The sequence below is a fragment of the Neoarius graeffei genome, chromosome 2 (assembly GCF_027579695.1).
Source record: "Neoarius graeffei isolate fNeoGra1 chromosome 2, fNeoGra1.pri, whole genome shotgun sequence".
Taxonomy (NCBI): domain Eukaryota; kingdom Metazoa; phylum Chordata; class Actinopteri; order Siluriformes; family Ariidae; genus Neoarius; species Neoarius graeffei.
Window position 1 is genome coordinate 71840432 of NC_083570.1, and position 60948 is coordinate 71901379.

The 60948-nt window shown below is 40.7% G+C and overlaps 2 protein-coding genes across 2 annotated transcripts; one reads left to right on the forward strand and one right to left on the reverse strand.

Annotated features, from left to right (window-relative positions):
- Positions 1–10044: 10044 nt before the first annotated feature.
- On the forward strand, positions 10045–48531 carry LOC132881873 (transient receptor potential cation channel subfamily M member 1-like). The gene is made up of 25 exons (XM_060914879.1): positions 10045–10130; positions 10286–10499; positions 10580–10704; positions 10794–10965; positions 11531–11699; positions 11786–11909; positions 18354–18426; positions 18532–18632; positions 18735–18899; positions 19066–19200; positions 19370–19420; positions 22414–22554; positions 22634–22663; positions 22759–23048; positions 23894–24122; positions 24286–24414; positions 42161–42292; positions 42427–42555; positions 43712–43963; positions 44182–44374; positions 45559–45579; positions 45678–45822; positions 45991–46193; positions 46538–46670; positions 46861–48531. The coding sequence occupies exons 1-25, from the start codon at positions 10128–10130 to the stop codon at positions 48038–48040; spliced, it is 4539 nt and encodes a 1512-aa protein (XP_060770862.1). The 5' UTR covers positions 10045–10127; the 3' UTR covers positions 48041–48531.
- A 274-nt stretch (positions 48532–48805) lies between these two features.
- Positions 48806–60380, reverse strand: rab8b (RAB8B, member RAS oncogene family). Its single transcript, XM_060914882.1, has 7 exons — positions 60171–60380; positions 57503–57563; positions 53206–53266; positions 53031–53108; positions 52664–52753; positions 50935–51051; positions 48806–50802 (listed from the first exon to the last, which is right to left on the reverse strand). The coding sequence occupies exons 1-7, from the start codon at positions 60292–60294 to the stop codon at positions 50710–50712; spliced, it is 624 nt and encodes a 207-aa protein (XP_060770865.1). The 5' UTR covers positions 60295–60380; the 3' UTR covers positions 48806–50709.
- Positions 60381–60948: the final 568 nt, after the last annotated feature.

Genomic DNA, 60948 nt, shown 5'->3' on the forward strand with positions numbered 1-60948 from the left:
ACTTGGGTCGTCCTTCTCCTCTTTAGTCCAAATGACACGGCGTCCCTGATTTCCATAAAGAACTTCAAATTTTGATTCGGCTGACCACAGAACAGTTTTCCACTTTGCCACAGTCCATTTTAAATGAGCCTTGTCCCAGAGAAGACGTCTGCGCTTCTGGATCATGTTTAGATACGGCTTCTTCTTTGAACTATAGAGTTTTAGCTGGCAACGGTGGTTGGCATGGTGAATTGTGTTCACAGATAATGTTCTCTGGAAATATTCCTGAGCCCATTTTGTGATTTCCAATACAGAAGCATGCCTGTATGTGATGCAGTGCCATCTAAGGGCCCGAAGATCACGGGCACCCAGTATGGTTTTCCAGCCTTGACCCTTACGCACAGAGATTCTTCCAGATTCTCTGAATCTTTTGATGATGTTCTGCACTGTAGATGATGATATGTTCAAACTCTTTGCAATTTTACTCTGTCAAACTCCTTTCTGATATTGCTCCACTATTTGTCGGCGCAGAATTAGGGGGATTGGTGATCCTCTTCCCATCTTTACTTCTGAGAGCCGCTGCCACTCCAAGATGCTCTTTTTATACCCAGTCATGTTAATGACCTATTGCCAATTGACCTAATGAGTTGCAGTTTGGTCCTCCAGCTGTTCCTTTTTTGTACCTTTAACTTTTCCAGCCTCTTATTGCCCCTGTCCCAACTTTTTTGAGATGTGTTGCTGTCATGAAATTTCAAATGAGCCAATATTTGGCATGAAGTTTCAAAATGTCTCACTTTCGACATTTGATATGTTGTCTATGTTCTATTGTGAGTACAACATCAGTTTTTGAGATTTGTAAATTATTGCATTCTGTTTTTATTTACAATTTGTACTTTGTCCCAACTTTTTTGGAATCGGGGTTGTAATAGCTGAGCCAAAAAGTGTGAAGGCAGCTGTTTTGTGCTAATGTGAGGGCAGAAATGTTTGTTAGAACATGTGATCTAGTGCCACATTGCTGCTTAAAATCAACAGGAGGAATGGGTTTGGTAGAAAGTTGCCCTTTGCTGCTTGTTTGCCCATTAAAACCTTTAACTTGACATTCTTAACCCTCTCAGAAACCTCTGATCCATTCTCAATACCAGCACAAAGAGGCTGTCTGAGCCATCCCATCTCTAATCTTCTATAATGGCTGAGTACGAGCACGCACAGCTGGGCCAGATTAATCCCGTTACTTTCTAATGTCTGAGCCGCTAAATATACCACCTTCCAAACTGCTATATATGATGTCATACCATACTTACAGTATAAGGTAGCTTGTAGCGTTTTAAGACTTTGATCGTTCGAAATTTTGTTTTCCGTAGGTGAATTGTTTGAGGATTATTCATAGACACTTAAAAACATTTAAAAAAGAATGCAGACAGACATTTATACCTAGTGTAGGTGTACAGTCATACATGTATGTCATTTGTTAATAAGGACCACAGAGTAGCTTTAATCTACAAGTGAATTTAATTCTCATCCCTGTAGAATTTAGAGTATTAATGTTAAGAAAAGAACTTAAAAATGTTTAAACTGTAAGAACCTCTATAATATGTCAAAAAAAAAAAAAAACCTGGACACGTATACACAACTGACATGAAAATGCATCTTATGACTCCAAGGCCAAACAGTGGCATGTCATGCCCATGTGATGATGGTTAACTGGATTTTTAGCCGCAGACACAATGAGTCTTTTGAGAGACAGATAGACAGCCACATTTTAGCGAGTTAAAGCAAATTAAGTCAAACTTGCCTTGTGCACCACACACTCAATGGCAGCTTTGTGACTTCAGGCATCCAGGATGAACGAGAGATAAAACTGCAGGCACTGAAATGCCCACTCCAGGCACCTCTCTCTTCTGAATATTCAATCAGAATTTATATAAGGCTTATGTGTGTGTGTGATAGTATATGAACATTCAATAGTTAATAGTAAATTATACATGAATACAAGCTTTTCAGTTGTTGGATGGTCTTAGGGTCAAATAATTTGTATGCATACAGATATGTAGTTATTCACTTTTATTTTTACACTTTCCCCATTTTAGTTTCCCCTTCCCTATCATCACCAATTTATCCATCCATCCATTGTCTATACCGCGTACCCATCAGAGTCATGGTTGAAGCTGGAGCCAATCCCAGCTGACTTTGGGTGAGAGGTGGGGTTCACCCAGGGCAGGTCGCCAAACTATCACAGGGCTAACACAGAGACCAGCAACCATTCACACTCACATTATCACCAATCTAGTCTCCTTAAATTAATCTTATGTTTAATTCAATATGTGAATTCATATACTCTCAAAGACTTATGCAGAGGAATTTTAAGAAATTAAAGCATTAAACATTGAAATTAAGCATTAAGACATTTTCGTCTTTGCATTTAGTCAAAGTAGATTAAACTAGAAACATCAAACCATAAAAGTTAGCCTCAGAAAGAAACATACAGTGGTGCTTGAAAGTTTGTGAACCCTTTAGAATTTTCTATATTTCTGCATAAATATGACCCAAAACATCATCAGAATTTCACACAAGTCCTAAAAGTAGATAAAGAGAACCCAGTTAAACAAATTAGACAAAAATATGATACTTGGTCATTTATTTATTGAGGAAAATGATCCAATATTACATATCTGTGAGTGGCAAAAGTATGTGAACCTCTAGGATTAGCAGTTAATTTGAAGGTGAAATGAGAGTCCGGTGTTTTCAATCAATTGGATGACAAATCAGGTGTGAGTGGGCACCCTGTTTTATTTAAAGAACAGGGATCTATCAAAGTCTGATCTTCACAACACATGTTTGTGCAAGTGTATCATGGCACGAAAAAAGGAGATTTCTGAGGACCTCAGAAAAAGTGTTGTTGATGCTCATCAGGCTGGAAAAGGTTACAAAACCATCTCTAAAGAGTTTGGACTCCACCAATCCACAGTCAGACAGATTGTGTACAAATGGAGGAAATTCAAGACCATTGTTACCCTCCCCAGGAGTGGTCGACCAACAAAGATCACTCCAAGAGCAAGGCGTGTAATAGTTGGCGAGGTCACAAAGGACCCCAGGGTAACTTCTAAGCAACTGAAGGCCTCTCTCACATTGGCTAATGTTAATGTTCATGAGTCCACCATCAGGAGAACACTGAACAACAATGGTGTGCATGACAGGGTTGCAAGGAGAAAGCCACTGCTCTCCAAAAAACTTGCTGCTTGTCTGCAGTTTGCTAAAGATCACATGGACAAGCCAGAAGGCTATTGGAAAAATGTTTTGTGGATGGCTGAGGCCAAAATAGAACAATTTGGTTTAAATGAGAAGCGTTAAGTTTGGAGAAAGGAAAACACTGCATTCCAGCATAACAACCTTATCCCATCTGTGAAACATGGTGGTGGTAGTATCGTGTTTTGGGCCTGTTTTGCTGCTTCTGGGCCAGGACGGCTTGCCATCATTGATGGAGCAATGAATTCTGAATTATACCAGGGAATTCTAAAGGAAAATGTCAGGACATCTGTCCACGAACTGAATTTCAAGAGAAAGTGGGTCATGCAGCAAGACAACGACCCTAAGCACACAAGTCGTTCTACCAAAGAATGGTTAAAGAAGAATAAAGTTAATGTTTTGGAATGGCCAAGTCAAAGTCCTGACCTTAATCCAATTGAAATGTTGTGGAAGGACCTGAAGCGAGCAGTTCATGTGAGGAAACCCACCAACATCCCAGAGTTGAAGCTGTTCTGTATGGAAGAACAGGCTAAAATTCCTCCAAGCCGGTGTGCAGGACTGATCAACAGATACCGGAAACATTTACTTGCAGTTATTGCTGCACAAGGGGGTCACATCAGATACTGAAAGCAAAGGTTCACATACTTTTGCCACTCACAGATATGTAATATTGGATAATTTTCCTCAATAAATAAATGACCAAGTATAATATTTTTGTCTCATTTGTTTAACTGGGTTCTCTTTATCTACTTTTAGGACTTGTGTGAAAATCTGATGATGTTTTAGGTCATATTTTTGCAGAAATATAGAAAATTCTAAAGGGTTCACAAACTTTTAAGCACCACTGTAACCCAACTAAGTTAAAGAAATAACATTATTTCCTTTTGAGTTACAGAGCTGAATGTGTGGGAATGCTTACAATTACATCTTAATCTCTTTCTTTATTTTTCTAACTTTTCAAAAATTTTTCAATGCATTCATAATCAGTTTTATGAAATCTTTGAGCCATTCTTAATCATGTATAAATGATCTTTTGTTTTGAGCAATAGCTTATACTTCTGGCTTATAAAATAAATGAATACTATTGATTGTTGCCAGATTTGTTATCGGCCTTATTAATTTGTTTGGAGCAACAAAATCCGATCCCCCACTAGAATTTATTTCTCCTTTTCCAGGGGTTTTGTGCATTTTCTCAGAAAACTAATGAGGCCATGAGTTCTGAAAGGATTTGGGTTTTAATTGATGTTGAAAATGAGGGTAAGTAAGCTGAAGTAAGTGCGTCACTATAGCTGAGCACCAGCACAAGCTAGTGGTCTTTGTTTATCTTCAGACCTAATTAACAGCTTTTTGACCACAGTGCTGTCCACATGCTGCTTGTGTTTGCTGGTGGCCCCGACTGTAATCACACACTGCAGTAAAAACTCACCTCCTCTCTGTGGTCCATACAAGAGAAATCACAAAGAATGATAGTATTTTAATATCTTTACAAATAACACTCCCACCAAAGCAAAATACAAAAGTAAACCAATTCACTATGAATCCTCTCATGAAAACGACTGAAAGCCTGAACAATTCTGCAGAAGTCAGCTGGTAATACTGTACTTAAATGCAGCATGCTAATGAAGGGAATGTGGAGGACATGTAGGATACATGTGAAGTGAGTCATATTTTATAATGCAGCAAATATAATGATGAGACATGCAGAACGGTTTTAAAGTGCATGAGGAAATGCACATTATCTGGCCACTCCAGAAATTTTTTTTCCACATTTTGCCCATTAGTCTATCTATATTCTACATCAATCTACATTCTACAATCTACATACTGTAGGTTGTGGATTTTGTAGATTTTGTTGTGTATGTGGTATTTTATGTTGTATTATTTTTGAGTTTGTACGACTGTTATCTTGGTCAGGTCTCTCATATATATATATGGGCGGCACGGTGGTGTAATGGTTAGTGCTGTCGCCTCACAGAAAGAAGGTCCGAGTTCGAGCCCCGTGGCCGGCGAGGGCCTTTCTGTGCGGAGTTTGCATGTTCTCCCCGTGTCCGCGTGGGTTTCCTCCGGGTGCTCCGGTTTCCCCCACAGTCCAAAGACATGCAGGTTAGGTTAACTGGTGACTCTAAGTTGACCGTAGGTGTGAATGTGAGTGTGAATGGTTGTCTGTGTCTATGTGTCAGCCCTGTGATGACCTGGTGACTTGTCCAGGGTGTACCCCGCCTTTTGCCCGTAGTCAGCTGGGATAGGCTCCAGCTTGTCTGCGACCCTGCAGAACAGGATAAAGCAGCTAGAGATAATGAGATGAGATTATTCAATGGGACTTTCTGGTAAAATAAAGCTATCAAAGATCACCGCTCATCTGTGGCAAGGTGCAGGATTAAGTAAAAACTTTGAGTAAATGGAATACAAATCCGCACACTTGAAGTCTGTGCAATGATTTCTTTACTGAGATAGCAAGCTTTCGGTCGCTAGACCTTCATCAGGCAGATGAAGGTCTAGCGACCGAAAGCTTGCTATCTCAGTAAAGAAATCATTGCACAGACTTCAAGTGTGCAGATTGGTAAAATAAAGCTAAAACAAACATTAATTGTAAAACTTTACCCCTTCCTCTGATGTCCTGTTCCAACCCATTTAAACCAATATATGTACTTTTATTCTGGATATGAGCAATCGCGTGTTCTGATTGGTTACTCTACTACTAGGATATCAGCTCATATACTGTGAATAGAGAAAAACAAAATGGTGAAGCATGTTGCTGAACCAACCAAGGATGAAATAAAAACTCAATTCGAAAACAAACCCACAAAAAATACAAAAAAAAAGCAACAGAATATGGAATGGAGCATTTGATGGTAAGAACGTATCTTTTTTTATTTTCCAAGAATGATTATTATAGCATTTTTCATAAATTGCTACTGTCATTTCACCAGTTTGTTTACGTTCAAGCAGAAATTATTTTGTCGGACATTTTGTATAAAGTTTTTATGTCTCAAATTTGCAAAAACTAAAAATGCTCTGTTTATCAAACTTCAGTGAATGTGAATAGAATAAAACAGTTATTCCACTCAATCTTGTCATACATAAACAATATTGCAAATGCGAACAAATATTACAGAGTATTTCAGTAAGAAACAGCAGAAGTGTAGTTCAAATTCTCCTAATTAAATAAGAAAATTAATGAGTCATACTGCACACTAATTCATCTGGGTTTCAGGTTATTGGAACATTTTGGTCGATTTTATGGGTGTAAGAGAGGCCTCTGAAAATATGTTCATACCGGTAAGGATATATAGGGCAACTGGCTGATTTGCAGCTATGTGTGATGGAGTAAAAGAGGCTATAGACTGTTCCACTAACCACGTATGGTCGGACGTTTTGTATAAAGTTTTTGTCTCAAATTTGCAAAAAATAAAAATGCTCTGTTTATCAAACTTCAGTGAATGTGGATAGAATAAAACAGTTATTCCACTCAATCTCGTCATACATGGCTTATAGCCTACTTGGTGCTACATGGCTATCAGCTCATGTATGATTCGATTTCATGGAATAACTATTATATATATATTTTTTTCACTGCTTTGTAGTATGGAAATAAAGGATAAAGAAATTCACCAGACCAGCTTCAGTGCACAATGGAATAGTTTCTACAAATCTCTTGAACTTTACTAAAAGGATGAACATATTCAAAAGATATTCCCTTTTCTATTCATTCATAGATTTCCCTTTTTATTCATTCATACTCCTCTATTTTCAAATCATTTTCCTACTTAAAACAGTAGTGTGTGTGTGTGTGTACAGTATGGTATTATTTCAAGATTATTCACCTGAAGGAAGTCAGAAATACACTCTATGTCTAGTCAAGACAGCACTCTGTCAGTTTTACTCCACTATAACATGGTTGATAGAAAAGTGCTTCACTGCAATTAGCAATAGATGACCTTATCTCCAGCTGGAGTCCAGTCATTTCTTAACAAGAGGATTTTTCTAGTATTAGGATGTCTGGCCCAATTCTCTCAATTATGCAAATGGGTGTTGACGTGAAAGTAGTTGAGGATGGTGACAAGTCAGGCAGCTGCTCTCACCATATTATCCACAGCTATTTCTCTTGATTTTCCCTTCCCCGCTTCCCTTTGGTACAGCATAAACTCTCATGTAGCAGTTACCCCATCACAGACTCTGGCTTTGAGCTGCTTGGCTAAGATGAAAATCCAGAAAAAGGAGTCTCAGGAATTGAAAGATTAAGGCAGGGAGGAGGGGTTGAGGCTATCAAAGCAGATTTGCTGCTCTCCTTGTTCTAGCAAGGGATGAAAATACCCTGTAGGCACAGGGAGAAGGGTCATGGGACTCCCAAAAGGATTACCTTGAACTGGAATCATGAGACTTTCTGTGAACAAAGAGCTTGCTCACATGCTCATCATATGAACAGCCCCTCATAAAGTGGTGAAGTTTCATGTCCAGTAGGATTCAGTGGGCGCTGACACACTGAGAGAGAGAGAGCTGCCCTGACCAGAGGAGCAGGAAAGAGACACTGATGCTGAAAGCTGAGAGCCTCGATTTCTCCCCACCCGCTCTCTCTTTAACATGATAGGATCTACAGGTAGGATTTGTTTTCAGTTGCTGAAACTGAGGAAAGCATTCCATAGTAATGCTGTGAATGAGTGTTTACTGTGGTAATTTTGGGTGAGAATATGGACTAGGTTTGGTGGTTTACATGTAACACAATATCTTGAATGTTCTCTTGTGTTTTTTGCAGGTGTTTATGGTAATGTAAGAAAGCATGCCAAACTGTTGTCCTGACGTTTACAATTACAGCTTGAAGTTAGGAAAATAATGTGTGGTGTAATTTCGTTTTTCATAACTGACCTGCAATTCACAACCTATTTATAACTTTGGAGAGAAGCTGGCATTAGCCACCGAGTTGAAATTGTACACTTAAGTATTACACTCAAATAACTTTTAATTAATTGAATTAATCATTTTTTTTTTTGCTAAGTTACTTTCTTGGAAGGTAGTGAATTGTAAAGTCCTAGTAAACCATTCTCAGTACAAAACTAAGTGCTAGAGAATAATATATGAAATTTTAAACCTTCAAAAACACTAAAAAGTTTCGTCTCGACTTCTTTCTTGGTCGATGAATGATGACTGCATACAAAAGAATAGCAGGGGTAAGTCATAGTTACACTGGTTTATAACTTGCTCTTTTTTACTCGATTGTCCACTTCTCTCCATTTAAACATCCAGGAGAGATTTGCTTTAAAGGCTTTCATCTTAATTAGGACTGAACTGACAAGAAAGGCCCGGGCAAAAGGAAGATTATTTTCCCTGAGTTACTGGAACACAATCAAAAACCTGGCTTTGCAGGAGCTAACATGTCCATTAAAAACAAAAAACAAAACAAAAAAACCCACCACCAACCAACCAACCAACCAACCAAACAAACAAACAAACAAACAAACAAACAAACAAACAAACAAACAAACAAACAAACAACTTTTTGTTTCACTGAACTTTCTTCACTTTTTTTTTTAGAAATGGAAAAGAGGGCAGTGAGAATGTGCGGAGCAGATCTGAGGTCTAATTTGCTATGCACTAATAATTTCAGGTCAAACCAAATATGGCCTTAATGTGGTTATCACTTCTCACTGATTCCCACATTCATAATTTTTTTTTCCTGTATCTCCCTCAACACCAATATGACCTGCTGAGCTTTTCTTTGTATATAGATTTATAGTATGGCTTGTCTTACATACATCAGAAAACACATTTTCAGTAATTGTGAATAAATGTATATAACACATTTAAAGCATCAGGCAGTAACTGCGGCTTTTTAATCTCTCACTATTTTTAGCATAATATGTCTCACAATATATTTTACCGTCATGTACTGTACTACTTATAGTTCATTCAGTATTACTAGAATAAACAGGATTTAATATATATAACCTGACAAAACTTAACAGACTAAAAGGACTGTAAATATTTGTGACAACATGTGATGACATTTTAAATTAAATGCATAAACTTGATAATAAAAAATTTTAAATTTATTTTGCAGAACTTTACTCTTCTTTTGCAGGGTTTTAAAGCTTGGATTGAGAGGACCTTTAAGAAAAGAGAATGCATTCAGATCATTCCATCTAAGGATTCGACTCGGTAAACTTTTTTGCCTAAATGAAGCACTAGTCTGAAAAAAATCCTTAGAATTTTCATCAACTGTTGAAATGATAAACAATATTGCAAATGCGAACAAATAATACAGAGTATTTCAGTGAGAAACAGCAGAAGTGTAGTTCAGATTCTCCTAATTAAATAAGAAAATTAATGAGTCATACTGCACACTAATTCATCTGGGTTTCAGGTTATTGAAACATTTTGGTTGATTTTATGGGTGTAAGAGAGGCCTGTGAAAATATGTTCATACCGGATAGGGCAACTGGCTGATTTGCAGCTATGTGTGATGGAGTAAAAGAGGCTATAGACTGTTCCACTAACCACCCATGGCCAGGAAGGTGGAGGGCTGCCAGAGTGAATGGCCATTGTGTGCTACTTAGACCCAGATGGCCTACATCAAGGACCAGATTTTTTTTCTGTGCCATACAAACAAGTTAAAACTATTTTATATAGCAATGATTGTATTCAACAGTTGAGTGCCTCTAATATAGTTTTTAAACTTTACATACACACAATATAAAACTCTTTACTAATAAGGCTTTTTTCCACTAAGGTGTGCTTGTGGTCATTTGGTGACCCAGCATGGGGCCATCCAAACTGAAAAAAAGGAGGACCTACTAGTGCAAGTGAACCCCTCTCAGGAGAAGTGGACTGTTCTCAAACACACACAGGTTTCCTCTACTGATGCTTATGGCACCATCGAGTTTCAAGGAGGAGGATTTGTCAACAAGGCCATGGTACAGACATTTCATTACGCTTCTTAATGTTTGTTTACATGTAATATCAGGTGATTGTCTGTTGAACATAAACTAACCCTATTCCTGATTTTTAATTTAAAAAAAGTGACCATTGATGAAAACCTTCCATTAAAATATCAAAATCTTTCTTTCAGTACATCCGAGTGTCTTATGACACCAAACCAGACAATTTGCTGCACCTAATGGTGAAAGATTGGCGTCTAGAGCTGCCCACACTCCTCATATCCGTTCATGGAGGCCTCCAGAATTTCAGCCTGCAGCCCAGACTCAAGCAGGTCTTTGGCAAAGGGCTAATTAAAGCTGCAGTGACTACAGGAGCATGGATCTTCACTGCGGGAATTAACACAGGTGGGCATATTTACCAGTCAGGACTAACATGCTTTACTCTACAAATGATACTTTACATAATTTGCTATAATAACCTTCAGGCGTGATCCGCCATGTTGGAGATGCATTGAAAGACCATTGCTCTAAATCCAGAGGGAAGGTCTGTGCCATTGGTATCGCACCATGGGGAATCCTGGAAAACAAGGATGATCTCATTGGAAGAGATGTGAGACTGAACACAATTTATAGATTAGGATTCTCACTGGATACTAGATTCAGTTTTTGTCTTCAGTAATGTGTTTGTGTTGTTTTCAGGTGACCAAACCTTACCAGACAATGTCCAACCCTCTGAGCAAACTGGCCATTCTCAACAGCAGCCATTCTCATTTCATCCTGTGTGATAACGGCACATGTGGGAAGTATGGAGCAGAGGTCAAACTGCGTAGACAGCTGGAGAAGCACATCTCTCTGCAGAAGATTAACACCCGTAAGCGTGTGCAGGAAGTCCTCTAATGCTGTGCCATTTGCTTCTAATGCATCACTGAGCTTCTCAACTGAAATGTCTGCCGTGGTTACATTTTGCTAGCTTATAAATGGTGTCAGCATTGATAGAGGCTGTTGGTAGATATTGCATCTCAAATCATGTTGTACTGACTGATGGACTGAAAGGCTGTTGTCTGTGACCTGTGGGTTTCCCTTTGTCATCCTATGCCTGGGGTTTGGAATAAGGCAGGGACAGCAAAGGGATGCTCAGCTGTCACCACTCACATCACATGCTAACTTGGTCAATGCACACTATAAAGCACTATTCCCACTGACTACTTAAATCTCTATTTCTTTTATCTGATAGTTAGTAAGCTCTAGTTAGTATGCTAGTAAGTAAGTTAGTAAGTCCAAAATGTTTGACGTGGGCTTCTTGTCAAACTATTACTTTAAGCTTGAAAGGATTTTTACATTTCCAGTTATAAATACTGTACTTTTTTCTTGTCCCATCAACCTAACAATCTTAAAGTTTTGTGTGTGTGGGGGGGGTTTCTGTAAATGAGGTTTAGGTCAGGGTGTGCCACTAGTATGCCTGATTGTAGAAGGAGGCCCAAACATGATTACTGTGGTGCTGGAGAGCTTGCGCGAGGAACCTCCTGTGCCTGTAGTGGTGTGTGATGGCAGTGGCCGAGCCTCAGACATCCTCTCCTTTGCCCACAAACACTCAGCGAATGAAGGGTAAGAGTAGTGTTTAATCAATGCAGTCAGGGTTGATAACTGTAAATGATTCATCAGTAGGCTAAAACACACATTTTTATTTCCAGGACAATAAGTGATGATGCCCGAGACCAGCTATTGGTCAGCATTCAGAAGACCTTTAACTACAGCAAGAGTCAGTCACAGCAGATCTTCCTCATGATCATGGAGTGCATGAAGAGAAGGGAGCTGGTGAGTACGTGTATGATGCAACTAAAGCAATTAGTAGGAAAAAGTTCAAAATTGACATTTTATAGTCTAAAATGTATAAAATGCATTTGTACCTATTTATTCAGAATAGGTAAGTCCACTGAAGAAGAAAAAAATATTAAACAGGTATATTTTTTGGGCCCCAACATTATTAATGCACCTTCAAAAGTACAACCATGTTCCTTAAAAACCTGTGAAGTGCCTTAATGATCTACAATTATGTTCCTTTAACTAAAAGGGCAAAGATACCACTTAAGATAACCCTTAGGGACAAGCATTTGTTCCTTTTTCTGAGAGTGTAGTGTAAATATAGATATTCTATATATAAAACTTTAAAATGCTAATAGTTGATTTGGACGTGTAGACCACACCCTCAACTAAATGAAGTAAAGAGTGACTGCAGAACTGTAAAAAGTAAAGATAATTGGGGCTGGAGTTCTGGCAAACGTCATCACTATTGGAGAAAGAGTGATGGGAATTTATAGGAAGTGACCCTGTAGAAGGATAAAGCGGCTAGAGATAATGAGATGAGATGAGATGAGATGAACTTGCAAGAAGGTAGAGCTTCAGGCATGTTTTTTTCTCCCAAATATCAGTTATATATTATACACATACTGTTGATATCTTACTATACTATATGATGGGTATGATTGCTTCGTAAGCAAATAGTAGCATATTGTTGTGATTCATAAAGTGTTCCACTAATTTTTTTATTATCTTACAAATCTTTGTTAAATGATATTTGTTTGTATTCCATGCAGCTTTTCATAAATAAACACTGCCCTGATTTCCACTGTCCTGCATTTTCATTTGTGTACTTTCCATGCAATCATTTGTGCTTGTAAAAGAAAAGTCATCTCAATGTGATCATTTGTGAATAAAGTCTCCTTCCCTCAGTCTTCTCCCAAACTGTGTGTGCTGCATTATATCAACTCTAACTTCATTAACTATTACATGTCTACAACCCCAATTCCAAAAGAGCTGGGACGCTGTGCAAAATGTAAATAAAAACAACACAATGATTTGGAAATCTCATAAACCCATATTTTTTCACAATAGAACATAGACAACATATCAAATGTTTAAACTGAGCCATTTTACAATTTCATGAAAAATATTAGCTCATTTTGAATTTGATAGCAGCAACACATCTCAAAAAAGTTAGGACAGGGCAACAAAAGGCTGGAAAAGTAAGTGGTACGAAGAAAAAAAAACAGCTGGAGGAACATTTTGCAACTAATTTGGTTAATTGGCAACAGGTCAGTAGCGTGATTTGTTATAAAAAGAGCATCTTAGAAAGGCAGAATCTCTCAGAAGTAAAGATGGGCAGAGGTTCACCAACCTGCGAAAAACTGCCAACAAATTGTGGAACAATTTCAGAATAATGTTCCTCAACGTAAAATTGCAAAAGACTTTGAATATCTCATCATCTATAGTACATAATACAATTAAAAGAGTCCAAGAATCTGGAGAAATCTCTGTGTGCAAGGGACAAGGCCAAAAATCAATATTGGATGCCCGTGATCTTCAGGCCCTCAGGTGGCACTGCATTAAAAGCAGGCATGATTCTCTAATGGAAATCACTGCATAGGCTCAGGAACACTTCCAAAAATCATTGTCTGTCAAGCTCTATCATGCAAAGAAGAAGCCATATGTGAACATTATCCAGAAATGCTGCCGCCTTCTCTGGGTCAAAGCTCATTTAAAATCAATTGAGGCAAAGTGGAAAACTATTCTGTGGTCAGACAAATCAAAATTTGAAATTCTTTTTGGAAACCATGGATGCTGCGTCCTCTGGACTAAAGAGGAGAGGGACCATCTGCCTTGTTATCAGCGCTCAGTTCAAAAGCCTGCATCTGTGATGGTATGGGGAGGCATTAGTGCCTATGGCATGGGCAGCTTGCACATCTGGAAAAGCACCATCAATGCTGAAAGGTATGTACAAGTTTTAGAGCAACATATGCTCCCATCCAGATGACGTCTTTTTCCGAGAAGGCCTTGCATATTTCAGCAAGACAATGCTAAACCGCATACTGCATTTATTACAACTACATGACTTTGTAGTAGAAGAGTACAGGTGCTGAACTGGCTTGCCTGCAGTCCAGACCTTTCACCAATTGAAAACTGTCAGGCAAGAATGGGACAACATTCCTCTCCCAAAACTCCAGCAACTAGTCTCCTCAGTTCCCAGACATTTACAGACTGTTGTTAAAAGAAGAGGGGATGTTACACAGTGGTAAACATGGCCCTGTCCCAACTTTTTTGAAACATGTTGCTGTCACCAAATTCAAAATTACCTTTTTTTTTTTCCTAAAATGGTATATTTTCTCAGTTTAAACATTTGATATGTTGTCTGTGTTCTACTGTGAAACATATTTGGGTCTATGAGATTTGCAAATCATTGAATTCTGTTTTTATTTACATTTTACACAGTGTCCCAACTTTTTTGGAATTGGGGTTGTACATTATAGCGCATATGTAGCTCAGATTCTCAGGCAGCTCAGTGAGCGAGAACTAGCAAGTTCTTGTTCCCTAAACTCAGGCACAAACAAATTGATTGTCCATTATATTTATTGCATTCCTTATACCGCGTCTGTGGTAGGGGTTGCATAGACCTTTCATATAATTTGTATGGTTTTATGGTGTAGAGTTGTGTGTCTGAGACTGCATTTCTGCTCTCTCCAACACTTTAAAGCTAAATTGATTGATTGATTGATTGATTGATTACTTTATTCTGAACAATAAAGAAGAAAGGTATAAAAATAAAATTTTAAATAAAAAATACAATAATCAAAACATCATCATAAACAAACAGAATAGTGTAGCCACAAGGCAATAACATAACAATGTTCAGAAAGGATTAGGAAGAAGTAATAACTTATCCAATCCTAACCCTCTATACCACCGCTAATCAAATGTCACTTTCCACCATAATAAACTATATATACAAAAGAAAACAAAAGCAATAAACAAAAAAGAAAACATACCAACATACCAAAACATACCGACATGGTATAATATCGACCAAATCAAATCATATATACAAATACTTATGCATATATACACACATATAATACATATATACAGTACATACATATACACACCTGGCGACTTGTCCAGGGTGTACCCCGCCTTTCGCCCGTAGTCAGCTGGGATAGGCTCCAGCTTGCCTGCAACCCTGTAGAAGGATAAAGCGGCTAGAGATAATGAGATGAGATGAGATACATATACACATACCTATAACTATACACTAAATACAAGAAGACCAGTCACAGACTTACTCTCAATTTCATCATCACCTATATAGTCTGCCTGTCCTCATTCTCATATATTTTTATTAACATGTTTTTATATAATTTTTTAAACAGTTTTATGTTGGTGCTATTTTTGAGTTCATTTTCCAGACCATTCCACAATTTCACCCCACAGACTGTTATGCACATACTTTTCAGAGTTGTTCTAACATTTACTCTCTTACAATTCATTTCCCCTCTCAGGTTATACCCACCCTGCCTTTCCATAAACGTATTTTGTACCTCACCCGGAAGAAGGTTATGTCTTGCTTTATACATAATTTGTGCAGTCTTGTGTTTAACCAGATCCGTGAATTTCAGAGTGTGTGCTTTTACGAATAATGCGTTTGTATGCTCAAGATATCCCATATTATTGACAATTCTTATTGCTCTTTTTTGTAATGTGCATAACGGCTGCAGGTTAGATTTGTAGGTATTACCCCATATCTCCACACAGTAGCTCAGATATGGAAGTATGAGTGCATTATACAGAGTATGTAGTGATTTATAGTCCAGAATGTGTCTTGATTTCCCCAAAATTGCAGTAATCTTTGCTATTTTTGCTTTAACATGATTAATATGCGGTTTCCAGCAGACTTTATGATCAACAATCACACCCAGAAATTTTATTTCATAAACTCTTTCTATGGTTATGTTGTCAATTTTCAATTCAACTTGAGGGTTCGACTTATATTTTCCGAATAACATAATCTTTGTTTTACTCAAATTCAATGACAATTTGTTTACATTAAACCACCTTTTTAATTTATTCATTTCGGTTGTGATTGTTTCCATAAGCTGCTGTGCATTGTCCCCGGCGCAAAAGATGTTTGTATCATCAGCAAATAAAATGCATTTCATTATACATGATACATTACATAAATCATTAATGTACAATATAAACAGCTTAGGACCTAAGACAGACCCTTGCGGTACTCCACATGTTATGGGCAAATACTCAGATGTGTGATCTCCAATTTTTACAAATTGTTGCCTGTTACTTAAGTAGCTCCTCACCCAGTCCAAACCAACCCCTCTGATACCATACCTCTCTAATTTTTTGAATAGAATGTCGTGATTTATTGTGTCAAATGCTTTCTTTAGATCTATGAAAATTCCCATAACATGTTTTTTATTGTCTATACCATTTGTGATTTTCTCAATAAGTTCCATTAATGCCAGGGTTGTTGATCTGTCTTTCTGGAATCCGTATTGACTGTCAGCTAAAAGTTTATATTTTTCAATGAAGTTGTCTAGTTTAGCCTTCCACTGTAGCATAGTGAATTCCGTCATGACCAGCACAGTGGCCAAGTGAATTCTGTCATGACATTCAGTGTCACTGGTTGTTCATTACTATTCAGTCACACTCAGCTATTTTAGAGCCACATGTTGGCTCACAGGGGCCGTTCCAGAGGTCTTTCCAGAGTTCCAAGTGGTTCAACTCCTGGGTTATTATCAGCCTGGAAAATCTCCCAGACGCCACTGTAGACATAGCATCCTCCATTCAACAAAGGCCAGTGATTGAGCTGTAAAGAGGCCTTTGCTGATGGACATGAGCTTCTGTGCTACACATGCTCAATTTCAGACTCAACAGTTTCAGCTGAGCATCCAGGTCATCCACATGAGGTTTTTTTTTTTCAGAACTGGTAAATCCACAATTTATTATATTGCACATTTAGTGCATTATTTATTTTTATCCTTTACATTATAGCATAAAAAGCATTGAAGATAGAAATCTAACATATCAGGTTTTACACTAAGTGCACAAATAATACAGGCAAAAATAGTAATGTCTTGAATCAGTTTTCTTTTAACTATGAAAAAGACAAGTACAAGTAGCTAAATTTTTTTTTTTAATTGCTGGTTGACTAGTAAAAATTACTAGTAATTATCTGTGGTGTGGACAGTCAATGGCAACAGCATTTACACTCCTGCAGCAAATTTGGCAGATGGTAAGTGATGTGATAAGTGGTTTCTAATATCCATCAGGACAGAAAATAACAAGGATGAGTGCAGCAACACCTGCTTCCCCCATGTTCATGCCTTCTGTTCTTCAACAAATATGGAAGAGATGCTTCATCACGCCATCATCCAACCTCCTCCACTTACCCGAATACTTTAGTTTCATAGATGGCAGATTCCACTGGGTTATATTAATTAAGTGCCTAAAACACACAGTATGTTCAAGCATGCCTGTTGATATGGTGCATGTTTAGACTTTTTACTGGAATCAAGTATTAGAAGCAGGTAATAGGAATTTTAATACTTAAAGAAAAAGAATGTTAAAGAACCATGGAATGAAATAAACAAAAGAACACTGTGCTATTGTTGGTCCATAATCCTGAATACAGCAGTTAGAGTTCACCCTGAGCTTTGCCACCAGTATAATACTATAAGAACTAAGGTCTGATTACAGTGAACAGACTTTGCTTTTAAAACTGATATCCACTTTGGTTCAAATGGCCATTTAAAAAATACTAAAATGCATGATAAATTACATATAAAACATACTCAATTCAATTTTCTAACATGCTTTACATATATGTTGTTATATAGATATGTACAGATTTTAGTCCCATTGTCTTTACATCAGTCTCTTATTTACACTCATATCTGAATATACACACGATGTCAGAAAGAGCCTGACTAATTAAGATTTACATAAGACATACTGGATACTTGCTATATATTTTATAATAATTGGGAAATAAAATAAAACTAAAATAAATGACCTGCATTATTATTACAATGAGGGTTAATAGTGCACACTAGAATGCTGGACTCTTTGGGATTGTGCCACATATTCATACCAGCTTAATCACACTTAACATTTCTGCACATGTGACTGCATCTCCAAGGCAATGGTATTTGATACAAGCCTTCGAAAACAAGGAAAGCTCTATTTTGCCATTAAGTACAGAGAATTAGTCAGGCATCATATGTATGAAACTCGGGGAGGAAGCTATTTTACTTTGTTAAGTGTTATTAAATAGCTATTTTGGGCTGAGCTGTATCTAAAAGAAATATATTTGTTAATTTAATCATTCATTCATTCACTTGGTCACATTTTCTTTCATATAAAGAGCCTCAATATCTGTTGCTTTTTTTTTTTAAATCAATACTCCTGCTACAGATAACAGTCTTTCGAATGGGCTCAGAGGAACAGCAGGACATTGAGATGGCCATTCTAACGGCTTTATTGAAAGGTACTCTGCAGATTTCACAGAAAACACCTTTCAAATTCCTTTTACAATTAGACATCCTGGGTCAATCCTCAATCGCCTATGTATGTCTTCCCTGCTATCTTTTAGGCACAAATGCCTCAGCCTCAGACCAACTGAGCTTGGCTCTTGCCTGGAATCGGGTGGATATAGCACGCAACCAAATCTTTGTCTATGGACACAACCTGCCAGTTAGCTACATTTTTAACTTACCATTTAACTTGCATTTGAAAAATAAATACATTAATTGTGCTCCAAATCAGTGGTCTTTTAACACTTCTTTGGTTTTATAGCCTGCAAGTGCAGTTGCTAGTGCCACTACCATGCTGAATGCCAAGGGCTCCCCTGTAGCATCACAGGGCACAGTTAAGGGCAGAGGCAAGAGGAGCAAAGGGGGGAAGGCTAAAGTGGATATTCAAGAGGAAATGGATCCTAGAAAGTTAGAATTACTCAACTGGGTAAAAATGATGGGCTATACTATATTGTACTATACCATATCATTCATTGTGTTCTTGTGATAAATAAAGACACTCAGAATTGTACAATAGCAGTTAATAATAAATATTTAGACAGTAATGCTTTGCAGATACTGATATGAGACATGTTTACTGGTGCCCTCTTCAGGTGAACTCACTGGAGCAGGCGATGATGGATGCACTAGTGCTGGACAGAGTAGATTTTGTTAAGCTGTTGATTGAAAATGGGGTCAACATTCACCATTTCCTCACCATCCCACGGCTTGAGGAGTTATATAATACTGTAAGCGCCACTGAAAAAACTGCACAATAGTCGATGAAATTGACATGTTTAATCCTCAGAAAAAAATATTCACCATCCATGATGCCACATGGGCTTATTTATTCACCATTTTGTCCATTTTGTTTACATATCTTTGCTTTCATCTTTTTGAAAAAAAAATTATCTCTAGAAACTTGGACCTGTCAACACACTGAATGCTGTAGTCCGAGATGTGAAAAAAGTAAGTTATTGGTTTTGGTCACAAAAATAATAAGCTTCTAGTCAGAAAATTTGTATATACTGGAAAGAGTCAAAATTATTTTTCCATTTATTTATAATGGAAGTATATATATATATATATATATATATATATATATATATATATATATATATATATATATATATATATAGTGTGTATATATATATATATATATAAGGGTGGCACGGTGGTGTAGTGGTTAGTGCTGTCGCCTCACAGCAAGAAGGTCCTGGGTGCGAGGGCCACTATGTGTGGAGTTTGCATGTTCTCCCCGTGTCCGCGTGGGTTTCCTCCGGGTGCTCCGGTTTCCCCCACAGTCCAAAGACATGTAGGTTAGGTCAACAGGTGACTCTAAATTGACCGTGAGTGTGAATGGTTGTCTGTGTCTATGTGTCAGCCCTGTGATGACCTGGCGACTTGTCCAGGATGTACCCCGCCTTTTGCCCGTAGTCAGCTGGGATAGGCTCCAGCTTGCCTGCGACCCTGTAGAAGGATAAAGCGGCTAGAGATAATGAGATGAGATGATATATATATATATATATATACAGTGAGAGTAAAAAGTATTTGATCCCTTGCTGATTTTGTTGGTTTGCCCACTAATAAAGACATGATCATTCTATACTTTTAATGGTAGATGTATTCTAACATGGAGAGACAGAACATCAAAACGAAAATCCAGAAAATAACTTTAAAGAATATATTTTAATTGATTTGTATTTCATTGAGGGAAATAAGTATTTGATCCCCTAGTATGCATTAGGAGTTCTCGCTTTCACAGACCAGTTAGACACTCCCAATCAACTTGTTACCTGAACTGAAGACACCTGTTCTAACTAATCACCTGTATGAAAGACACCTGTTCACAGAATCAGACAATCAGACAAATTCCAAACTCTCCAACATGGGTAAGAGCAAAGAACTCTCTCAGGGCCTCAGAGACAGGATTGTTGACCTGCACAAATCTGGAATGGGCTACAAAAACATTAGCAAGATGCTGGGTATTAAAGTAACAACCATTGGTGCAATTGTGAGAAAATTTAAGAAGTATAACATGACCATCAATAGACCTCGGTCTGGTGCTCCACAGAAGATTTTACCTCTTGGGGTGGCAATGATCATGAGAACTGTGAGAAATTGGCCTGCAACCACACAGCGGGAGTTAGTGAATGACCTCAAGGCAGCTGGGACCACAGTCACCAGGAAAACAATTGGCAACACTTTGCGCCGCAATGGATTAAAATCCTGCAGTGCCCGAAAGGTACCCCTGCTTAAGAAGGCACATGTGGAGGCCCGCCTAAAGTATGCCAATGATCACCTCAAATATGTACAAAGTGATTGGGAGAAGGTTCTGTGGTCAGACGAGACCAAAATTGAACTATTTGGCCTAAACTCTACTCGTCATGTGTGGAGGAAGAAAAATGCTGCCTATGACCCCAGGAACACTGTCCCCACCATCAAGCATGGAGGTGGAAGCATTATGTTTTGGGGGTGTTTCTCTGCCAAGGGCACAGGGCTACTTCACTGCATCAGTGGGAAGATGGATGGAGCCATGTACCGTGCAGTCCTGAGGGACAATCTCCTCCCCTCTGCCAGGAAGTTGAAAATGGGCCGTGGTTGGGTCTTCCAACATGACAACGACCCGAAGCATACAGCAAAGGCAACAAAGGAGTGGCTCAAGAAGAACCACATTAAGGTCATGGAGTGGCCCAGCCAGTCTCCGGACCTCAATCCAATCGAAAATCTATGGAGGGAGCTGAAGGTCCGAGTTGCCAAGCAACAGACCACCAACCTTAATGATTTAGAGAGGATCTGCAAAGAAGAGTGGGCCAAAATTCCCCCTGATATGTGTGCTAACCTTGTGGTTAACTACAACAAACGTCTGTCCGCTGTGCTTGCAAACAAAGGCTTTGCCACCAAGTATTAAGTGCTTTTGGCTAGAGGGATCAAATACTTATTTCCCTCAATGAAATACAAATCAATTAAAATATATTCTTTAAAGTTATTTTCTGGAATTTTGTTTTGATATTCTGTCTCTCCATGTTAGAATACATCAAATATACATTAAAAGTATAGAATGATCATGTCTTTATTAGTGGGCAAACCAACAAAATCAGCAAGGGATCAAATACTTTTTACTCTCACTGTATATTTCAAATCATACAGCCTTCTGCTGCATGACACCCCCCTCGTCAACCAGGGATGATCACAGTTTCGGTGGCTAAGGCGGTACTGCCATCCCTGGCACCACCAGCAGCTTATATATATATATATATATATATATATATATATATATATATATATATATAAAACAGTTATTCCATGAAATCGAGTTGTGTATGAGCTAATAGCTGATGAGGTACATAGTTGGCTATAAGCCAAGTATGATGAGATTGAGTGGAATAACTGTTTTATTCTCTCCACATTCACTGAATGTTGAGAAACAGAGCATTTTTATTTTTATTTTTTGCAAATTTGAGACATAAAAACTTTATACAAAACGTTTGACAAAATCATTTCTGCTTAGAATGTAAACAAACCAGTGAAATGACAGTAGCAATTTGTGAAAAATGCTATAATAATAATTCTTGAAAAATAAAAAAAAGATACGTTCTTACCATCAAATAGTTTTATTACATATTTTGTTGCTTTTTTTGTATTTTCAAGTAGAGTTTTTATTTCGTCCTTGGGTTGGTTCAGCAACACGCTCTGCCATTTTCTTTTTCTTCTTTAGGGTTTTTTTGGCGGTTGTCAAACCTACTGAAAGGTGCATTACCACCATTAGCTGGGCTGGAGCGTGCAACAGGCAATATTGGGGGGGAAAATACTATATTCTTTTCGCTATTTCTGTTTCTTTTAAATACGTGTGTGTGTGTGTGTGTATATATATATATATATATATATATATATATATATATATATATATATATATATATTGTGTGTGTGTTTTATTTATTTATAATTTTAATATATTTTAGGGCAACCTCCCACCAGACTATCAAATTACACTAATTGACATTGGCCTGGTGATGGAGTACCTTATGGGAGGGGCCTATCGTTGTAACTACACAAGAAAAAGTTTCCGCTCCCTCTACAACAACCTTTATGGGCTTAAAAGGGTGAGTGGGAGCAGCAAATGTTTACATGTATAGTCTCAACACACAAGAGTCTAACATGTCTACATTCTCACATTTGCAGCCAAAGGCTCTAAAACTTCTTGGTATGGAGGTATGATAAATATTTTGCTGTTTGCTGTTCATTTTGCTTTTCTATACTGAACATTTGGCAGTTTATTATCATTGATTTATCAATGACACTCCTAGGATGATGAAACAAATCTGAAAGGAAAGAAAAAAAAGAAAAAGAAAGAGGAGGAGGTGGACATTGATGTGGATGACCCTGAGGTCAGCCGTTTCCAGTACCCGTTCCATGAGCTGATAGTTTGGGCCGTGCTGACAAGGAGGCAGAAGATGGCTCTGTTCCTGTGGCAAAGGGGAGAGGAGGCCATGGCTAAGGCCTTGGTGGCCTGTAAGCTTTATAAAGCCATGGCCCATGAATCCTCTGTCAGTGAGCTGGTGGATGACATATTTCAGGATCTAGATAACAACTCCAAGTGAGTATAATGCATGTGGTAAAAAAGACCTGGAGAAAGTTGAACACACTGTGTTACAGATCTCACAATTCCAGGGAGCTTGGTTTGATCTGAACCCTGTGCATTTCACATGTTTTCTATTTGTCCAAGAAGATTTCCTCTGGATCCTCAGGATCCCACTTCTCAAAAGCACGTCCATATTTGGATTGGCTGCTCTGAATTGCCCCTAATGGTGAATATATGCATGAATGTGGGAATGTATGGTGCCCTGCTATGGAATGGCATCCTATCCAGAGTGTATTCCCACTACACTCCAAATGTTCTCAGGATTGCCTCCAGATCCACAGTGTCCCTGATCAGGATCAATTGATTACTGCTGAAAAATGAACAACTGAAAAATAGCCAAACTGAAAAAGAAACGTTCTTGGGCTATATCAGAAAAAAATGTGTTTTGAATCAAATATTTGATTTCTGGCCTAATGGACAGATGATGCATAATGTTCATAACATATACTCTTATAGTAACACTTTTATTTAAAAAAAATCTTGCTGAAACATGAGGCCATGATGTGATTGAACTATGTTTGCACTTTTGGTTTTGCTAGATTACTACATTTTGTACTTACAACTGGATGTAGTTTGGTGTCCTGTGGAAACCATAGGAAAGGTTTAAATTTTCATGCCTTGTTTTACTGGAGGAGCATGCGTTTCACATATAAATGTTCTTGAACAGTAAACAAATGTTGTGTGATAAATAACACTGTAGAAGATGTAGATTTGTTTTTGTTTGCTTGCTTTAGAAATTTTTTATAATACAATCATGCTGTCCATTAAACATCATATTCAGCATCATATTTCACTTTCAGGGAGTTTGGAACTTTGGCCTATGAGCTTCTAGACCAGGCATACAAACATGATGAACAGGTGGCCATGAAGCTGCTGACCTATGAGCTTAAGAACTGGAGTAACTCCACCTGTCTGAAACTAGCGGTGGCTGCCAAGCACAGAGACTTCATTGCCCACACATGCAGCCAGATGCTCCTTACTGACATGTGGATGGGTTGCCTGAGGGTTGGCAAAAACCCTGGACTCAAGGTGAATATTTGGATAATAACATAGGTATTTGGAATCACACTCCATGGGTACCTTGGTTTCCCCATCCCTTAAATGTTCTATGTTGAAGACCATGTGTCAATATGCAATAATTTCGGTACTTGGCAATTCCTTGTTTCTGATTCTCAAAACTGCATCTCTCCAGGTGATTGCAGGCATCATCCTTCCTCCTTCAATCCTGCTCCTGGATTTCCGTGTAGGTGATGACACCTACAAAGGCTCTGATGACAGCAAAAGTGCCAAGGACAAGGATGATGACAATAAATCCAGCAGGGTAACTACAGTGCTTGTCCTGTTTTAAAGCAAAAGTCACCTGACTGAATACAACCTACAACCCAGATTCCAAAAAAGTTGGGACAAAGTACAAATTGTAAATAAAAACGGAATGCAATGATGTGGAAGTTTCAAAATTCCATATTTTATTCAGAATAGAACATAGATGACATATCAAATGTTTAAACTGAGAAAATTTATCATTTAAAGAGAAAAATTAGGTGATTTTAAATTTCATGACAACAACACATCTCAAAAAAGTTGGGACAAGGCCACGTTTACCACTGTGAGGCATCCCCTTTTCTCTTTACAGCAGTCTGTAAACGTCTGGGGACTGAGGAGACAAGTTGCTCAAGTTTAGGGATAGGAATGTTAACCCATTCTTATCTAATGTAGGATTCTAGTTGCTCAACTGTCTTAGGTCTTTTTTGTCGTATCTTCCGTTTTATGATGCGCCAAATGTTTTTTATGGGTGAAAGATCTGGACTGCAGGCTGGCCAGTTCAGTACCCGGACCCTTCTTCTACGCAGCCATGATGCTGTAATTGATGCAGTATGTGGTTTAGCATTGTCATGTTGGAAAATGCAAAGTCTTCCCTGAAAGAGACGTTGTCTGGATGGAAGCATATGTTGTTCTAGAACCTGGATATACCTTTCAGCATTGATGGTGTCTTTCCAGATGTGTAAGCTGCCCATGCCACATGCACTAATGCAACCCCATACCATCAGAGATGCAGGCTTCTGAACTGAGCGCTGATAACAACTTAGGTCATCCTTCTCCTCTTTAGTCTGAATGACACGACGTCCCTGATTTCCATAAAGAACTTCAAATTTTGATTCATCTGACCACAGAACAGTTTTCCACTTTGCCACAGTCCATTTTAAATGAGCCTTGGCCCAGAGAAGACGTCTGCGCTTCTGGATCATGTTTAGATACGGCTTCTTCTTTGAACTATAGAGTTTTAGCTGGCAACGGTGGCTGGCACGGTGAATTGTGTTCACAGATAATGTTCTCTGGAAATATTCCTGAGCCTATTTTGTGATTTCCAATACAGAAGCATGCCTGTATGTGATGCAGTGCCATCTAAGGGCCCGAAGATCACGGGCACCCAGCATGGTTTTCCGGCCTTGACCCTTACGCACAGAGATTCTTCCAGATTCTCTGAAGCTTTTGATGATATTATGCACTGTAGATGATGATATGTTCAAACTCTTTGCAATTTTACACTGTCGAACTCCTTTCTGATATTGCTCCACTATTTGTCGGCGCAGAATTAGGGGGATTGGTGATCCTCTTCCCATCTTTACTTCTGTAGGTTGAATTGGGATTAATTAAATTATAAATTATGTAATAATTGATAATTAAATTAATCAATTTATAAATAAAGATCAGTCTCATAAAATCTTAAATTATTAATCTTAATACTCACCATGAATGGTTACATTCAAGATTAATGGTAGCTCTGTATTAGAGGGGAAACCCAGTTGTGTACAAAAGCTAAATTCTGAAGGAAAAAGGAGTTCTAAATAGTTGACCTTGTGAATAAACAACAGGAACAAGTAAAATGCAATTCAATTTTATTAGCTTTTATTTGTCTACTACTCACTAATAATAATAAACTCAAAATACATTCAATGTCAGCAAAGGTAATAACAAGACAAAACAATGGAACAATTACACCTGGACTATAAATTTGAGGGAAAGAGAGAGAGAAAGAGATAGAAGGAAAAAAAAAAAGAAAAGAATCCCTTGTGTGTGCGTGTGTGTGAGGCTAGGGCAAGCCGATGCGTGTGTGTGTGTGTGACCTAGCTTGTCGTTAGCTAAAACAAAGGAATGTTAGCTAAAACAAAGGAATGTTAGCTAAATAGAACAAAGGATTAGCTCTGTGGCTAATGTGTGCTTTGTGTAGGTATCTGTGGGCAGATGCTAATGCTAGCCACTCTGGCAATGCTTAAACAAAATGGCGGTCAGTGCCTAGGTGTCGTATCACAGGTAACTCAATGAGGAAGGTATCAAAATGGCGTCGGAAAAATGGCGCCTGCAGGCCTAGTCGAGAACACAAGCCTACCAGCTAGCGTATCACCCTGAGGTAGCTAGCAATAAGTTGCTAAGGAGAATCTGACCACGCTACAGCTGGATCCAAACACTGCACTTAACAACAATTTCCAACAGACTATCTAGGCAAAGAACTCAACGCGAGAGAGAGAGAGAGAGAGAAAGAGTGTGAGAGAGTGTGTATATGTGTTGGATGGAGAGAACTAGGCCTTGTAGCGGTCTAGCCTCGGAGCTTAAAATAACAAACTTGTCGCTGCGCTGCTAATCAGATAGGGAAGCTAGCAATGGAGTTAAGGAAAGATATCATGCAAGATACCCTGTCTAACAAGTTCAAAGAAAAAAAACAGAACCAAAACAAACAATAAAAACAAACAAACACCTTCCGTGTCTGAGCGGGTATGCTAAATAGCTCAAAGCTTAAACATGACCCTAACAACCATCTGAATAAGCTACAAATTAAAAATTTGCCCAAGTGCCTACTCAATGCGATGGAAGTTCTTTCTCCGATGTCCGCGCTGAGGGTCGCAGTCCGAGGAGAGGAGGTTAGCGGCGCGTTGCGTCCAACCGCGGCTAACGAAGCAGGGAGATGAAGGCCTAGCTGGCCCACGGTGCTTCAGGAGAAACCTCCGGTGATGCGTCGACGAGAAAAAGGCTGAGAGGAGCGAAGCTGTCCGCAAATGCCTCTTAGCGTGGAAAACTACTTAACTGTAGTTAAACTTTGCAAAGGTTTAGAATCGAAACCACTATATCGCTGAAACTTAGCGGGTCGTTCAAAAGTTCGGCCGAAACTAATTTGAACAGGCTGTTCTCAGACAATAGCGGTTAGTCTCAACACTGTAGCTTGCGTGCCTACAGTCCGTCCGACCACTCCAGTAGTCAGAACATGAGAGAGCGAATCGAGGCGCTCTCGATACAGTTAAAGCAGTTCCACTTCACGTCACATCCGGGTGGAGCGCGCAAGGAAATTGTGGGATCGTTATAGGGGGCGCTGGCGAGTTACCAACATTCCCCCCTTGGCCATAGGCGCTGAAAGGAGTGATACCCTATGGGCACATGGTGTTTAGTCTGCGACCCACGGTCCCTAGTAATCCACAATGAGGTAGTTCCACAATGAGGTAGTTCCACAATGAGGTAGTTCCAAGGGTCCTTTCTGTGAAAAGTCTTTCAGACACAGTTCAACAGTTCAATTCATTTCATACAGTCCATAAGATGCATAGGCACTTGGGCATGAAAGCATATGCACTTGGACATGAAAACAATTACACTATGGCTACTTAACTACCTTCTACATACAATATTTCACACAGCAAACAAAAATAATCAAAACTCCATAAAGGAAAATGGAAAAGAGGGGTTAGTTAGCGTGTTAGCAAGCCTACTCTTCAAGAAAGTTAGTGGAGGCCTTAGGCCTGATGGAGAATCGGACAATGCCACGATCTAATTTCTCAGGTGCGTAGATCGTTTTGTCCAGTTTGCGGTGTAGTGTCAGTATGTACCTGTGTAGAGTGATGGCTATGAAGACTGTGATAACCCAACTGCTAGCTAGAAATCCCAGCGCAATTCGGCTTATTAAAGATCCTTGATCGGACGAAGGGTTTGCGCGGTTATTCAAGAAAGTGGTAGCGATGCCAGTGGGCTTAAGATCGAATTGCACGGTTTTGGTCCCTTCCAGCAGTAGTTGTGCTTGGAGGGTGGAGTTTATCTCAAGTTCGTGACCTGGGAAGGCATCGGGCATTTCTATCTCGGTCTCATACTGGTCAGCGCTAAGGTGATGGAGGGTGATGTCACCCACGTGAACAGTGGCTCCTAGTGGGACACTTAGGAGAGAGGTTTCGTTAGGGATCTTCATTCTAGTGGCAGTGTTATGTTGATCATATGATACCAGAATCTCAGTTTGGGGAGTGTTGATTAGCCACCGATTACCAGCTCTTTCTACTCTAGTTCCTATTCCTTCATCTTTAATAGACAATTTGCCTGCACACTTCTGCTCGGGGACTTTTGTCAATCCACAGAGACGGTCTGTGGTGTCTCGGATAAAGGGATTGCTGGGGCAGACCCAGTGGATATCTTTGGTAGAGGTGCACATGTCTAAATTAGGGACGAGGTAGATAGAGGGGTTGTCATCGTGATAGGCTATGGTGGAAGGTGTCTGCAAACGTACGTGTACGTCGTTGTTCCAGAAACCTACATTAAGGACAGATTTGATTCTGTATATGTTTTGCCGTTCAATAACGGGGAGATTGAGGATGAAGCCTATTTCTAGGTTTTGAGGGTTCACAAAAATGGGGATAGCACTGCCAAGACTATAAGCCAGATGAATCTGTGATGAGTAAACGTTAGTCGTGGTAGTAGATCGGAGTATGCTGTCAACCATGCTGAGGGGTATCAAATATGGTGGGATTTTACCTCCACTCAGGGTGCTGAGAGAGCTACTTACTTCTCTCATCAGGTCCTGCATTAGGTCTCGGATTACTCGGACGTACTTGACCTCGCTTCTCATGATTGTCGCTAGCCTGTCTACGGCATGTACTGTGTTCTTGATTAATGTAGAATGCATGTTAACGGTTAGTATGGTTCCCTGCAGGGTTTTGCCTAGGCCCTGCAGCTCCTCCTGTTGAGTTAGTAGTCTACCCTGGATTTCTGGCATTTCTTCCTTAAGAATGTTCATTTCTCGTTTGACCGCGGTTAGGCTAACGGTGTTAACGGCAGAGAGGCCCATTGAGAACAGAGAGCCAATGGCGGATGCAGCAGTAAGTAGTCCTCCGAGGAACCGTTTAGGGCGTGTTTTGCCGCTGAGTTCCTCCTCAGTGACTATGAACTTCTGTAACTGTTCGAGCATGTGAACTGTGGTACGCTTGGCGTGTTCGATGTTGGACCCAATCTCGGAGTCAGGCCCGGTTTCGAGGTTTGTTTGTGTGGGCGATCTAAAATGCTTACGGTACACGTCCCAAGGATCGAGGCGGGTGTACACGCGCTGGGTATGGACGCGGCAATTGGTGAGGAGCAGTCCTGGGGCATCTTGGAGAACGATGCCACTCGGCGGACCTGGTTCCACTATGTTACCGGCCAATGTGGTCTGCAGGACTAGGAAGATGCCGAGGATCCAGAGAGGGGCCATTCTGCAACATACAGGAGTTTGTTATTCCGATTTGAGTGGTAACGAGGGTGGTTACTTATAGATGCACGCTTATGGATTGAGAGGCATGCAACTAAGTTGGGCAGGCTATAACTTATTGTTTGTCCACCCCCCTATGGAGTGTGGACTGCTCAAAAAGCTTTATTTGGTTGCTATGGACCCATCTATACGAAGGCGCCTGGCTGGGCTTCGAAGTTTTGATGCGGTAGGCGACGGGGGACAGTTTACCGACGATTTCGAAAGGGCCGGACCAACGGGGTAAGAATTTTCTGGCTACTCCTACCGGTTTGGTGAAATTGAAGTATAGGACTCTGTCGCCTACTTCGTACTCACGGTGTGTCGCCTTTCTGTCGTAGTAAGCTTTCTGTCCTTTCGCACTCTTTTCGAGGTGTTCCTGGGCCCACGCAAACGTGGCCTGCAAGTGGCGTTGCAAGTCGGTGACGTACTGGTGTGCGGTGTACGCAGTGGCAACGCTTAGGTCCTCTGGTCGGTAGAGGAGGTGTAAGGGAAGAACCATTTCACGGCCAGTCATCATTTCGAACGGGGTGACTCCGGTGGTGCGGTGAGGAGTGGACCGAATGGCCATCAGCACCAGAGGGAGTTTGATGTCCCAATCTTTGCCATGGTGACTCACATACTTGCGAAGCATGCTCACGATGGTTTGGTTGGCGCGTTCGACCTGACCGGAAGACTGAGGATGATACGCGATGTGGAATTTTGCCTCGACTCCGAGCATCTCCCACAACACTCTCATGACCTCTGCGGTGAAATGAGTACCTCGGTCGGAATCAATGGATAGGGGCAAGCCCCAACGGCTGAACACATGGTTCATAAGAAGGAGAGCGGTGGTCTCTGCGGTTTCGTTTGGGGCGGGCAAGCATTCCACCCACTTCGTGAACGCGCAAGTGACGGTCAGGAGGTACTTATTACCTCGAGCTGATTTCGGCACCGGTCCGACCCAGTCTATCTGGAGATTAGACCAGGGGAATGAGATGCCTTTGCTTTGCAGTGGGGCGCGGTTCAACGGTTGGGCTGGTCGGAATTGGCAGCAAATCAAGCACCCTTTAACATACTCGGTAACGTCCTGAATCATGAAGGGCCAATAGACAATCTGTTGGAGTGTCTGGTAGGTCGCCTGAGCGTTCCTATGGCCCCCGCACGGGCTGTCGTGAGCGTACTGCAACATGACCCCCCTATGATCTGTGGGCACGACCCACCGGGGAGGTCCCTGGTTGCGTGGTGTGTACACCAGGAGTCCTTTCTCGAGTTTTAAGCCGTTTTTGAGATTGTGAAGGTGGTTTAAGTCTCGGGACTGTTGCAACTCTTGTGGGGAAATTGGGGACGCCACGGGGTCCGCAAGGAACTTACGGATTTGGTGGATCACGGGATCCCTTTCCTGCATAGACACCAGGTCGGCGTCCTGGGGCAGTCGGCCGAGTTGCACGGTTCCTGCTTGGGGTACTGCGTCAGTTTGACCTGCTCTAGCCTGTCGGCGAGTAATCGCGGTTACGTTATGGCGTGGCGTCTCGGGAAGCCATGACGGCTGGAATTCCCAAAGGGGGCCGTCCACGGCTCCCGCTTTGGCGAGGCCATCTGCCTCATCGTTACCGACTTTGTCAGGTCCTGGGACTTGAGAATGTCCCTTCACCTTCTTCCAATAGACGCACATTCCCTGTTCGGTTACGAGTCGATCGCATGCTAGGAAGAGTTCGGAGTGTTTCACTTCCTTGCCCCTTGCGTTTTTCATGTCCCGCACCTTCCACGAGGGAAAGTGTGAGACGAAGCTATGCCTGGCATAATTTGAATCAGAGCAGAGGACTAACCGCTTGATGTTCTCACGGGCAGCTTGTTGCAGGACGATGAGCACGGCTGCTACCTCCGCATATTGGCTAGTCTTAGCCCCGAGTCGATGTTGGTATTTCCCTTGTATAGGGCCGTTCGCCCATACGATACCGACACCGGCTTGGACTTTGCGTTCATGATGGAATGAGCATCCATCTATGTAAGCGGTGGGGAGGTCTTTGCAGACGTTCTCGTCATAGTAGTGGTGGTCGGAGGGGAGAGCAGGTACGGTTGTTAGTTCGGTTTGATCCGGACTATTCTCGCAGTCGCAATGCTGGCATTCCGCCAGGCCTCGGCCAAGCGCCATCTTGTGGTTCTGGGCGTACTTCACCTCGACGTCGTAGCCCTGTAGTGCCATCATCCAAGCTGCGATGCGACTGTTCGAAACTCTTCCCTCTCTCAGCCTCTGGCTGTTCAAGAACAAGACCGGTTGATGATTGGTCTCTATCACCACCTTCTGGCCACCAATGTAACTGCGAAAGTGTTCAACGGCCCAGACCGTGGCCAGCAGGGCTTTTTCGCAGTCTGAAAATTTAAACTCCACAGCACTGAGGGGCCGACTGGCGTATGCTACGACACGGCGATCTTTGTCATGCTGCTGTGACAGTGCAGCGCTCAGGCAGTGGGTGGAGAAACTAGCCTCCAAGAAGAACGGTTTGTCTTTGTCGGGATACGCGAGGCAGGGAGCGGAGCAGAGCTTCTGCTTCATGCTCTTGAACGCGAGTTCTTGAGGCTCACTCCACTGGAAGGGTTTATCCTTTCGGAGGAGCTCGGTGAGCGGTCGTGCTATCTCCGCGTAGTCCTCGATGAACTGTCGGGAGTAGTTGCAGACCCCTAAGAAGCTCCTGAGTTCGGATACGTTGGATGGGGCTTTGATATCTTGGATAGCCCGCACCCTCCCTGACTGGGGTTCAATGCCATCTGGTCCGACGCACAGTCCAACGTATTCGACTTTGGTGCGACACCACTGCCCTTTGGTGACAGAGAGCTTCGCTCCTGCTCTGGACAGCTGAGACAGAACATGGCGTATCTCTTCGAGGTGTGCATCAAAAGTCTGTGACCTAATGAGGATGTCATCGACATAGATCAAGTTGCCACGAGCTGCGGCATCGCTCATTGCCTTATGCAAGAAGATGTTGAATTCAGCGGGGGAGTTCGCGTAGCCGAACGGACATCGGTTGAAAGTTAGCTGGCGGTTCCCAAAGGAAAAGGCCAGCTTGTGCTGGTCAGCTGGATCCACGCGCATGGTCCAGAATCCACTCGCCACGTCGGCGGTGGAGAAGAACTTTGCACCCTTCACCTTGGCAAGTTCTTGATCCAGATGGATCATGGGCCATCTTGACAAGGGCACTTGCTTGTTCAGCTGCCTATAGTCAATGGTGAGACGCCACTTGCCGTTCGGTTTCAGCACTGGCCATAAGGGGGAGTTGTAAGTCGAGTTACACTCACGAATGATCTGCTTTTCCAGCAGAGTGTCCAGTGTTTCTTGTATTGAGTCGTATGCGGCTAACGGGATTTTGTATTGCCGCACGAACGTCGGTGGAGCGTTCGGATCTGTTGGGATTCGGACGGTGTGGATGTCCGTGACTCCGCAGTCATTGGAATCTCGCGCCCAGATCGCCTTGAAGTCGTAGAACAGTTCACGGAGCTGTCGTCTCTGGGCGTCCGTGGTCAGGCTGTCAGCTTTCACCAGCTGTTGTTGAACTTCTCGTTCGAAGCCTGGGTACGGTTCACCTAGAGCTGAATCGACGACCTCAGTTGCAGGGGTGTCGTTGCTCGATTGCGTGGCAAGAGCATACACCAGCATGTGTTTCGGGGTGTCAGTTTTGGTCATGACTATGCGCTCGTCGCAAAGCATGATGTGAGGTTCGATGCGGATCATGTGGAAAGGAAGAGTGATCCAGGGAGGTTCCACTGGATCGGAATGAGTGTCCGGCGTTGGCAGCTCACCAATGACTGGAATGGTGAGTTCAAAGTCATGGAATGCCTGGTCTATCAGAAGGCCTAAAGGCCGACGGGCGGGGATCGTGATGGCGTCCCGCGTGGAGTTTTGAACCAGGAGGTAAGCGGAACGATGACTCACTTCAAGCAGCGGAGTCCCACACACGGCTAAATCGAGCTCCATGAAGAATCTGAGAGGCTGGAAGAACGCCTGGGAGCTACGAAACTGTTGGTCTTTCATGATGACCAGCTTAAGAGGGGAACCAGCAGTCCTAGCGGGAATGACGATGTCAAATTCGCTAGCGACATGGCAGGCTTGGGGAATCGTTTGTCCTGACCGCATCTGTTCCGGGTCAGCTTGGAACGGGTGCTTAGCAGCGTCGGCTTGGGTCCAGATGACCCGGTTGACTAGGTCCAGTTGGGCTCCCAGTCTGACCAAGATGTCTGCCCCAATGACCAGTGGGTCAGGAAGTCCGGGGACGACACTCAAGAAATGAAGGAATTCTCTCTGACCGATGGCGAGCGACACGGCGCAGACGCCCGTGGCTTTGATGGGGCTCTGGGGTTGTTCGGCTGACAGTAGCCGGTGGCTCTTCTGCACAAAGACAGCGGAAGGAGTGCTCTGACGCACTATGTCGAACCACGTTTGGCTGATGGCTGACTTCTCTGACCAAAGCGCTAACCTGACGGCAGGTGCCGTGACGCCGTTGACAGCAATGTTGCCAGATATCCAGGGGTAGTACCTGGTTGGGGCAGATTCGCCAAGAAAGCAAAGGAAAGACGGGTGGCCATCAAGCGCGTTGCGGTTGAGAGGAGTGTCGGTTGAGTTTGGTGCGTCTTGACTCGGCTCAGGGTGGAGCGGAGTGGTCTCGAGGTTCTCGGGGACCTGCCCTGACTCAGCTATCGGTGGAGTAGCCTCCACGCTAACTTCATCGCAACAGGCTTGATCGTGACGACGAGGATCTGGGGTCTGTGGGGACGCGACCTGGGCCCACAGTTGCCCACGACGACAGTCAATGAGGGGCGCTAGCCTATCTAGTAGGTCTTGGCCAATGAGGAACGGTTCTACCCCAACAGAGCAGATGTAAGTGGGGTGAGTGATGGACATGCCCTGGAAGGTGAGTTCTAACCATGCAATGGTTGTTACTGGGGCTTGATTCTGGGTGAAGCTAACCAAGTTGACGTCACAACGTTCGGTTCTGATGGGTCTACCTTGCGCGCGCCGCGCATCAGAAACCTCTGCGAAGACTTTGGAACACATCAGGGTGATTTCTGACCCGGTATCTAAGAGAGCTTGGAGGGAAACGTTGCCTTCTACCACAACTGGGGTATAGATACGCTTGGCGTTGCCTTTCCTAACCAAATCTCCAAGAAACTGCGTCAGGGGTGCATCCTGCGGGTCAGGCTTCACTAACGGAGGGGGTGGTTTCAACTCATCGCTGCCTATTGGGCAGGGATCCTTTCCCCACCCCACGAGGTAGACACGCGGTGGTGGTGGGGATGGGTCCCGGCCTAGTCATGCTGACGGTTCGTCCCTGTCCTTGCTCGGCTTACCCTTCCTGTTCTTATTGCTCAGCAGTTGTTTAACTCGTGCTAATTCGGTCCTCAGTTCTGCCATCCCAAGCGGCTCTTGGTTGGCTTGTTTAATCCGTGCTAATTCAGCCCTCAGTTCTGCCATCCCAAGCGGCTCTTGGTTGGCTTGTTTAGCGGTAGCTAGCTTAGGGCTCCGCTCCCTTCGAGAGGAGTTGCGATGGGGCCTTGACTGTCCGCTATTCTGAGATTTAGGGCCGTGACTGCCAGGTTTGCGGTTACCTTGCCCTTTGGCGTTGGGGCCCTGTTCCCCCTTGGCTCCAGCTTGTCGAACTTTCCAGTTACCTTTGGGTTGACTCGACGTCTGGTGGCCGGGGTTTGGGTTCGCCCAAGGGGGCCCGCGGTTTGGGGCTTCACCCCCTTCTAGGCCTAAGGACTGACCTTCCTGCTCATATAGGCTGAGGACTCTGGGATCGTCCTCGTGGCGGTCCGTGGGTCGGACGAACGTCTCCCACGTTAGTTGTGCGGTGCGACGCATTTCTCTCATAGTATGGGGGCGCTGGCGACACGCGAGTGTTACTTGGTTACGGATGCACGGGTGAAGGTTATGGAGGAAGAGGGACTTGAAGTTGCGATCTTCCTCTAGCCCGGGCTCGCTTCTGCCCTGAAAGTACGCTGCTCGGAGCCGACGGTAGTACTCGCGAGGGTGTTCGCTTCGTTTCTGTCTGATCAGAATGGCACCCATCGTCGCAGCAGTCTCGTCCTCGTACAACGAGTATTCCTCTTTCAAGTACTTGCGTATCTTCTTGTAGTTGTCGAGGACTGACTGCGGTAAGGTCTCAACGAATGCTCGTACGCCACTACCTAAAGTTTTCCAGACTAGTCTGGCCTTTTCATGCGACGTAGCCTCTGGCAGGTCCAGGAGGCTACGCTCGATTTCCCGGAAATAATCATTAACGCTTCGGTGTCTATGTTTTTCCGGCTCAAAACGCTCTATGTCTTTCGCAAGGACGTCGATTTGGCGGATCCTAGTTTTGCGTTCTGCGACGAGGCGTTTTGATTTTGACCCGTAGGGGTCCTCGCTGTCTTCGCTATTTGAGCTGCTCTCATATCGCCTATGTCTGCGTTTCGGCTTGTAGGCGGCCTCTCCGTCAGAGGAGTCCGAGGGTACGTAGCGCGGCGTTTTCTGCGGGCTAGAGGCTGCAGCGATATTGAAGCGCGAGGGGGTGTAGTGGGGAGTAAAGTAAAAACTCCCAGCGCCACGAGGTGGCGATCGCGCGACTTTCACGCGAGTTGAGCTTGAGTGCGGTGTCTGATCTACCGTTCTAAGCTCAGGTTCTTCCTCCTCCAGAGCGGAACTCTGTTCTTGGGAGGGTTTGGCCGATCCCTCATCTGAGCGACGTGCTTGCGTCACTTCTTCTCTGAGGTATTCTATTTCGCGCTTTAGTTCATCTTGTGTGGCTCTCAGGCCCACGAGGCTACTCTCCGCGCTTTCTGCTCTCCTTTGAGCTTCGGCCAGTTGTCGTTTTAGTGTTCTTTTCTCTTGTTCGAGGGTCATACACACATGTTCCATTTCCTTATAGTAGATCATGAACAATTTGGGTAGCCCTTCTGGGAGAGTCATAGTACGCTCCTTAAGTTCCCTAACGGCTATGTGTATTTCATCAAAGCGAGCCTTTTGGTCCAGATCACAGAAGTAATTTCTCCTATCCTCCGGGACTTGGCCTAAATCGCCTACAACGTCGAAGAGAGAGAGGAGGGGCCCTTCTGACTCCCTTGATGGGGAACGCGACATTTTGTTCGAAATGTATTAATTAACTTAAAGGAAATTAATACTAGGGGTTGATTAGGTTAGAATTTAATTTAATCCAAGTTGCTAAATAATTGATGTGGTTTCTTAGCTACTTTGTTTTCACTAATGTTTCACTTGTATTAATTAGCTCAATTAATAATTAGTTAACAATAATGATTATTATTATTAATAATATTAATTAAGTACTTGGATTAGATATTACTCTAATGTACTAATCAATTAAACCAGTTTATCAGCTAACTGTGGTTGGCAGCTGAATTTCAGTTCTGTGATTAACACACTGTTAATGATTCACCATTAAAGTCATCTGTGTTATACCTTGGCAGTTGATTTTGGGTATACAGCAGTTTACAAGTTATTGTTGAGAAATTCACAAGGTCATTAAACTATTCCTCACACGGGGCACCACTTTAATGTAGGTTGAATTGGGATTAATTAAATTATAAATTATGTAATAATTGATAATTAAATTAATCAATTTATAAATAAAGATCAGTCTCATAAAATCTTAAATTATTAATCTTAATACTCACCATGAATGGTTACATTCAAGATTAATGGTAGCTCTGTATTAGAGGGGAAACCCAGTTGTGTACAAAAGCTAAATTCTGAAGGAAAAAGGAGTTCTAAATAGTTGACCTTGTGAATAAACAACAGGAACAAGTAAAATGCAATTCAATTTTATTAGCTTTTATTTGTCTACTACTCACTAATAATAATAAACTCAAAATACATTCAATGTCAGCAAAGGTAATAACAAGACAAAACAATGGAACAATTACACCTGGACTATAAATTTGAGGGAAAGAGAGAGAGAAAGAGATAGAAGGAAAAAAAAAAAAGAAAAGAATCCCTTGTGTGTGCGTGTGTGTGAGGCTAGGGCAAGCCGATGCGTGTGTGTGTGTGTGACCTAGCTTGTCGTTAGCTAAAACAAAGGAATGTTAGCTAAAACAAAGGAATGTTAGCTAAATAGAACAAAGGATTAGCTCTGTGGCTAATGTGTGCTTTGTGTAGGTATCTGTAGGCAGATGCTAATGCTAGCCACTCTGGCAATGCTTAAACAAAATGGCGGTCAGTGCCTAGGTGTCGTATCACAGGTAACTCAATGAGGAAGGTATCAAAATGGCGTCGGAAAAATGGCGCCTGCAGGCCTAGTCGAGAACACAAGCCTACCAGCTAGCGTATCACCCTGAGGTAGCTAGCAATAAGTTGCTAAGGAGAATCTGACCACGCTACAGCTGGATCCAAACACTGCACTTAACAACAATTTCCAACAGACTATCTAGGCAAAGAACTCAACGCGAGAGAGAGAGAGAGAGAGAAAGAGTGTGAGAGAGTGTGTATATGTGTTGGATGGAGAGAACTAGGCCTTGTAGCGGTCTAGCCTCGGAGCTTAAAATAACAAACTTGTCGCTGCGCTGCTAATCAGATAGGGAAGCTAGCAATGGAGTTAAGGAAAGATATCATGCAAGATACCCTGTCTAACAAGTTCAAAGAAAAAAAACAGAACCAAAACAAACAATAAAAACAAACAAACACCTTCCGTGTCTGAGCGGGTATGCTAAATAGCTCAAAGCTTAAACATGACCCTAACAACCATCTGAATAAGCTACAAATTAAAAATTTGCCCAAGTGCCTACTCAATGCGATGGAAGTTCTTTCTCCGATGTCCGCGCTGAGGGTCGCAGTCCGAGGAGAGGAGGTTAGCGGCGCGTTGCGTCCAACCGCGGCTAACGAAGCAGGGAGATGAAGGCCTAGCTGGCCCACGGTGCTTCAGGAGAAACCTCCGGTGATGCGTCGACGAGAAAAAGGCTGAGAGGAGCGAAGCTGTCCGCAAATGCCTCTTAGCGTGGAAAACTACTTAACTGTAGTTAAACTTTGCAAAGGTTTAGAATCGAAACCACTATATCGCTGAAACTTAGCGGGTCGTTCAAAAGTTCGGCCGAAACTAATTTGAACAGGCTGTTCTCAGACAATAGCGGTTAGTCTCAACACTGTAGCTTGCGTGCCTACAGTCCGTCCGACCACTCCAGTAGTCAGAACATGAGAGAGCGAATCGAGGCGCTCTCGATACAGTTAAAGCAGTTCCACTTCACGTCACATCCGGGTGGAGCGCGCAAGGAAATTGTGGGATCGTTATAGGGGGCGCTGGCGAGTTACCAACACTTCTGAGAGCCGCTGCCACTCCAAGATGCTCTTTTTATACCCAGTCATGTTAATGACCTATTGCCAATTGACCTAATGAGTTGCAATTTGGTCCTCCAGCTGTTTCTTTTTTGTACCTTTAACTTTTCCAGCCTCTTATTGCCCCTGTCCCAACTTTTTTGAGATGTGTTGCTGTCATGAAATTTCAAATGAGCCAATATTTGGCATGAAATTTCAAAATGTCTCACTTTCGACATTTGATATGTTGTCTATGTTCTATTGTGAATACAATATCAGTTTTTGAGATTTGTAAATTATTGCATTCTGTTTTTATTTACAATTTGTACTTTGTCCCAACTTTTTTGGAATTGGGGTTGTATTAGTAAGATCTCTATTTGTAGTAGGGGTGTAACACAGTGCCACTATCTGTATCTGTTTAGTGCTCCAAATAACCATAATCTGTATTTGTATTCTGAGATAAGCTTGAAATGGACATGACTCAAACAATACTTTCTTTTATTAAGTAGGAACCCTACTACTATGTCCCCTGGAAAACACTGGGAAAAAACCCAGAAGAAGATATGGCAGCACTGTCAGAATGGTCTGTGAATTCTGGCTCTGATAGTTTCTCAACCTCAGCTACCCCTTACAGAAAAAACATATGAATTTCCCATGTATTTCACATGTGATCACAGGTTACCACATGTGGAATACATGGTATCAGATGTTGTAACGTGTTACCATGTAAAGCACATGTGGAAAACGTTACCACATGTGTAAAACATTCCCACATGTGATTCACATAAACCACATGTTTCCCATGTGCAAATAACATGTTTCCCATGTGCAAATAACATGTTTCCCATGTGCAAAACACATTTTCGACATATTTCACATGTGAGAAATCACATGTGAAGTTCATGTGGTTTTTCTGTAAGGGACATCACTCAAGTTCATAATTGAGATGGCACGGGACTGTTTTTAATCCTGCTCAGACCATTTTTTTCCCTGTTTGTACATGGCCGAGATATTTTAGTTCTGAATTTAGCTCTGTTTCCCAAAGTATAAACAAATGAGTAGCCTAATTTGAACCACAGCAACCCTGACCAGGCAGTTACTAAGGATAAATGAATAAATGCTGTAAATGCATCACATGAACTTTTCTTTGTCCTGCAATCTTCACATTTGACCACACTCTTGCGCCTGCAAAAAAGTAAAAAACTTCCACTTGCTAAATTTTTGTGTTGCATCCCACAGGATCTCAGTCCTGATGAACATGTCTTCCTTTCAATCTTTCTAAAAAATTGCGTTTGTATTAATAACAACAGACTATTGCTGGGTTTCACGTGATGTCACATCTGCCTCATTAGTTATTCAAAACTTTAGCTGGTGGTCTACCAAAGCTCAGTTGACAAAATGTTTGTATGGAGAAGATGCATTGTTTGCATGAAAAATGCCTTACGCTTGCGTTGTTTTAGGTTGTTCAAATCGATCAAACCATGAAACTGAAAAGTTTCTTCAGGGTTCCCAGTGAACTAATAAAAAAGGGTGAACGAACACAGGATTTCACAAAAAGATGTCGAGAAAGGTGGCTTTTGAGCCTCTCACTGAAATCGAAGGGAGCCGAGTCAAAGCATGCTCAAGTTTGCAGTGATCATTTTGTGAAAGGCTTGTATCTCCCTCTCAGCTATGTCCTTAGTGTTTTCCAAGTACTTTTCTTGCTATGTGTCATTATATTACAGTATTTCTTTTAGTCATGAAGCGCTAAAGTCCCCAGCTGTTTCTTTGTTTACCCCTCACAAAGTCCATATGCATGAAGGTCGCAACAAAATTCTTACCAAGCCATACAGTTACAATGCGCCGTGATCACTTCTCCGTCTTGTTTAACTAAGATCCAGGTCTTTAAAGGGGTTTCTGATGATCTTTGTGAATGATTTCCCTGAGAGATAAGAGCCAACACAAGTGAGAATCAAGCGAACTGTTGTTTGTTTACACTTCAACTTGCAGCGCTTCGTTGTAAAGACGCGAACGGAAAGCTTTAAAAACCCATACTTACACGGACAAAAACAATACAGGATTCATTCAGCAGCGACTTGATACCGAGGTCATTTACCCAGCCACATAAAAAAAAAAAGTTGTAAGCTTCCATACTCTTCCACGCTTCCATCTGTTTTGCGGTGGAGAAGGATGTCTGCAACACCAGATAGTTTGAGATGTCAGGGAACTTAACTGAAGGGTAGTTTTCGAGATCGTATGACAAATCCTTCTTTCCCAGATGTAGGGGTCTATTCTATTGCATATAGCAACCTTCTGAATATATCTAAAGCGAGCAGTGGCTTCTAGTTTACGAGCATACTCTGTTATCACTAGTTGTTTGCACTACGGCACCCGTTTAGACCACCAGTTATTTCACTTCCGGTAAAACCACTAAGAAAAGTCACGTGACTGAAACCCAGCAATTGAGTCTGGTTCATCTCAAGTTTTCTTCCTTGTGTTGTCTGAGGGAGTTTTTCCTTGCCACTGTCACCACAGGCTTGCTCATTGGGGAGAAATTAGGGATAAAATTATCTCATGTTTAAAGTCATACATTTTCTGTAAAGCTGCTTTGTGACAATGTCTGTTGTTAAAAGCGCTATACAAATAAACTTGACTTGAAACTATTCCTAATAGTGTATTCATATTCTGTTACATCCCTAAGTTGTAGGTGGTTCTTTCACAGGCAGAATATCCACTTAAACAATAGTATTTCATTGTTCACGTCATAAATGAATAAATATTCCACAGAGAATTTCTCAATACATGACACATGTTAACATACAGGACGGCACGGTGGTGTAGTGGTTAGCGCTGTCGCCTCACAGCAAGAAGGTCCTGGGTTCGAGCCCCATGGCCGGCGAGGGCCTTTCTGTGCGGAGTTTGCATGTTCTCCCCGTGTCCGCGTGGGTTTCCTCCAGGTGCTCCGGTTTCCCCCACAGTCCAAAGACATGCAGGTTAGGTTGACTGGTGACTCTAAATTGAGCGTAGGTGTGAATGTGAGTGTGAATGGTTGTCTGTGTCTATGTGTCAGCCCTGTGATGACCTGGCGACTTGTCCAGGGTGTACCCCGCCTTTCGCCCATAGTCAGCTGGGATAGGCTCCAGCTTGCCTGCGACCCTGTAGAAGGATAAAGCGGCTAGAGATAATGAGATGAGATGAGATGTTAACATACACCATGGTGTTTCTACGTTATCACTTCAAATTCCAAATATTGGAGTCTTCCAAACAATATGACCAATGTTCTTCCAGGATGCCACCACAGACACACATTCCAAGAAAGGTGATGAAGAAGACGGCAGTAAGAAGCTGAGACATGTACCCATTGGAAGGAAGATCTATGAGTTCTACAATGCGCCGTTCACCAAGTTTTGGTTTAATACGGTAAGCATTAAACCATTGCCATTTATTATCATGTCAAGTATTGCCATTTCATAGTAATAGTAATTTACTATGAATTTAATGTGACTGATGTTGCACTCTTGTTTCTCTGACGTTGTTTGATATGTTTGGGGCAGATCTCGTATCTTGGGTATCTTATGCTGTACAATTACATTGTCCTGGTGAAGATGGAACGTTGGCCATCAATACAAGAATGGTTGGTCATTTCCTATATATTGACACTCGGCCTAGAGAAAGTGAGACAGGTAAGGTTTAAATAATCTTTCAACAATCACAGTTTTACAGATAAGTCTCATGAATTTCTTTGGAATTTATACCTTTTTTTTGAAACTTCAGATTATGGCTTTGTATATTTTTCACATGTAACAGATTTTTCACATGTAGTGCATGTGTTTTTATTTTTAAATGTGAATTTTTTACGATTCATTCATTTTCATGTGTGATTTTCTCATATTCACATGTACATTTTCACATGTGGGCCTGTAGTTTTATTTTTCACATGATCATGTTATTCATGATGTCATATGGTATCATCCATGATGTCACGTTTCTTTGAATGAGCAATTTCAGGGCATAACATGGAGAAATGTACCTTTGCATGTTTTTCATGTGATCACATATTATTCACAAAATTACATTTCAACAGTGAAATGTATGTGATTTTTCCTTTCGTCATGTTTTAACATAAGGTTTTTCAGTCTGTCCCTCTGGGGAACCCTTAAAGGGTTTATGTAAAGGCCTAAAACAGAAGGCTCCTTTAAAAAGCTTCTGAATCCCTGACTATAAGAGCCCTTGGGGAACTATATTTTAAGGGTGTAGTGTAAAGCACTAAATATAATATGAAAAAAAAGTCACATGAAATACTATGAATAAAACACTAATCATGTAGCTGCTCCTCTATTAGGACGAATGGATGAGAGGGTTAGTGCTGCTATTTAAAGGGTGTCCTTTAGATCATGCACTTTACTGAAATATTTAAGTGATAGGGACAATGATAGAGTATTATGTGTGCTAGAATCAGATTAGAGCTGAATTTTATCTGTTGGCTCTGGACAGATTTGTACAACCAGCAAATGCATTAAATGTCATGGTGACTAGAAGTGTCACAGTGACACAGAAAAAGATGAAAAGTATAGTCAAATGACTGGTGTTAAAATAATCACGATATAAACTGGGTTTTGAAGCAGTTGGCATGTTTTTTCTTGACTGGTTTAAATGAGAAAGCTCTACCAAGCTCAGAAAATCTATGCTGTGTAGGACACTCCACCATGATGTTGCAGCATACAAGCTGAGCAATTTACTGTCATTTGTCTCATGTTAAAATGGATATGTTGTGAAATACAGTTAAAAAGGAATGTAAGTAGAGGGAATGTAAAATGGTAATGCACTTGTTTGTGTTAGATTCTGATGTCAGAGCCTGGTAAGCTCAAGCAGAAGATTAACGTGTGGGTGGAGGAGTACTGGAACATCACAGACCTGGTGGCCATCTCGACATTCCTGTTGGGTCTCCTCCTCAGACTGCAGCCTGAACCTTACATGGGCTATGGTCGGGTTATATACTGCGTGGACATCATCTTCTGGTACATCCGTGTGTTGGATATTTTTGGGGTCAACAAGTATCTTGGACCATATGTCATGATGATTGGCAAGATGGTAAGTATCAGTAGATTACACAAGTAGAGAAAGCAAAGCCTTTGTGTGTTACTGGTTTTATAGATTTCAGGCCTCAGCAAGTTATTATAGGTTGAATTTAGTTTTTAAAATGTTTGATAGTTTAGATAATTTTTGGAAGATTTATGTTTAGGTTTTCCAAAAAAAATGCAAAAAACCTGGAATGTTTTGTGTGTGTGTGTGTGTGTGTGTGTGTTCAGATGATCGACATGTTGTACTTTGTGGTGATCATGTTGGTGGTCCTCATGAGCTTTGGGGTAGCACGGCAGGCCATCCTCCACCCAGATGAAGAGCCCACTTGGCGATTAGCCCGAAACATTTTCTACATGCCCTACTGGATGATCTATGGAGAGGTGTTTGCGGACTCAATAGACCGTAAGACTAGAATTGATAGTAAGATTCTTTTTCCTGCCTCCAGGGTAGATATTCAGTCTTATCTGTGCTTTCCTCTAGCTTACTGAGTTGGTGTATTGTAGTATCACATTTGCACATATAGTAGTCCTTTTTAATTGATTTCATTTTGTCCTCTTTAAATTGTAGATAAAACCTGGATAGGTTTATTTTTTCAAGTTTTTAAGAACTTTTTAGTAGTTTGGGTTTGTGGTATAAATAAACATGTTATGCTATTTAGTTGTTATTCTATCCACATTCACTGGATATGAGTAATCATGTGCTCTGATTGGCTACTCTACTACTAAGATATCAGCTCATATATCATGAGTAGAGAAAAACAAAATGGCAGAGCGTGTTGCTGAACCAATCGAGGATGAAATAAAACCTCTACTTGAAAACAAAACTCCAAAAAGTACAAAAAAGCAACAAAATATGGAATGAAAGTATTTCATAGTAAGAACATATCTTTTTTTAATTTTTCAAGAATTATTATTATTATAGCATTTTTCACAAATTGCGACTATCATATCGCCGGTTTGTTTACATTCTAAGCAGAAATTATTTTGTCAAACATTTTGTATAAAGTTTTTATATATCAAATTTGCAAAAAATAAAAATAAAAATGCTCTGTTTCCCAAAACCCAGTGAATGTGGATAGAATAAAGCAGTTATTCCACTCAATCTCATCATACATGGCTTATAGCCAACTCAGTACTACACGTCTCGTCGGCTTTCAGCTCATGTACGACTCAATTTTGTGGAATAACTGTTAATTATAAGCTACAAATATGTTGTTTTAGGACTGTGACTTTGCAGAATAGACCTCTCCTTTTCCAGCAGGCCAATAGGTTCACTTCAATAGGTGAACCATGAAACAGTAGATATATGATGTACGTCTTCAATATATTTAATTCCATCCAGAATAAGGATAGGTTTGGAGATAATTCAGCATCATAAACAATGCAACAATGAAGATGCATAAGCACTAGAGCACCGATGTACCAATGTGTTGTTTCCACTTGTGTGCAAAATACAACTTTTAATTTTTCATCTTCTCTCTCTGTGTGTGTCCCATGTTTTTATCCTCAGTTATTTTTCTTAATTTTGATGTAATTGAGAGTAAAAGTATGCTTGCTCTCTCCCCTTCTATCTCCATGAATTGTCCTCTCTGGAATGCTTTGCAGTTTATGCCATGGAAATAAACCGTATGTAAACATTACGCGCCACCATTTTTAATGCTGTTTCAAAATGGAAATGAAATTAGCACTGCTTTTCTGGATTGAGATTTGAAGTCTTCCCTCAGCCCCATGTGGAGATAATATGTATGATGAAGATGGAAAGAAACTCCCCCCCTGCATTCCTGGTGCTTGGCTCACGCCAGCCATTATGGCCTGTTATTTGCTAGTGGCTAACATCCTTCTTGTCAACTTGCTTATTGCTGTCTTCAAGTAAGTTTACAAATCAATACAGATCATATAATTTCATAAAATGACAGAGCAAATATAAACAAATGGAATGTAACTTTACCAAACTACTCCTGGATACAGTATGATTGAATCAAGTTGCCCAAAGAGGACACAATTATAAATTATCCCCCATGTTTACATCCCAAACAGTAACACCTTCTTTGAGGTGAAGTCCATCTCAAACCAGGTGTGGAAATTCCAGAGGTATCAGCTGATCATGACTTTCCATGAAAGGCCAGTGCTCCCTCCTCCTCTCATCATCTTCAGCCACATTTACATCGTCATCAGACGAATCTGCTGCCGCTGTGGCAAGAAAAAAGAGGGAGAGCTGGACGAGAAGGACAAAGGACTGAGTGAGTTCATTGAACGAATGATATCTCATTTTTGTGACAAGAAGAAAATGAGCTATTTGTAAGACTTTTGTGTTTTCAGAGTCAGTAATTGTTGGCGCAATAAAGTCAATGATCGTTCTTTCTCAATGAACAAGACCGTTACAGAGCACACGACCATATTCATTTGCACAATATAGGCTCATAGAACTGCTAATAAATACTAATTTGAATAAATTGTTATACATTTATAAATGGCACTTGTTTAGCATTTGTATCGATTTATGGATAAACTATCTAGCTTACAAATTTACATTTGCAGGTATTCGTCTCATTGACTGATCACAGTATCTCCTTTTTTCTCTAAGAGCTTATCCTGAATTCTGAGGAGCTGAGGTGCCTGTATGAATTTGAGGAGCAGTGTGTGGAAGAGTACTTCAGAGAGAAAGAAGATGAGCAGCAGTCCTCAAATGATGAAAGGATAAGGGTGACATCTGAAAGGTAATAAATTCTGTGAAACATTTATCCAGGTTAATTAATTGTCTAAAAGTGGTAAGCAGTGTAAAACTGGACTTAACCTTCAAACTGTTTTGCCACACATTTGAAAAGTAACAAATATAAAGGTTTACATGATGATCATTTTCACCTGGCCCGGCAAGTTATTTTTTTAAACAATTTTATTTCATGACAGGGTGGAAAACATGTCCATGCACATGGAGGAGGTCAATGAGCGAGAGAACAATATGAAGGCTTCTTTGCAGACGGTGGATCTGAGGCTGGCCCAGTTGGAGGACGTCTATTCTCGCATGATGACGGCATTGGAGAAACTGGCAGGAATTGACCACAGTGAACTGAAGAGGAAACACTCACGGACATCCTCTGTTAGTGGCATCTCATCTCTCCTCCGCACTGGCAGCGTTAACAGTAATGATGGATACAGCCTTTATTGCTACTACATGGATGACTGTCCAGCTACAGAGGAGAAGGACGGGGCCAAGTCAGGCCAAGTGACAGTGGCAAATATGAAGAAGTTATCGAACACCACAACTCTCAATCCAAATGATTATGGGCTGAATTTGGAGGTGGACGTTCCAGTAGTAAGGATCTGTCCAAACTCATGTGAGAACACCTGGTTCCCCCCTTGTGAGAAGACAGCTGAACCTACAGATCAGGATGAAGATGCCAAAACAGCAGGTGAAGCTTCACCATCTTTAGTTCAAAGGTCTAGGAGCGCCAGCTTGTTCTGTTCAACTGCCAGAGAAGGTTTAATGCAGACAGTCAAAGGGCCTATTTCTCTTCAAAAAGGGATAGTCAGATCCTCAACTTGGCGGGGGTGGAGTGCTGGCTCTGAATATAAAGTGCAAGCTAATCTTTTTGGCCAGCCACCTCCAGACATCCACATTATCAAACCCACAGAGACAAATGAAGCAAGTAAATCTGAGGGTCAGCTGAGACCAAGAGTTCCAAACATTCTCAACACAGAGATCAGAAGTCAAGAAGGCGGCCAAATAGGAAGGCATGATATTACACAAGAGGACAGAAAAGAGAATGGCTCAGAGGAAAGACTGAATATGGAGGGCAATACAGAAGACAGAGACCTAACAGAGACAGATGAAATATGGAGAAACACAATTAACAATGGAAGGATGAACTTGCATGAAGATATTCCTGACTCGTTTCGTCTTCTGGTACCTGAAGAGAAAATGTTTCCGCCAGGAAGATCCAAGAGCTGGAACACAAAATGTCGAAAAGCCTTGAGGGAAAGTGCAGACAAGCCCCGAGGCTCCAGCAGCGAGAGCAGCCTTTCATGTGGAAGTTCTCTTGAGATGTCGAGGGAAAAATCTGGGAAAGTGTCAGGAAAGGAGGAGTGAAAGAAAAAGATTGAGCTGAGGTCGGGAGATGAGATTGCTAATTAGGAGTGTGATAAAAGAGTGATCTTTGTGTCACACAATTTAAATATATCTTCATTTAGTCATCTTCAGTATCCAGGTCAGGGTTATCCTGGGAAACTGGGTGTAAGGAACACATCCTGGATGGGATGGCTCTTCATTACAGGGCATCATATAGCAATAACAATATCACAACGTTATAATAGTATAACAATAAAAGAGCTGCAGTGTCATATCCACGTCCCAGGTAAGATATTTAGTGTTTTGTAGAAAGCTCTAAATGTGTGATTTTGTGATTAATTACTTTTAATGTATAATTCTGTATATTCTATGCATACTACATGTTAAAACAATTAGGCTTTATATATTACAAGTAAAAATGAAATACCCTCGTCTCCAGTTGTCTTAAATGTTATTTCAATATGTTGTTTGACAACTAGATTTGTTAAAACCTGCATAATATTCAGCGTTATTTTTTTTTTGTTGTTGTTATAATGGAAAACTGTTCTTATAGTCCCTTTAAATTGAAAATTATGGAACTACATGATTCATGTATATTTGTGCAAATGTTCATAAAATTCAATATTTTAATACTGACTTTCCTGACCATGGTGTGATTAACAAGAGCTTTTGTACAGCTGATCTTAAAAAGCATGACAGCCCTCTCTAGTGTCTAGTAAGTGTATTTACAGGAAAAATGGTTCTGGTTGCATGTTATATCCGGCAACAAAAAGCACACATGAACCATAATGCTATGCAATTTTACTTTGGTTATATGTGGTACAAAAAGTTTCACAATTCATTTTAGAAAAAAAAATCACACTGGAAATTGGAGGTTACACTCCTTTTTTTTAATATATAAACAAATCTTTTGCTTGGCAGATGAGTAGGCTGTTTAAGAAACATTTCCTTACTAAATTTATAGATGGCAGTACATTGTTCACAATCACAAAAATAATTCAAATCAATAGCCTCAGGAGACAAACTGTAGATATATATGGCCTATGATGCCACTGATCACAATGGTCCCATCTGAACACCAAGGCTACAATAATTATGCTACATTTGCTTGTATTTTATGGTGAGCGCTGAAGCAGGGCTGCTACTGCAGTTTTTGAGAAAATAAAACACTGACTCGTGGACAGACATTTCCAAGTCCTCAGTTCTTGGGCTGGAAAGAGGAAACAATAATCTTAGCAAGAACTTTTTATTGCTGACTCAATCCGTCAGACTATTTTGAAATGTTCCTTCTTCTGAAACATTAGTGCAACTGAAACACTTTGATATTGTCTATTTGCAGACACTCATCCTCATTTCAACTATATTAAGAGCGTTGGCACCAGTGAAATAAATGCTACTAGGTACAGAATACATTAAATACTGACATGAATTCACTCAAAACACAGACACACAGAGCAACACATAACTGTCCATTTGATAATTGTATTTTCCTTCAAAGACCTACTAGTAATAGATATCACAGGTTATGATGGGTATAAAGCAAAAGTACTTTGGGCTTTTAACAAACAGCAATAAGTATAGGTGGTATTTTGTTAATATACATAGCAGCAAGAATGCTAATGTTTAAAATTAATAGCACATTATACACACAACAGTAAAAGCATGCATTAGTGGCTTTCCTATACATTCATATACAGATATTTTAAATCATTCCTCAGAAGTTAATATCAAACATGCAAACCTTTGCCAATCACACAAGGTGTTTTTTTTTCTTTTTAAAGGTAAATTAACCAGAGATACGTGTAAATAATGCTACCCTTCCTACCATGCGGAACCAAAGTCCAGCACAGTTCAGTGATTTCCCAGTTTTCACTGACACACTGACTAAACCGGTTTACTCACTGATAAGTTCAATTAGGTGTCTTTCAACAGGAATCTCAGCAAGCTGTGTTGGACTCTTAGACAAGACCACAGCTGGGACCCCTGTCCTAACTTGTGCTATATACACACACACACATCATGTCTCCGTTTTGATTGGCTGCTGCTTTACAGACACACAGACAGACTATACACGCATACTTTTACCCATCATGCTCTTCAGCTGTCATGTTCTATATTTGAGTCTCCACACTGCAGGGAGTGCAGGATCTCTGTCAGTGCTATACATGGTTATGTGCCTGTGAGACAAAGCCAGAGATATTTTCCAATATACACGATCCGTTCTAATTCCACCTCCATTAAAATCTTTAAAGGTGCGCTTTAATTATACACAACTTGCTAGTCATACTATAGATTTTTTTGAATCATCTGCCCATAAATAATGTGTAATGACAGTATAACACTTGTTATGCTTATAAAAGCTTTATAAAATATGAATAAAGGCTCTATAAAAAGGAATAATTCAAGCTTTGATATTATAAAAAAAAAAAAAGTCAAACCCAAACATGTGCCATGATTATCACAAAAAGGCCAAAAGAAACAATAAGACATTTCATAAACTAGGTACTTCGAACCCCTCCAGTATCTTTCTTGCCAACTCGCTGGTTGGTCTGTATGAACAGGAGTCTCTTTCTGTTCATTAAGAACGTGAGTGCGCACCTCTCAGTAGAGGCTCATACGACCTTCCACACCAGCTGATTTTGCAGCTAGAGAGATCAAGTCCATAGATGCATTCCACTCGCTGGAGTCCGTTATACGAGTGTGCACCTGAATATGCTGTGCTTCTTGGAACGCTTCTCTGTGATCTTGATTGGTGCCCCACCTTCTGCATTGCTGCTATCATTCTAGCAAAAAGGCATGAAGAGAAGGGATCACTCAACAAAAATGGCAAAGCTAATAAGTCAATAATGTACTGTAGTTTTATTTTATTCATGTGATGCTCAAAGTTACAGCTAGTAGTTCATGGCATGGCTCACCATTTTTCTGTTGAGTCTGGCCATAATGTCTCTCGCTAGGGTGAAAAAGGCCTCTTCCACATTTACACTAGTTTTTGCACTGGTTTCTAAAAACTTGATTCCGTAATCTATTGCCAACTAGAAGACAACATAAGGAACAATACAATGTTTTAAACGTGGAAAGCACAGCACATAAGAGCTTGTACAAAGATTTTGTGGAAAAAATAAAGATTTAAGCACACAAGAAAAGATCAGATTATAATCTTGCAATATTAATATTAAGAAAAGAACTGATCCAATATGTACTGTCATCATTATCAGAGTCAGAGTTCTGCCTGAAACACTGGATCACTATCAGATTAGATTTGGCAAAATGTCAATCCATCATCGACAATTTATCATGTGAATACATGTAATATTATGTGCCTATAAGAGGGTTATTTTACACTTTTTAAATGAAATCAGCTGAAGGACTGCAGAAAATGAACTTTAAACTCCATTATGAAAGGTTTTGTCTTTGGGAAACAAATGAAGTGAGTTTTATTGCCACATTGCAGTTATGATGGCTTATTGCCAATATTTAATTAGTGTCAAGTTTGCTAATAGCCTCAAGTAGCAAAGTAGCCTTTTCCTCAAAATGATAGCATGTGGTTTAAGACATAGCTTGTGTTGGTTGTGCTCTATGCTGATTGTTCCAATCACATGCCCCTTTTCCACCAAAGCAGTTCCAGGGCTGGTTCGGGGCCAGTGCTTAGTTTGGAACCGGGTTTTCTGTTTCCACTGACAAAGAACTGGCTCTGGGGCCAGAAAAAACGGTTCCAGGCTAGCACCAACTCTCTGCTGGGCCAGAGGAAAGAACCACTTACATCAGCGGGGGGACGGAGTTGTTAAGACCAACAACAATAACAAGACCGCGAAAGATCGCCATTTTTAAGCGACGAGAAGCAGCAGCTGTACAAATGTGAAGTCATCCATTATTATTATTGTTGTTGTTGCTGCTGCTGCTTCTTCCGTGTTGTTTTTGCTTCGATATTCGCGCCAAGGTTTATGCAAACGTAGCGACGTAACTGACGTATACAGCGACGTAACTGACGTATACAACGACGTAATGACGTAGCTTCCCTTAGCACCGCGAGCTATGGAAAAGCAAACTGGTTCTCAGCTGGAAAGCGAGTAGAACGAGTTGTGAACCAGCACTGGCCCCGAACCAGCCCTGGAACTGATTTGGTGGAAAAGGGGTAACAGTGACGTAGTCAGATGAATTACTTGGGTAATGTAAATAGTCTAATTTTAAATGGCATATAAAATAGGGAAATTCTTGAGGGGAACTGAAGAACTTGCACAAGGTACAGCATTCATATTTTCTCAAATTTTATGTCGAAATAATCCACAAACAAACAAAAACAAAAACCCCAGATACAATTTGACAAAAGCCAATTTTCGCAACATAAGCCGTTTAAAGAACACAACCATTATGATATTTTGCATAACTTAAAAATGTACAGAGACTTGATATAAATTTCCAGAGAGTTGACTTGGCTATTATTAGGATGTCGGTATCAGATCAGGATCATGCATCAGCCAGTAATCAGAGCTCTGATATTGGTAACATATCAAAAATGGGATCAATGCATAATTCCTAATCAGTATAGTGCAGTTACAAAAGACACTATACCTACGTGTTATCTATTCATTATGCTTTTTTCAGTGAACAAGAACAGAAAGTAATAACAGCATGATTAAGCTGTACCTTCTCTCCTCTCTCCTTAGACACCTGTCTCTTGTCGTTCATGTCACATTTGTTTCCGAGGATCATCCGCTCTACGTCTGATGATGCATGCTAGACAGCAATAAACATGCAGCACAGCTCATTCAACTCATTTATTGTGAAAATATTATGTGACAATAGTGCGTCCTGTTCATAATTTGATTGTACAATATAAATATAAAACATACCATGAGAAGATTTAGTGACAGTGTTTCAACATTAATTAAGAATTGCATCATTAATTAAATGAATATCAGATTAAAAATATATCTGGAAATGTGCAGAGTTTCATCTTGAGTACACGTCTTGTTGTACGTTGCTTTGTGTCATGGTGGCTCCCAAAACTCACCTCTTCAATGTTACGAATCCAGTTCTTGATGTTTTCAAAGGACTTTTCACTAGTGATATCATAGACCAACATAATGCCCTGGCAGAGAGACAGAGACAAAATTAGGACAGATTTAAATCTTGTATTTTCATATGGGTATTTTAACAGTGTGCTGGGAATGAAGATGATGGCTCACCATTGCTCCTCTATAGTATGCTGTAGTGATGGTCCTAAATCTCTCCTGTCCCGCCGTGTCCCTGTAAACCAGAACATAGTGCATACATTTCAGTTAAGCTCACCATGGACCAGACATAGAAGTCATCATTAACTCCTTTTCTTATACGTCCTGCATTGTCTCAGTTGGTTTTGAGAGAAGACCCACCCTTTCCAACCCCACCGTTTCCAACCTACACATCCTGTAAACAGAGCAGACACACATTTCACTGCACTATTGTGTGCACATCCTTCACATTAGTCACTGAATGTCTGGGGCTACAAGCACTTTGACCCCCAACAGGAAGACCAACCTGTTTCCTGACATCATTTCTCGTGCATTTAGAAATCTACTGGATGGTGCTGACACCATTATGAAATTTTTGGCTGATGATTAGTTGTCATACACACAAAGTAATTCTGATTAAAGTCAACAAAACTAAACAATTCCATCATTATGGTAGTTTTAGGATGTAAACTACCTGTAGTGTAACATGACAAGCTGCATTTTTGTCTTATTAACTTCAAGAGAGAGAGAAAAAAAAGCAGAGACTGATATGGGAAAGATTGTCTTTAGCTATTCTAATGTAAGTGATAAAAAGGTACTAACTTGTTTTGTAACTATGCAAATGTAAGCATAAATATTATATGAACTATATGCCATTGCCATTTATTAATAAATGAAAAAAGGTTGGAAAATCATTGTGGTATAAGAGGAATAACATTTCAGGCTGTGTTGTTATAGGTAGATTTTTCTGTTACAGCATGGCCCGTCATATCTTTATTCCTTACATAACTGCATGTCCTTAAGTGTTTATCCCTCTTATATCATTTTTTTATTAAGTAAAGGATGAACATTCACACATCACACTTTTTATTCAATTATAGCGATGTTTAATGTTGTGAAACATTTGTGAGACAAGTTAGTTCCTCTTACCATCTACTTTAGAGAAACTATAAACAGTCATTCCCTTATCTATCTCTCTTTTTTTCCTCTTGAGGTCAATAAGACAAAAAAAAATGCAGCTTGACAAAAAAAGCCACATTTGACAACAAAGTCCTCTGTGGTGATGATGCTCCTGTGTTAGTTGTACCTTGGACTGTTACAAAGCACTGACAATGAATACTCTTCCTAAAAATACTAACTAAACTTCTCCTTATGGGCAATTCCATGTAAATGTCAACCTCACCATGCAAAAATAAAGCAACATGTAATACATCAAAACCACTCCCAGAGATATCACCTAGGCCTGTATTTTACAGATGTGAATAAGTTGAACCAATTTGTAACCAACCTAATATGTCACTGTCAGTCTTTCTTTCTTATAATGTAAAACCCAAGCTAAAATCAACTTTGATCATGTACAATTCTATATTATTGCCACAAGCCACAGAAATGTATGCTAAAATCCAAAAAACAGCAAAACAATAGCCATCCTAAATATTATTTAAGAACTTTGATAGTTTTAGCTGATATTTAGAGAGTTTTTCAAAGGGTTATGGTGGCTAAATTGCTGATTTTCTAAACATATGCCATGTCTATTTCAGATGCGTCACATCCATAACGGAATTATGTCACATCCATAACGCTGATTTTTTCTTCCTAGATTCTGCTTGAAATAGAAAATATTTTAAACAAAGGCTTTTTTTATTTTCAGCTAAGACTCCTTTATTAAATGCATGCCTGCATTTGGATATTATGTTTGCAATTTCACAGAGTTTGATGAATATGTGTAGTCACCCTGGAAATGGGGTATTTTTTCCGTCACATCCATAACGCATGTCTTTTTTGGCATTTTCTAGAGTTCTAAATGTACTATGGGAATTCTTTTTTTCCCATGACTTCTCCAATATGAGAGGTCTTAAAAATATACAACAAATTTTAAAATACTGGAAAGGAATAAAAATTAACTAGGTCAGTTGTGGCCATTTTGAGTCCAAATGTCACATCCATAACGCTGGAATTGCTCTTATAAAAAACTTCACCATATCAACAATTACACACATTTTTTTTTTTAATCTGGTTACGTGGAACGTCTGTCATAACTTTCCTGTGCAAGTCAATACTACAGAAATGAGCACGTAGTAGAACGAGCCCATCAATGATGGCGTAACTCACTCTGGCCCTGTGAGAAATCAAATCTGGGTAGAAGTTACACTACCGTTCAAAAGTTTGGGGTCACTTTGAAATGTCCCTATTTTTGAAAGAAAAGCACTGTTCTTTTCAACGAAGATCACTTTAAACTAATCAGAAATACACTCTATACATTGCTAATGTGGTAAATGACTATTCTAGCTGCAAATGTCTGTTTTTTGGTGCAATATCTCCATAGGTGTATAGAGGCCCATTTCCAGCAACTCTCACTCCAGTGTTCTAATGGTACAATGTGTTTGCTCATTGCCTCAGAAGGCTAATGGATGATTAGAAAACCCTTGTACAATCATGTTAGCACAGCTGAAAACAGTTGAGCTCTTTAGAGAAGCTATAAAACTGACCTTCCTTTGAGCAGATTGAGTTTCTGGAGCATCACATTTGTGGGGTCGATTAAATGCTCAAAATGGCCAGAAAAATGTCTTGACTATATTTTCTATTCATTTTACAACTTATGGTGGTAAATAAAAGTGTGACTTTTCATGGAAAACACAAAATTGTCTGGGTGACCCCAAACTTTTGAACGGTAGTGTATATGCCTCCTAGGTACCCCTACTTTCATGCCAGAAAGAATCAAAATCGGTGAAGAATTGAGAGAGAAGAAGCGATTTGTGTGGAAACTGCTCGTTAGGGCTTAATTACTGCATATCTTCATTATTAATTGCAATTATGCAAATTTAGGTAGAAACCATGTGCATCCCAGGCAGAGCTACCTTCCTGCCAAAAAGAACAAAAATCGGTGAAGAATTGAGAGAGAAGAAGCAATTTTCATGAATCGTGGACAACGCCAGATGACACATGATGGCATAAACTCATCGCCTGTCAGCTGGATGAGCTAATAAGCCTTGCAGCTGGAACTACTGTCAAAGCTGCTGTTACATTCTGTAAGGGATAATGTACAGCAAGCAAGTTATTATTGCAAAATAAACTCCAACCAGGTGATGCAGAACCTCAAAGCAGAGGGGTTGTGAATCACCCTTAAGAGGTTTATTTTGCAATAATGACCAGCTTACTGTACATTATCTTCTTATTACATGGCTACTTACTAACTAAATCAATAATTTTACATAAAATATTGATTTAAAAATTATTTTATTGCTTCTGCTAATAATGTGGTCCGTAGCAATAGCCTGTTTTACTTAACAATGGTCTGTTAAAAAAATAAATAAATAACTGATTGCTGAATGCCATAATTGACCAGCCAAGAATCGATTATTCAAATGAGCTGTGTAATGAAGAAAATTATTTAAAACCTTATGACCAATCAGAATATGGAATTCAGCGCTGTGGTAGAAATAGACATATGATTCCCAAGAGCTACTTGGAAATAGTCTTCAAAGCCACTACTACACTCTCAGAAAATAAAGTACATTATTGTACCTTTAGGGTTACAATGTCTTGTCACTGGGGCAGTACTGTCTAAGGTACTTATTTGTACGCTTTATATACCACTTGGGAACATGTATGTACCTTTTTGGCCCTAAAAAGGTACACATAGTTACCTTGAGGTCCAATAATGAGCCCTAAGGGGTGCACTAGTGTAGACTGTACCTTCTGTACCTTGGGGTACAGAAATGGACTCCTACCGTACCCTTATTTCTAACAGTGCAGTCACTAAATAATCTGGCAATTTTCATCACTAACTGTGGTCAACAACTGCTTAATTTCAGTTAAACATGCTATTTGACTGACATTGCGCATGGCCAACTTTTACTCAAAAGTGTTTAAAACATTCTTTACGAACATTTACTGACATGATGCTGTAGAGATTTTTAATCTAGTGACCTTGCTTTGCTCCAAAAAGTTCACTGCGTTCAAAAGTTTTTCTGTCAAAAACCACTGTATGCATCAACTTTCACCATTCTGAAGCTTGTGGTCAGCTCAGTATACAAATGCACAGTGCAATCCGAAGAGGTGTGGGCGGAGCTTATTGTACATGAAGTCTACTATACTGTAGATGAAGACAGTCTCATCTACAGTTAGCTCATATGGACATACACTTGGATTGTGTGTTGGACTGATCTGCAGACTGCAGTGTAGCAAAATTTCTTCTAGAGCCAGTTGAAAGTAAAATATACCAAAAAAAAAAAGCTAATAAAAGTGCACTTGTGAAAGCCTCAGTGCTTACCATATCTGGAGTTTGATTTTCTTTCCATTTAACTCAATAGTCCTGATTTTGAAGTCAATTCCTAAAATGAGAACAAAAGAAACAATTACACTGCACGGTAAACACTTCATTATTGACATACAATACAGTCTCCGTGTCCAACTATGGTTGCTTTTATAGTCATACTGGGGAAAAAAAGTGTCCTTAACAGAGGTAAATGTAAAGCTCTTTGAAGATAAGCCAAACTGAAACTGACTGATGGATTTGTAAGGAAGCTTCATGCAAGGAAGTCTTATCTGCAGGATGAATCAGTACCAACACAATGCTGGTTCAGAGCAACTGAACAGAAACTATGTTTTACAGTCCCCCCCCCCCCCCCCCCCCCCACCTAATTTAACAGGCAAACATAAAACCATACAAATATACAAACCTATAAATGCAGGTACTTTCCGTATATGAAACGGCTCACATTTTAAGTGTGATAAAGCTGCTTTCCATAAACAGTTTAGTCAAGAGGCAGCGCCATTTCCTGAGGGGCAAACATGTAATATACCACACTTTTTAATGACTCATTAGAGGAGTGGGAAAGTCCAGACGATTCAGATACAAGTCTACGATCAAATCAGAACCTCCAACTACGACGATTTTCTGAACAAACACCTCGTACAAACTTTCTGTTGTAGGAGAAGAGAAGGCAGTTAAAAGGCACTGTTTTGAACCACAGTTTCCAAAAAAACATCAGACATGAAACAACGACCCTGTCTTAGTCCCTTAGAACGCTGTGCTAAATTGAGCTTCATCACAAGTGACAGACTTGACATAAAGCACTGAATAAAAGCACTCATATAATGGCCAGAAAATTTCAATATAAGAAGGGTAATTTGTATATCTATTTCTATTAAAGAGCAAAAATTGTAATAAGACAGTTAACACTACAACAGCCAAAGACTGTTTTAGCTGATAGCATGAAGAAACAGTCTGTTAAAAAATGAGAAGTTGATTGAGAACAAAACTCTGACAAAAGAGATACCCAGAGGAAGTAGCTTGCTAGGTAATACTCGATCTGAATTTCCTTTTACCGGAAAACAGTGGGCCTGCAGATGACTAGTGCTGTTTGTTTATTACTATGAAAGTTCTGAAGCGACTAACTGGCTAAACATTCAGAAGTCTACATTTGCTGGTTAAATTTATGCATCTGCCTGCTGGAAAATCTTACTGCATTAAGATAATACTTTCAGACATATGAACATAAATATGCTACAGTCAGGTTTGAATAACCTGAGCAAGATAAGCAAAGTATAAACAGACTGAGTCAGCGGAAGCACTAGTGGATATCTCCTGTGCTCTGGGGGGAGTTAACAGGGAAGCCTGCAGTGTGGCCATAACTGGGGTCAACCACCTCCTGGCACATGGAAGTAGCTGCCCATCACGCCTCTGCCTACTGCATTGTCTGTACAATGAAGGCGTGAACGAGCTGAAATGTCACAAGGCCCAGAGGTGGCTTTAAACAGTGTGGTCTGTGTTCAAGGACAGGCCTGATTCTGTGGGACAGAAGGCCTTTCCCAGCACAACAGGCCCTGGAATGACCAATACATTACCAAGAAATGTGCAGTCTATTGTTGTTAACTCTGACCTATGAGCATAATATATGGTATTGTGCTTACATTCTTAAAACAAAACAAAAAACACATTTAATCAATAATATAAGCTTTTAAAAATAGAATAGATTTACAATACAAATCTGGGACGTACAGAGAAACAGCCAACATTCATATACATGTCAACAATCTTAGTTGAACCAAGGGCACGAAACAAGCAAAATTTAAAAAGTGCCTATTTTTGTTTTTGCATTGTTCTCAGCAGCAATATAATCAGTTTCTTGCACAATAACAATAATAATAAAGCTCAATTCAGGAAAATCCTGGGTAAACAGTTTATCTTGGATCAGGCAAAGCCAGATCATTTTGGTATGACTTTTTTAATCGGACGGAAAACCTACCAGCAGCTCAATGCAAACGAAGTAAACCGAACACAACTCAAAGACCAAAAGTGTACATCATGCAGTAGCAGGTATAAAACCTGGCTAGATTGACTGCAAAGAAAGACAAGCATATTTAAGGTCTGAATGCTCTGTTGTTGCTGTGTGTAGATGCTGATCAGGGCTGTAGATGTTGGTATCATTCTGAAATGCTGCTACTTGATATCCAGTAATCGTTTCAACTGTCTTTTGATCTCAAACTGAATTACAATAATTTGAGATATATATACACACACACAGGTATATAAACATGTAGCAGCATCTTGCCTCTATTTTATGAAAACATGCCACATAACTGCTGCCAAAAGAACAAATGGATAGATCTCCTTTTAAGGTTTCATCGTTTGCACATGCACATCATTTGGATTCTTACGACGAATTTCTATAGTTTACATTCCTTGCTCAAGATGTTTCAGAAGATGCCAACATGCCTGGATTTCCAAAAATGAGCTGAAACTAGAGGCCTTGAACAGACAATAAGCCAGCTTCCTGTTTCCTCTTATTAACTATAACGGTTTCCTCATCAGCTCAAAAGATCCGCAGATAAGAATAAACATTATAACAGACCAAACCGTTATGTTGGATTTATTAGAGAAACGCCCTGAGCGAGAAGCGAACCGAGCCCCATCCGAGCCGAGCCGGGGAACTGACCGATCGTAGAGATGAAGGTGGTGTTGAACGCGTCCTCGCTGAAGCGGAACAGAAGACACGTCTTTCCAACCCCGCTGTCTCCTATGAGCAAGAGCTTGAAGAGGTAATCGTAGGTTTTAGCCATTTGCCACGCCGGAGCTCTATTGTGAATACGCGATCGCAGTGTGCGTCTTGGCCATACCACTACTCATCCAGGGCAGGATGAGGGGGCGGGGCTTGGCCACCTGACGTCAATGGCCTTCTATGGCGCGCGGATAGTCGCTGTAGTCCGATAGTCCGGCTCTGATTCTGGTTCTGTGTTGGGAGTCAAATCCAAACAATAACCTTTATTAATAAATGGACCAAACAAACAGAACTTTGCCCTTAGCATTGCTCTTGGGAACTGTTTCATTAGGTTTCAAGAACGTGCTATTTAAAGTCATTTAGAGTAGGTCATTTTTTAGAAGGATTTTTGTGATATTTTCTTGAAATTCTCAGCAATTAATAAACAGAACGATCTGATAATAATTCTAATAATAACAACAATCTGTCATGGGTGGCGTAGTGGTTAGCGCTGTCGCCTCACAGCAAGAAGGTCCTGGGTTCAAGCCCCGGGGCCGGCGAGGGCCTTTCTGTGTGGAGTTTGCATGTTCTCCCCATGTCCGCGTGGGTTTCCTCCGGGTGCTCCGGTTTTCCCCACAGTCCAAAGACATGCAGGTTAGGTTAACTGGTGACTCTAAATTGACCGTAGGTGTGAATGGTTGTCTATGTGTCAGCCCTGTGATGACCTGGCGACTTG

Excerpts from the sequence above, each read along its gene's own strand:
- LOC132881873 (XM_060914879.1), top strand. Across the intron at positions 10,500-10,579 it reads CACTGCGGGAATTAACACAG|GCGTGATCCGCCATGTTGGA; the intron begins GTGGGCATATTT and ends AATAACCTTCAG. Across the intron at positions 43,964-44,181 it reads TCATGATGATTGGCAAGATG|ATGATCGACATGTTGTACTT; the intron begins GTAAGTATCAGT and ends GTGTGTGTTCAG.
- rab8b (XM_060914882.1), bottom strand. The coding sequence starts at position 60,294 with ATGGCTAAAACCTACGATTACCTCTTCAAGCTCTTGCTCATAGGAGAC. Across the intron at positions 52,754-53,030 it reads GGATTCGTAACATTGAAGAG|CATGCATCATCAGACGTAGA; the intron begins GTGAGTTTTGGG and ends ATTGCTGTCTAG. Across the intron at positions 50,803-50,934 it reads CCAGACTCAACAGAAAAATG|AATGATAGCAGCAATGCAGA; the intron begins GTGAGCCATGCC and ends CCTTTTTGCTAG.